Genomic DNA, 60948 nt, shown 5'->3' with positions numbered 1-60948 from the left:
CAGGGAAAGAACAGACCACCCCCTGCCCTGAGCCACTTGCTGCAGAGACAGGTAAAGTACCGGCGGAGCGTTCTGCCTGACAAAACAAGGCATTGTGCTCTGAATTCTCGTATCATGTAGAACCCTCGTTACCCTGTCGTGTCCCTCATAAGCAGCTGCGTCAGAAGCAGCAGTCGAGGTTAGCTGGTGGCCTGGACGGCCTAAGGGACTGGCTGTGTGCTCTCTGCAGGTCTGCCTGCAGGGCTGTGCTGCCCGCAGCCAGCACACTGAGCCCTCTCCTCCCTGTTGCCTCAGCGGTGCTGTGGCGGGTATTTTTGATAACAAAGCCTCCCAAATCTTTTGCTTTCCCCTCAGGGCAACGCAGCAAGGCAGACAAAGAGCTCATCGCCGTGGCTACCAGTGCTGCGAACAGGTGTCCCCACTGCGTGATGGCTCACGGAGCGCTTCAGCAGCGGCCCCGACAACATGAGCCCGCCCGGCCCCCGCCCCCCGCCTCGTCACCGGGGGCCGCGCCTCACGCGAGGAGGGGGCGCGGCGCAGGCGCGGTGCGGGCCGGGGGGCGGCGGGCGCGGGATGAGCGCGGAGCCGGAGCCGCCCCGCAGCGCCGCGGCCCCCTCCGGGCCCGGGCCCCCCCCGCCACCGCCGCTGGGCGCCATGGAGCCGCCGCCGGCTGCCGGCCCCGGCCCCGGCCCCGGGCTGTTCGGGTGGCTGCGCGGGCGCTGCCTGGGCCGCAGCGCCGCCGTGGACCCGGCGCGGGACAGCTTCCGCGCCATGACGGCGCTGTACGGCTCCATCCAGCCCGCCGACTCCGTGTACCTCAGCACCCGCACGCACGGCGCCGTCTTCAACCTCGAGTACTCGCCCGACGGGTAGGGGCCGCGTCCGGGGCCTGCGGGGCGGGGGGGGGCAGAGCCCGGGGAGCTGCGGCAGGAAAAGGGGCAAAGGCCGCGGGGTCCGGCTGCGGGGAGCCCATGCCACAAGGTGCCTGCCCGGAGGGGTCTGCGGGATCCCGCCTGGCGGGGGGCTTCACGCTGCGTGCTCCTGGCACGGAGAGGGACTGGGATCACCTCACACAGCGACCTCGGTGGCGTCCTGGGTGTGCAGGCTCACCTGAAGCCCGCCTCACCTGCGATAGCCAGTCACCTCCTCTGTGCTCAGCCAGTTTTAGTTGGAGCCGCGTGCCAGCTCCCTTGGCTCGTGGCAGTTTGGCCATGATTGCGCTGTAGTGCCACAATTCGCCTCCTTACCCACCCCTCTGTTATTCAGAGAAGGTAAAGCTGAGCTCCCACGATTATCAAAACTAGTCCTGAAAGACTGCTGTGATGGAAGCCAGCGTCTGTTGAAGATCCTCGGCAGGTTGTGCACCGACTTCCCGCAACGCGAGGTTCTACCATCGCCTCTCTGCAGGGTAAAGCAGTTAGCTGAGAAAGTTCTGGCTTAGCCATGGTGATGCGATACGAAAAATACCCACACAGAGGTTTCCTATAGCAGTGTCAGAAGTTTCACCTGCGGTAGTTGTACAACTGCACTCCGATTTAAGGTTATTTGTGCAGGACTCTGGCACAAGGTGCAATTCTGCATTCTTCTTGCCCCCTGTATCTGGTGCTTGAGAGGCTGCCCTGTAGCTAAAGCAGAGATCTTTCTTGTCCAAAGCCAAATCCAGCAAAAAGGATGTGCTTACGCAGGGACATCTTCCCTGTCCCCGTGTGCCACAAGTGGTGTTGGGCATAAACTGGCGCTGAACCTCAGTTACCTTAATATCAGGTGAAGCAGCCTAAGGCTTGTTTACGCTTGCTTAATTGTCAGACAGTTTGTTGCAGGCCTGCTCTGACCTGTGCTGACCAGAACACCTCTGTGCCCTGGTGACTTCTGATTCCTTTTTAGCCTCCCTCAGCAGAGCCAACTGTGGTGAGCTGTGCTGTGCTCCCGTTGCTTGCACATGCTGTTGGATTCTGGCTCCTCAAAATACTACTCCAGGAGGCGGGCAAGGATCTGACCCAGTCGACTGGCCGTGCAGTTTCAGCTAGGTCTGGCCTCCCCATGGGGTGCTGCTGTTCAGGCTCTTGCTTTGCTGGCCAAGGACTGCTGGGGTACTCTGCCCCCTTCCTGTAACTGGTCGGAGTTGTTGCTGAGCTGGGGGAACATCACAGCTTTCGTGGAGGTCGCCTTCACTAATTTAGCTCATTAATTTTCGGGACAAACTTCACTGTTGCTGTATTGTTACTGTATTTAAAATCAGACTTTCCATGTATATGACAGAAATAAATATCGATAACTTAGAACAGGCTAATGGAAAACTAGACAACCTGCCAAAATTGAAATCAGGTGATGTTTTCAATGCCTATATGGGGCCTCTGAACTTAGTGCAAATTTTTCTGATCTCATTCATAAATAATGCGTAATGTGGAAAAGGTCTTTGATTTTCATCTCCGTGACAAGCTGTGGGTGGATAAATGGAGGTCTTATATGCAGAGGAAAAGGATTTTTTTTTTTGTTTTAGACTGAGTAAAGTAAGTCCCTCATATTGCAGTTCATAACAGTTGTCCTGTTCCCAGAAAATGAATTAGTTGATACAACAAGATAGTAAATCTTGCTCCAGACTTTTGCATGTCCTTATTTTAGTAACAGCAGCCTGATTCAATGGCTGTTTTTTTAAGATTAATTTGACAACATGGATAACAGCCTCCCTGCTCTCCCAGCCGACTCTCTGCTAAAACCAAAGTTAGACTGGTGCCAGTGCCTTGCTTTTGATGTCCTTGACTATCACTTCTGTTGATGGTAACAGTACTACCGCATTCAGAAAACACCTTTCGTCAGAGAACTTACTTTTCTTTTGGTTAGTAATGTGATGTCTGAGAGCAGTCACTTACAACACTGTTGTAGGTTCTGTGCAATGTGAAGAGAAAGCCAAGCTAAATAATTACAAAGCTGTGTTTCTATGGATGAAGGGATTGAAGATTGCACAAGTGTTGAGTGTGCACAAGTGTTGTGTTCTTTTACCAAATGCAAATGTTTCCGTTTTGCTCTGCTTCTCTTCAGGTCTGTGTTGACTGTTGCTTGTGAACAGACTGAAGTGCTGCTTTTTGACCCGATATCTTCAAAGCACATCAAAACTCTCTCTGAAGCTCATGAAGATTGTGTAAATAATATCAGGTTGGTCAGAATAAAGATTTATTTTTTTTCTTAACATGGGTACTCTTCTGATAAGAGTGTAGTAAGTATGTGGTCTGCTTTATTTTGGGGAAGGTGTATTTTGTGTAGCCATTAGGCTGCAGTTTGCTTTGTGCCATTTGCCTTTTCTTTTGCGTTTGAGGCTGGGAAGGGGCAGAGGAGGAATCTGAAAGCACTGATGGTGGTATTTAATGCTGCCAAGCGTTCTTGTTGATGGAGGAGCTGCAATTCTTGGCATTAGTGTTTGTTTTAACTGGGATTAATTATTTGATTTTATTTTATAATCATAAAATGATCTAGGTTGGAGAAGGCCTGCAAGATCATCAAGCCCAACCATCTGCCTGGCCTACTGAGTCCCATCACTAAACCATGTCCCTTAGTGCCACATCCACACATCTCCTAAATAACCTTGAGGGACGGGGGCTCTACTTCCCTGGGCAGTCCATTCCAATGTTACAAATATTATTACTGAGGCAACCTGTGCCAGGTGCTTTCAGAGGTATGTAGGAAAAGGGAAGTATTTACTGATCCTCTTTCATTAGTCTCCCGCTTGCTACAGATTTGGGTATAATCACCTGAGACAGACATCTTTTGCACCTGGATTTGGTCAGTTTTTGAGCTCATTTAAGCTTCAGTAACTGCACCTCATGTGGCAGAGTTCCACAGCAAAATTGTTTTTCCAGGTATATTTAAGAAGGTTTTTAAAACTTGTGAGCTTAATGTGATATTCTCTATTTTTTTTTTTTTTTAAACAAGAGAGACAACAAACCATTAATTTCTGTTTACTTTCTCCCTGGCACTCAGTTTTATACACCTGAATAATATGTACTTTCAATTAGGACTTCCTCAAGTGCAAGAATCCTAGTTTACATTTTCATTACTTAAATGAAAGCTGTTCTGTGCTGTTTGTATCTCCCTGTGTTTTTTCCATTTCTTCTGGAACCTGTTTGGTGGACTAGAGCAGCGTTGCCTACAGCATTCAAGATCAAGGCAAAAGGTGGATTTATGCAGCGAGGAGAAGTAGTGTGTTCCAAACTCTTCCTGCAAATCTGATTCATTCTATTTTTTTCCCTTGATTGTTACTTAGCAGTGACTGTATATGATGCTGTCGTGGTTTAACACCAACAGGTAGCCAAGCACCACACAGCCGTTCTCTCACTCCCTCTCCACAACAGGGGGGAGAAAATATGATGTCAAGCTCATGGGTTGAGGCAAGGAAGGGGAGGTTGCTCTTCAATTACCGTCATGGGCAAAATAATCATCGGAAAGATTAATTTATTGCCAATTATTACCAGACAAGCAGTGAGAACTAAAAGCATCCTAAAACCACCTTCCTGCCGTGCACCTGCTTCTACCTCCTCCCCGCAAGCAGCACAGGGGGAAAAAGGAATGGAGGCTGTGGTCAGTCCAGGATGTTTTGTTTCTGCCACTCCTTCTTCACTGACCTGGGTGGCTGCAGGATTCGTTCTCTCTTGGTTGCTCACTCCTCTTTCCCAGCTGCAGCAATGCAGTGTTTTTCTTGCCCTAAGAAGGGGGCAAAAAACACACTCTCCCAGAAACCCAACCAAAGTCGTTCATGGCCTAGCTCTGGCCAGTGGTGGGTCCCTTGTGAAGCCAGCTGGAGCTGGCTCTGAGCTGACGTGGGGCAGCTGCTGGGCTATGCTCACAGAGGGTGCCCCTGCAGCTCCCCCTCAACAAAACCTTGCAGCATAAACCCAGTGCAGCCTCAGGAATATTACGGCTTGTTGTGAGTTAGAGCTCATAATTGTAAAAATCAAGGCATGATCAACTTACCAGGAGAGCTATGTTTATGTACGTCAGACATTTACTTTTCACTTTATCACTTGTGCTCTCAGTATTGTAGAATTGTTCTCTGGCAGTCTGGCAGCGGTCTGCCTCTTTCTGAATAGCTAGGCACTGACACCATGCTGTTTGCCTGTTTTTTTTTTTCTTGTTTGTTTGTTTTTCTAATACTTGTGTTTTGAATGCAGGGGCTATTTCAGTGACATTCATGTAATGCAGCTGCTGCATGTTTGGCATCTGTAGTGATATCACTGTGGGAAGATATTTTAATGGACATAAACAACTGGCTGTAGCTTAGGGCATAAGGGCAATTAAAATCTCACTACTTCACCATACTACTTAAAGAAGGGCTTAGAAAATTTAAAGGACATAAACTTATTGTTTAGACATTCAGATTTGTCTCACTGTAGTTGGTTATGTGTGATTGGACTTGTTGCTGTTCTTACCGGGTGTAGTCAGGTTCTAACACTGAAAGATAAAATGCAGTTTCTAGGGGTAGCTTACCACATCTCTGTGTAGGTCATCGTTGCTTTAGCATCTTGACTGTAACTACAGCAGGTTAGGCTGATGTGATTTCTTGGAACTCCGTCTTCCCATAGCTACTCCTTTTTTTTTTTTTTTTTTTTTTTAATCTGAAAAACTACAGCAGAATTGGAGTATGATAAACTTTGCTTTGGGTAATTCAAGCTGAATATTTTTTTCCAGTGTTTTTCTCAATGAGGAGAATAACTTGTCTAAATACATCTTAAAATGAAGCGTTGTCTTCACATGGTGTTTTTGAAAATAGTTCTGTTTTGTCTTCAGTAACCTGTAGATTCAATTTATTCTCTTTAATTCCTAGCCATCCATCCTCTTCTACCCTGATTCTAGCCCTTCCATCCTCTTCTTTCTGATAGAGCATTTTTATATCATATGTTATTCTTTATATAATGACTTGAAGGTGGTCAAGCAGACTTACACTGCCTTGGTTTGGAGTGATTACATATATTTAATTTTGTCAGAAGGCAAGATTATCAGGGTAAAGAATTACTATCTGATCATATTAAGACCTTAATCTGTTAAGTGTAGTAATACCACTAGTATGACCTATGTTCTTTTTCACTTTCCCTTCTTCTCTTTCCACTGCATTGTGGCAAGCCTGCCATCTGTTAGGTGAGCAGGAACTCTAGACCTGTTAAGTGCATATCCACCACATATGTGGTGCATATCGAGCACCACGCATGTTATACAAATCCATTCAATTCAACTCTCTGTAGTAGTTCTACACTACTCTCTGATGCAGAAATAATCTGCAAATATCTTGTGACATACGTGGCATTACACATGCAGTTCTTGCACTAGTTTAACAGAATTTCACGTTATGTTGCAATTCAGTTTCTTCTGATGGAGATTTGTATTGAAGTACTGAATAAATTTGGGCAGCTTGTGCCATTTCTGCAGATGTTTCAAAGGATGATCCGGAATTCTCATTGTAAACACTTTTTTTTGATATGTATGCCCATTGTTTTTTGCATTTGAGAAACACAGGTTCATATGTCTACCTCTAGATTCAGATAAACTGTATTGGGGAGAAAGGAAAGGCAGAATGTGGGAGCAAAAGCCCTTTGCTGGTTGGGACTGTTCCAGGTGCTACCTAAGCCTGGATGCAGAAGGTTTACATGGCTCTTCCTCCTGGCTTTGCAGCTGCAGTGAACAGTTTTCCTAGGGTTTTGTGAAGCCAAATGGGCTCTACAGCAAAAGATGGACAAAGGATGATTGAAGTTTAGTTAAAATTATTGGGAAATAAGCAAGCAATGACTGCGTTCAGATTTTAATCTAATAAATATTTCCAAGACAGCACTGCTGTATGCGGTATAAACCATGTGGTTAGTAAAGCAAGCAGTACATTGGCCAGTTAATCAGCTTGATTAGGTCTCTAAGAGAAGCACTGCTATATATCCTGTGTGAAACAATGGGGCCAGTTTTTCAGTGTCTTCAGTGCAGGAGAGGAGTTCCTCGGCTGCCTGTACAAAGTTGTAGTCATACCACAGCATCAAAAATTTTGATTCGGAATCAAAGGCCTAAGCTGGAAAGGGTGTCTGGAGATTGTCTGATCCAACATTCTGATTCAAACAGGGCTACAGATTTGTTTACCAGCACCCTGGTAAGCTTAGCATTAAGTATTTCCAGCAATGGTGGTGTCACCAGTTCTTTGTGCAGGTGCCTGTAAGGTGATGAAGCAGGGCATTTTTGAAAGCAGGTTCCTGTTAATGAACTTCTATCGCAAGCTTTACAACAAGTGTTCTGTTTATTATAGTGGGTTCAAGATCTAGAGTGGTATTTCAGTTGTGAATGACTGAATTAGATGCCAAGTAACAATGTATCATGCCTAGCAAAGACAAGCCTTCCACAGTGAGGAGTTCAGGACTTTAACTAAAGGAAGTGTGGGTACAAAGTGCTTTGGCAAAGTCAGTGGGATTTGCACTGTACAGAGCAGCAATGTTTAAAAGCAGTAGGGGAGTGCCAGTAGGAATAACAGAGAGTGGTATTTATTAAATATATATATATATTTTTTTTTATTATTTTTTTTTCCAGTAGATAGAACTTACATCTGTGGTGAGATAAAAAAAGATTTAAAGAGTAGTAGGGAAATAATAAGGGGGGACATGTGGGTAGAACTGAAGAGTCAAGAGGAGGATGGGTTTAATGTGTTACAAGCTGATAGGACTTCGTGTAGTCTGAAAAGGACATAGAACTTGTGTCTTCTAGTGATGGCTGATCTTAGTGGCAAAGGGACCTGGCAAATAACGGGGAAAATGAAAGGCATAAATTACAGATAGCCTAGGCTAGCTGGCTTCTGTTGCAGGGACAAGCAGTCAATTTGAACATCTTGCCAGTGGACTAGTGCTGGCTACTCCTGTGGCATTTGGGCTTTCCAAAGACTTGCTAAGCTTCATTAAAGATGAATGTTGTACAGATATGTAACTGATGTAATTACTACAGGAGTTCTGTGTGTGCATTCATCCCACTGGTGGTTGTGCAATCTTTATATGATTAACTTGTAAAAAGAGGAAGAAAAGTAGCCTACTATGCTTGTGCAGGTTTATTGTTTTGTTATTAGAGGTGTTGAGGTATTAAACAATAGTGCAGTACTGTTTTTTAACAGAACTGCAAAGCTTACTGACAAATATATTGCTATATGCGATTTTTTTTTTTCTGTGCAGCCACTCTGCTTTTTCTGTGTTAGCTTAAATCCCAGTTTATTTTATTTAGAAAAGGCAGTAAGCAGCCACAGTATTTTTCTTGAATTTTCAGATTTCTAGATAATCGACTGTTTGCAACTTGTTCTGATGACACTACAATAGCACTTTGGGATCTGAGAAAGCTGAACACAAAAGTGTGCACTTTGCATGGTCACACCAGTTGGGTTAAGAACATCGAGTATGATACCAATACCAGACTACTAGTAACGTCAGGGTTTGATGGAAATGTGATCATCTGGGATACAAACAGGTATGTGTCTGTGTTTGTGCTGTTAGATTTCTTACTCTTGCGTAGACTTCACATCAGCTTTATATTGTAATAGTCCAGTTGCTAAAAAGAGAAGAGAGCTGTTTGCTAATACTACAAAATGTAGCTTGTCCTTTATGAAAAGTTCTTCACCATCAGGATGTTTTGAAAATGTTAGTACTGATAGACCAAACAGTAATGAAATAAGTACAATAAAGACAACATGCAGAAAGGTTAGAAAGGTTTAGGGTGGGCAAGGATGCTTAGCGTGTCCTGGACTCCTCTGGACATTATCAGGGACCCCAGTCAGAGTTCATTGCGGCAATTTCCTGGTTGTTTTTTTTTTTTTTTTTCCTCCACTGTCCAGGTGCACAGAAGATGGATGTCCTCACAAGAAGTTTTTTCACACCCGTTTTCTTATGAGAATGAGGTTGACACCAGACTGTTCCAAAATGCTGATCTCAACATCCTCTGGATATCTTCTGATTTTGCATGACCTTGATCTAAACAAATCTTTAGAGGTTGGCAGCTACCCAATTTTAAGAGCTAGGAGGACTACATCAAGTTCAGGTAAATGCTTGTGCAAAAATCTCTAACAGTTTCTATGATAGAGGTGTTCTATGTGATGCTCTTAGCAAAAGAAGGCAGGGGTAGAGTCACAAGGATTTTGCAGAGGAGCTCTTTGGCTCTTCGTGGGTCTCACATCTATACTTTGCATAACGTTGTGACTCAGGCAATGTGATTTTTGTTATCAAGACTTGAGCATCACAGGACATAGTCTGTGGAATGTTGTCACCTCAGGCTGTTATACTAGGGTTACTTACCTAGTATCCTTGATCCTGTAATAAAAGTAACTCACGTTGAGAAGGCTGACTGTGCACACTCCAGCAATTACGTGCTGGTGCAGTTGCTCTCAAAAACAGACTTGGTAGAATCATATTCTCTTAAATTTTACAGCTTCTTCCCACATTGGGGCACTAACAGCCAAACAGTGACAAACTCCTGTTTCGGATGTCTGTTAGTGGCCAGAGGAAAAGTAGTGAAGGAGTACAACATGCTCCTTATTTGTAATAGTTTGTTGTGCTGGCATTTTATCTGCACGAGGCACATCAAAACAGTACTTTTAGGCTGTAGGTGGATCTTTTGAAGTTGTTTTCTTATCAGGATCCTTTCCTCTTATGCTTTACTTAACATTGCTAGGGAGAATTAAGTGAACGACATAGTAAATGGGCTGTGTTTAGTTATGTTCATGTGGTGTTGCTGTTTGCAGAGATGACATCTTCAAGTTCGTCTGCTCCTCGAACTGTTGGTTCACCATGTCACCAGAATGATTCAGGTCTACTGTCTGAGAAACAGATGTCACGGTCCTCGCAGCGGGAAGGTAGGAAAATAAGTATCAGGAACTTAATTTCATTGTAGCCAAAAGAGACCAGAGAATAACAGGGAAATACTGTGTGGACTTTAAAAGCCTTGCAATGACTTCTGTTAAACCAATAAAATATCATTGCACATCAAAATCTGGAGTTCTAATGAAAATAGCAATGAGACTTTATTTCATATTAGTACATTATTTTTGTTACGCAGACATGCTGCCTTTACTCTGTTTTTTGTTTGTTTTGTTTTGTTTTCCCTCCAGCAAACCTCATTTGAATGATCTTAAGGGAAAAAATGAACAGAGCAGTACATAGCTGTGTTTTGCTTTTTGTTTTCCTTAATGTTGGGAACATGTGCCTGCTGTTTCTCTATGCAAATCATAAACACAGAACTAGGAAGACCGATGATCCCATGATTAGCAGGCTTCCTCTGAATCTAGGACACACTTTCAAATAGTCAGCATGAACTTGGCAAATTCATAAATACTTTTTAATTTACTTGCTGATTTAAACTAGGGATAAAGTTTTTATTACTTCTGTTTGTGAGATGTTAAACACAGTTATGACAAAAGGAAGCTTATCTGGACCCTAGGGTATCATTTACCACTGAAAACCTCTTTCAGAGTGAGGAGGAGAAGGGAGTATACCTGCACACAGCTGAGCAGACTTATAAGAATTTGAGAAGGACACTAACATTTTAAAAATAGCAGTTCTTACTAAAACAAAAAAAGTATTCTATATTTTGTTTTAATTATGTGTTTGTGTGGAACATTAACCCTAACTTTAGACCACAGCATGGGATGATTTAACACAGGCTTTGGAGGATTAATTTCAAAATAAGAAGCTATTTGGAATCAGGACTGAGTTCATTGGTATTAACTTCAGTTGTTAGTAGAACCTCTCTTTGATCTAGCCTTTCATAAGTCACAATCTTTTCTAACAGACAGACGAGGGTGTCAATACACTTGACATAATTTCAGCAGTAGACTGAAGAGAGAAGTGAAAGTTAATGCATAGAATTCATTTAGACTTAAAGTTTACTTCCCCTTTTAGGTGGATCACCTAGAAATAGTCTGGAGGTCTTAACGCCAGAGGTTCCTGGAGAGAGAGACCGAGGCAACTGCATTACGTCATTACAGCTACATCCAAAAGGGTGGGCTACTCTTCTTCGGTGCTCAAGTAATACAGATGACCAAGAGGTAACACAAATGTTTCTTAGGAACTTTTGAGTAAGATGTATCAATCATACAACTATACTGAAAATCTGTTATTTGGGATAAGTTTACATTTGAATAAATTAGTGCATTTGTAAGCAGAAATCATTAATTTTAGCCCAGGGCTATGAAGTACTTCTCTTTCTTAAAGAGTTCTTTTACAAAGCTTTGTATCTTTTATTCAGTATTCCTCTTGCCTAACTCTTCCATGGAATACATTTTATAGGTACAGCTCAGTTAAAACTTTTCAAACAGTTCCTGGGCTGCCAAATACATGACTTAAAAAGATGTACTCACCCAAATATAGGAAGAAGGAACTTGTAAAAGACAGAGGATTACACAGTTGTGTAGTGGTGAGCATATCTTAAGTTAAGCAGAGAAACTCCTCTGAATTTCTCAAGTGCATATCTGTCAGTGTTGCAAGGATGAAGTGCTTCTGCTATGCCAATGGATGCTTTCCAGAGGCTGCTCCTGCACCACTATGAAAAAAATTGGGGGCGTATTTCTGCATCCGCTTAAAACTGCGACATCATGGGTTTGAACCTTATTAACTGCAGTGATGCTTATGCAACTTCAAAGAGATCTCATCTGAAAAATTCTGCAACTTAAAAATACGAGGGATATCAGTGATCTTTGTGGCAGAATCCATTTCAAGCCTTTATGTGAAATACTAAGTTACAAGACCTGCTACAGCTCAAATGCCATTTGCAGATTTCACTCCCCTAAATACTGCTTTAAATAAGTTACAGTGGACTTTGAGACCGGTTTTGTATTACGTTCCCTAGATTGTATTTGTGAATTGTCCCATAAAGGCATATATTGCACTGGGACATAAAAGAAAAACAAGCAGTCTATTATGCAGCCAGAAATAATGAAAAAACCCTTCTTCATGGATTGTGTACAAAAAGCAAGAACCTGCAACTTTGTTTGGGAGTATCTGCTTCTGATGTAGCAACTTGCAGAGTTAACTCAAATTCAGTTATAACTCAAATTCCAGCTAGTCTCAGAACACCTTGATTACACCAGTCAACTTGTAACCATCTTTTCCTCCTAAGCTTACTTCAATATCATTGCTTTAACAGTTGTGCAGACCTATTTAATCTAGGACAGAGCTTTTATATTTATCTCAAAATTGCAGATCACAGAATTATGAAGGCTGGAAAAGACCTTCAAGTTCATCTGGCCCAACCATCCCCCTACCACCAATGTCACCCACTAAACCATATCCCTGAGCACCGAGTGCCAACCTTCCCTTAAACACTCCCAAGAATGGTGACTCCACCACCTCCCTGGGCAACCCATTCCAAATAATTACTCGAATACTTGATTTCGTTGAATATTTAAGTGTTTAACAAATAGTTTAGTTAATCTGGTAACTGATGGAAATTGATCTATTTATTTATTTATTTACTTTTGGAATAAAACCACTCTTTGTAATGGCAGCATACAAATATGTAGAGGACTGAGTGGAAACATAGCAGATTGGTTAGAAATTTCAGTGCTGATTCTGTAAGCTTATTAAACTAGTACCCAGTGCTGAATTTTTTGAAAAGGCAAATATCATATTGGGTTGGTTGATACTGATGACTGACCTAGTTATCATTTCCCAGAGTCCAAGTGTCTGCTTTACTGTTTTCTCTTAATATTCATTAGTATTGTTTCCTTTGTGTTTACTTTAACAGAATACATTGAACAGAACAAAACTAATTTCTTCTGTCTTGTGATTAAATCTGAGTCTTCCATGATTACATAAATTTAGTTTGTCATGGAGTGATCTTGCATTTGGTTTGAGATTAAATTATTAGATTACTCGTTAAAGTCCCTGTCCATCTCACAGGTAACAAGCTGGTTATAGAGCTGTTCATTGCATTCCTTCCTCTACTTGTCTTGTTTCAAGGCCTTCTTCCTTTTGAAGTTAAGGGCACAAAATGTCAAAGGGCAACTGTATATTGGACAAGGCTGAGTTCTGCTTTATTGTAGATTTCACTTAAACACTCACTACATTAGAGCAGACTCTAGTCCAAAGAATTATGCTTTGCTTTTTTAAAAAGTAGATTTCAAAGGTTATATCTAGCAACTATTTAATTAAAAAAAAAAAAAGTTCTTATGCTAAATGTCTGGTGTACATAGGCCACTCAAAGACAAGATGCCAAGGAACCTGCCAGTTTTCAGTGTCTCATAGTAAACGCTTATCAAGGAGTAGATAAGCAACATGTTGGTCATTCCTTTGTTACTGACTTTACATACAGCAGAAGTGAATGTGTATTTGCAGTGCTTTATTCTCAGTGTTCCTTTCTCTGACTCTCCCTTTAGTGGACTTGTGTCTATGAATTCCAGGAAGGAGCCCCTGTGCGCCCTGTCTCACCTCGTTGCTCCCTGCGATTGACTCACTGCATTGAAGAAGCCAATGTGGGCCGGGGTTACATCAAAGAGCTTTGTTTCAGTCCTGATGGCCGGATGATTTCATCCCCGCATGGCTTTGGGATCCGCTTGTTGGGGTTTGATGCATACTGCAGCGAACTTGTTGACTGCTTGCCCAAAGAAGCTGGTCCCTTGAAAGAAATCCGTTCCCTCTATTCTCACAATGATGTGGTACTGACAACAAAGTTCTCTCCAACTCACTGTCAGATTGCCTCGGGGTGCCTTAGTGGACGTGTTTCTTTGTATCAGCCAAAGTTCTAGGCGCATTGTGCATCAACAGGACCTTCAGATGTTTGTGGTTTCAATTACTTCAGTTCAGTTGAAGTGTGTTCGAAATCCCATAAATCCAGAGAAGATCATAGTTACTATGGTCTCAGAACATAATAATGACATGAGTTCTCAGTCCAGCACTGTATACATTCTCATACCATATCTGCAAGTCAAGCTCCATGCTTTGTCTTTTTAGCCTTCTAGGCAGAACCCTGCTCCTGCTGATCCTGTGCCATTGAGTCATCGTTCTGGTTGGTTTGTACAATAATACTTGCAAGTAATTTTCAGCAACATGACTTGAAGTGGGCTATCTGAAAAAAATGTCGATGGTGTGTGGGTAGGAGTTCAGCTAAAACTCACCCAGGCTTCCCTGTTACAATACCTCTTTGTTTCAAAGGACTTTTTCTGTTGCCAAAACCGCTATACCGTGATTGATAATGAACAGGTTTTGTGCATGCTAGTTTAGCTGGCACAAAAAGACAAAAATGTTTTCATTTATTTACTCATTTGGTTATTTGTGATTGGCTAGAAAAAAAAAGTGTTTTTTTTTTTTTTTTTTTTCCTAATGTTTTGTTGTCCTTAAGAGTCTTTCTAGGCTGTTTTTCCTTAATTGCATATCTTGTGATTATTGCTAGAAGGAAGAGGTTCTGTATGGAGATGTAGCTGCATTTTTTCCTCAAAATTTAGTTGGAAAAGGCTGGGGCAGCGAAACAAGAGCTTAACAGATATAAATATCTTATGCTGTATCCACTGCAAATGAATCAAGAAAATGTTTCTTACAACGTGTATGTTTAGTGGATGTCTCTTACTCCTCGGTCAGTAGGGTTTCTTTTGTGGGAAGCTTTCCACATCAGTTACAGAAACCTTCATCCTGTGTTTGGAAATGTACACCGCAGAATTTCTGCTCATTTTAAGGCTGTATTTCGTATTTCCTTTAATCATTCTACAAATTAACGTGAGGAGAGAAATTCAACTACGAAGTTTCTGTAGTGTAACTAGATAAATATTTCTTCATATGTATTGTCAGTAAAGGAATGGATTAGAAACATTCCAGTCTAAAGTAAGATCTATTTGGATTTAACAGGGCTAATCATAAAATCTGAAAAATGTTAATGTTCACTGTTAAATCACATATGGAGTTACAAATGCCAAGTTTTATCCCTCAAGTTCATCACAAAATCCCAGACTGGTAGAGGTTGGCAGGGACCTTTGGAGGTAATCTGATCTGAGCCTTCCTGCTTGAGCAGGGCCATCTGACAGCAGGTTGTCCAGGGCCATATCCCAGATGGCTTCTGAATATCTCCAAAGGAGAACTCTAAAACCTCTCTGGGCAACCTGTTCCAGTACTCAGTCACCCACACACTAAAGTGTTTCAGAGGTTTTGAGGGACCCTCTTATGTTGCCATCTGTGCCCATTGCTTCTTTTCCCAGCACTGGGCACTACCCAAAACAGCCTGGCTCTGTACTCTTTACACTGTCCCTTTAGGTACTGATGACATACTTCCTGAGCCTTGCTTTCTGTAGGTGGTCCCAACTCTCTTAGTTCCTTGTAGGACAGATGCTCCAGGCCTTGAATCATTTTTGTGGCCCTTTGCTGGACTCTCCAGCAGCTCCATGCATCCCACAGAACTAGACACAGTGCACTAGGTGTGGCCTCTCAAGTGCTGGAGAGAGGGGAAAAGGATCGCCTTCCTTGACCTGCTTGGCAATACATTGCCTAAGATAGCCAAGAGTACAGGTGGCCTTCTTTACAGCAAAGGCTCATTGCTGGCTCGTTGAACTTGGTGTCCACCAGGCCCCCTAAGCATTTTCTGCCAGGTTGCTTTCCAGCTGGGTGGCCCCAGCACGTCCTGGTGCCTGTGGTTGTTTGTGCCAAAGGGCAGGACTTGGCACTTGCCCTTATTGAACTCTGGGAGGCTCCTAACCCAGCCTGTAAAGGTCCCTCTGAATGGCAGCACAACCCTCTGGCCCATCAGCCACTCCTCCTAGTTTTGTCATCTGCAAACTTGCTGAGGGTACACTCTGCTCCATCATCCAGATCATTAATGACGACATTAACACAGGACTGGACCCAGTATTGACCCCTGGCATTCAGCACTAGTCACTGGCCTCCAACTTGACTTTGTGCTGCCCTCTGGGCCTGACCATTCAGTTGGTTTTGTAACCACCTTGTTGCCTATCTCACCCATACATCAGCAGCTTTGCTATGATCTTACGGAGGGCAGTGCCAAGGGGCTTACTGAAATCCAGGTAGGCAATGCCCTCTGCTCTTCCCTCACCCATCATGCTGATTATTTCACTGTAATATAGCTAACCCTATGCAGTCTTTTCAGTTTCTTATGTGCATATGAGTTTATCACATAAGTGTTCTAAGATATTTTGTGAATATTTAACTAAGATTTTGCTGAGAAATCATACAATGATTTCAGTAGCAAACTTTACCCTAAAAGGGCCGTCGTTTTGTTATTCAGATTCACTTTCTACTGAGCATGCTTTCAAAGATTGTCTCTTAAAAAGGCTTTTTGCAAAAATTCAGCTTTAGGAGATACCTGTGAAGACAGCTGGGAATGTATACTCCTGATGATTCTCTTCAGGTTTTGAATTCCTGAAGGTAGCATACTCAGGGTGGTAGTGGTGAAGTCATTGAAATTTAAGGCTCCTGTGCATTATGGGCCTGTTTAGAACAGGTCCAGAGGAAGGCTATGAGGATGGTCGAGGCCTGGAGCACCTCTCCTATGAAGACAGGCTGAGGGAGTTGGGGTTGTTCAGCCTGGAGAAGAGAAAGCTCCCGGGGGACCTTGTAACAGCTTTCCTAAGGGGGCCTACAGCAAGGCTGGGGAGGGACTCTTTCTCAGGGAGTATAGCAATAGGACAAGGAATAATGGCTTTAAACTCAAAGAAGGTAGATTTAGATTAACATATAAGGACGAACTTCTCTACTCTGAGGGTGGTGAGGCCCAGGCTGCCCAGAGGAGCTGTGGCTGCCCCATCCCTGGCAGTGCCCAAGGCCAGGCTGGATGGGGCTGGGGGCAGCCTGGGCTGGGGGGAGGCGTCCCTGCGCATGGCAGGGGGTGGCACTGGGGGGGCTTTAAGGTCCCTTCGAACCCAAACCATTCTGGGATTCTCTGATTCTAAAATTTTGGTGAATTTATTTAGTAATAAAAAGCCTTCAGTAATGGATATTTGATAGTTTGAGGACTGGTCAATTACTACTGCCCTGGGTTTTCAGTAACTCTAGCAACTGGGTGCTAAAAGGAGTACCTTCAAGTCATCAAGTGTATGAAACTGACAAAATTCCTATTATTTAGTAAGTGTCCTAAATTTTCAGTTCTCATGGTTTTCCAACTGAATCATTTGGCATTAGTGTCTAAGTAGAATATCATCCCAGCTGGAGGAGGGAGAATACGCACAATTAACTTTATATGCAGGTACATGTCCACAGACTTCTCAGATGATAATAAGTTGTGCTTTGGAAAAAATTCAGATATATAACTTCAGAGAATGGGGATATGCCTTATTTTCCAAAACAGCACTCATACTTTTAAACACTCGTACTTTTTGAATGCTTCTGGAACACAATTCGTAAGAAGCATTCTGTCCATATATGCTGTAGAAATCTTACCTAACTCTTCTGATTACAGTTGTGGTAAGTTAGAACTAGAAGAAGTAGATAAAATTAGATTGTGAGTATTTGACTACTCCTTTTCAGCAGTACTTAGAAGTTTTCAGTTAAAGATAATATATTTTATCTGTAAATTTCATAAAACACGGAGACACTATTCAATTACTCATAACTGTTATGCCTTGCAGTTACAGTTTGGTGGAAGGAGTGATTTAGTTTTTTTGTCTTTCTAAACCTTTATCTTGCCTTATTGAATTACCGAAGTAATTCAGTGAGCTTTGGATCTTTCTAGGTAGCCAAAAAAAAGTTTGTTATGTTTCAAAAGACAAAATCTTAACCTTGCATCCTTAAATGTCTTAGGGACAAAGCTGTATAAAACTTAAATGGTATATTAAAGACTGCACTAACAGTAGTGGCTTAAACCAGTGTCTTTAAACTTTTTGACTGTTGAAGTGTTAAATCACTTGATGCATTTCATACTTTTTCTAATGAAGATGGAGCTCTTTGATTGTAAAGCATGCAATATGTTTTTATATTCATTGATTTCCATAGTAAAGTAATTGCTTCTTTCACAACATAGGTCAGCAGAAGCAGATAAACTGCCTAATTAAGATCTCCATGGGAATGTCAACATTTAGCAGTGTTCACAGGAACCAAACTCTTATTTGAAGCTAGCACTCCTTTTGTAATAGTCCAGTGACTGTATGTCGTGGGAGTAAATGCATTTTCCAAGTATTTCATTGGAGGTCAGCCTTTACATCACTGTAGCACTGTTACGCATTTGTGGGGAGAGGGAGAGATGCTATTAATGGGACTGTAAATTGACATTCATGTATGTGCAATTTTTTGATGAAGTACATGTGTGTATTTCAGTATATATACAGCCACTGGGCATCATTCAGACATGGTTAGTTCAGGGAAAAATATAACCTCCCACAGAATTATTGGGGATAGGGGGAAAAGCACACTTGATACCCACATACGCATTTGTTTGCACTCTTTGACACTCAGTAAAGACAGCTTGCCCGCTACCAGAATAAGAATGTAAAGATCTTTTTTTTTGTGGGTTTTGTTGTTTTTAATTTGGGTAACACTGATGTATAATATATAATAGGTCCTGATACCGTAAGTAGTGGGTCTGTTGTTCTATGATGTACAAACCCTTAGCAAGAAGAAATAAACTTGCCCTATGGAGGCTTTTTTTTTTTTAATAAAATTAAAAAAAAATCGAGTTCACAAGATTTAAGTAGGAATAAAAGAAGGTTGACAACCATAATATTTTTGTCCTGCAGGAAAAAAAAACAAACTTTAATTTCGTGATCTTAGTTGATGGTGCATTTTCTTACGCACTAAGTATCTTCATTTAAGTGTAAGGTTTTTAATACTAGAACAAATTGTGCATGTAAATATTTTGAAATACCTGAGATTTCATAGTATGAAGTGTAGCCTTTTAATACAATACAAAAAGTATCAGAACTGCTCTGAATATATTGTACTTAGAGCTGTACAGTAACTTACTACTTGTGGACAGTTTCTCTTGCTTGCATAATAAATTAAACATTTAATAATTCAGTGAATTAAAATCTATTTTAATGTATTTATCCTACACTGAGCTTTGTTCTGTAACACTCACTGCTTCTTGCATATTAACTTGAACCAAGAGAGAAAAAAGTGTGCTTTAGAGTGAAATCTGCATACACACATCACCCTCTACTAGTTTCTTTGCTCGAGCACATTTGTGGGAAGAAACAGCTCACTCCTGATAGCTAGAAAGCAGGATAGGCATTGAAGCAACACTGATGATCACAAACCTAAGTGTTGCTGAGCTATCCGTTGCCTGAGCCATTACCTCTTGGGTAGAGTGCCTTCTCTTCATACCCTTTAAGGCAGCACCCCAAGAGCACTGCAGTGGTGAAAGGCTACTGCATGCCCCTGCTGGACAGGATGAAATTGAAACCTGGTTCCCCCACCTTGGTGAGGGACAGGTGTGCCTGGGCAGGCCTGCAAGCTCCTGTGAAGCATGACACTTAGCAGTCATGTGAAAGCTGGCATTTCTGCAAAGTCACTTACCATTAAGCACAATGAAAACAGCACCTGCCAGAAAAAAAAACTGCTATTTCTGCCTCGGCATCACTTGTGGCACAGACTGCCACTTTGCTGTAACACATGCAAGAGGCACAGTGCTTTTGCTCAATATGATCTTGACTTACAACTAAGAACTGGCCAAATCTAAGACACATGCAATTGCTGAGACCTAATTTGCCTAAATAGGTGTACAAGGTATTCAGAAGAGAAACATGCCTCAGGGACAAAGGAGTTCCTATAATGTTGTTCTGTGCTCAAGCTGTTTATCACCAGAAGTCTCGCTATTAACTCTGTCACACAGCAGTATTCCTGTTATTTATCATCAGTAGCATTCCCTTTCCCTCCTTCAGCTAGAAATGATCATTGTAGTGCCCCTAAGAACAATACTGGCGAAGCTCGTAACCCTGGGCTACACACAACACAACACACGGAAATGCTGCTAGCTCATGACTACTCTGGAGATGTGTGTGTCAGCTCTACTCTTAAATTCTGACATGGAACTCAGCCTGGTTATAATCAGTTTGTTAATATTTGAAAACAAACCTGAAACTAGCTTGAACCAATGTGTTCTCAGTTCAGCTGAACCATCATAGCTCTTTCTGTGCCCTTTTTCAACACTGGCAACACATCCTATTCCATCTCACTCTAACTGGTACGTAGACTTACTGTGCCAAAGCTCGCTGGACCCCTCTCTTCACTCCTGATGAGTGTCTCTCCTCTTATACATGAAAGATCTGTAATTTGTTAAACATAGAATTGCTTTGTGTTGTAAAACTGATAGTACTTATAAAACAAAGCAAAGATTACACTTGAACATAGTTCTACTATGATGCACTTTCACCATGTTCATTGAACCATGCCACATAAGTAGAGACAGCAACAGATGCGCAATTGTTTTTTGCTGCAGTAGTGAACACCACCAATTAGTGGCAGACTGACATTAAACTCTTCGGTTCAACTCTTCAAATTCTGCAACATTAGAGAAGCATGCAATATCTTCCACAGGACAAACAGGATACATTTTTTTTTATTCCATCAAGGAGTGATTACAAAAAACAATACACTGGTAAAAATCAGATTCTGCCACTAACAAACATTCAATAAACATTTTATTTCAATGCAGATAACCACAACATTCAGATATAGCAATGTGCCAGGCTCTTTTTGACTGTGAAGCTACGGAGTATATTATGATAACAATCATAACACACTGATTAAAACCAGTATTTTAAGACAGTCTAGCAAACAAGAAAAGCAGTAACTACTACAAAGTTTATGAAAAGAACAACTTGGGAAAGTTTCTGAAAGCTTTCCTGCCCTCCCTCTTCCAGAAATTGACGGTGGCTTTAAATATAGTTTAATGAAAAAAAGTGCCCAGGAGACTCAAACGCTTTTCATTAGGACCGTCCCCTGCTTTATGATAACCATGCTTATCCCTCTCCTGTCCTTTTCCCTAAGTACTGTAGTCTTACACATCTCAACTTCCAAGCCTGTAAGACACACAATACTGCACACTTCTGTAAGTCTTTAACAGCACGTGCCTACAGAAGTCTTCTGACACTTCTCCAAGTGCTGCATCTTTCCTACTTAGCTGCTTCTCACACAAACTTTGTCTGTCTTCTGGTTATCTTCTTGTACTATAATCACAAACTTCACCAATGTGGGTTATGACCCAGAAATTTTATCTTCTCAGTGCTGCAGTACAATTCTGTCTTACAGAACTGTTAAGTGTACGTATCAAGGAGACGAACTCCAATTTTCAGGTAAAAAAAAAAAAACTTTTTGTGATCAATTAACTCATAGCCCAAGTGAAAAATAAAAGTAATTTGCAAAAGACAAGATACCTTAAGTACAGAAAAGCTGTTCCTGACCTACTTCTACAACAATGGGAAGCTTATCTATTCACAAGCATTACAAAAAGAGCCGTCTTCTTTCTGGCCCCACAGCTGTAAAACAACAGAAAAAGAATGAAAAAAAAAAAAAAAAAAAAGCACAGAACAAGCTCCACATTTACAAGTAGAAGAATTTTAACAAGGAAGGACACTTTAAAGCTTCAGTATAGTTTCTGTTTCATTCCTTCCACTTTTCCCTTTCCACATGAAGGCGTGCACACATGCACACACACACACACACACACAAATCCCACTTTGAACTTGAGTCAGCTTACACTGGAGTCAACATTCAGTAACTACTTTTACGCTGCTGAATGAAATGTTCTGTTAAAGCCAAGCATCACAACAGCTGGCAGAAAAGTTTGTGTAGGCTTAGTTTAAGCATAAAATTCAAAAACTTAGTTATCCCCATCTGCATTTGTTCATTTAGCTTTGAACAATAATGAGTACTTCGGACCCTAAAACATTTGAAAACATAGTTCTTAAATGAAGATTTTGAAGTTTATCAAGCAAGAGAGTTAGTTTTCATCAGACCCTTCTTGATTTTCATGTTCTACAACGTGCACAGTGGAGCGCATTCAGACACGGAGTGTTGAAAACTGTTGGGAGTTGATATGGAATAACCCGTTGGATACACAGTTTGGTTTTGGTTTTGGTTTGCTTTTCTACATATATCTTGCATTTGTCTAGTAGTTTCATTATGGGTAAATTCACCTGATGGCAAATAAATACTTTAAAAAGCTAGTCATAATTGCACCAAGGTTTAGATGCATCACCATTTACTCCATATATAGTGAAGGCCGAGACGAATTACCTTTTACGCTATGCAGGAACTGTTCCCAGGGATTAAGTGACATCAAACATGCCAACACCCAAAAGAACAGCAGGACTGAAGGAAGATTAAGTGGTTTTCATAACAGCTTTAGCAAGAATTCGTAAGTTGCATTGATTATGCCCCAGGACAGGACAGAGCGATGGTAATTCAGATGAGCTCCTCTAAAAAGGTTGATCAATTTTCTATCACGTTCCAGCCAGATCTTCACAAAAACTGTTGAGAAGGACTGAAATTCACCACCAATTTGTGCTTGCATACGAGCTTTTACAACATTCACTGGAAAAAACAAGAATCCCAGCATGGCACCCAACAGCCCTCCACAAATGAAGTCATTGACCAAATGAGTGCTGTAAGAAGTTGCTTCAGGCAGGCATTGTTTAATAGGTCCTCTCAGACCGAAGAAGAGTACATTACTCGGTCCATTTCGGAGCAGAATAGGCACCAATCCCCGATAATATTCTCTCATCCCATACACTTTCAGTACCTTGAAAGCCTGGTACGTGTTTGTAAATTTATCGTGGTGTTTGTAGTCCTGAAGCAAAGTCTGAACACGCTCGAAAGGTGTAAGAACAGCTTCTGTAGTCCCTGCAAGCACGGCTGCCATACTGCGCGTGAGGAGCTCAGGAGCGGTTGTGTGGCTGTGGAGCAAGGATGAGAAATCTTCATACAAGCCAAACATTAGAGCCAGTGTTGTTGTTTTCTGCATTAATGGAGGAAGGATGCCGCGGTAGAGATTTCTCATTCCATCCTTCTGCAGCTGATGTACTGCATCCTTTGTTTTCAAACCATACAACTGCTGTCGAAAGAGGACCTTTTGGATGGGAAAAGTAACTGCTATATTTGTGAAGGCTGCACAGTAGCCACATAGGTAATGTTTACCAGAGGTATCTGCACTGTCACTGCTGAGCTCTTCCTTGGAATCTGCTGGGGCAAAACCTTCTGAATCCATCATACTGTTTTTCTTACTGTTGTATATCTCAGTCCTCTTTTCCTGCATCAAAAAGAGAAGAAAAAACATGAGCAAAGCTGCAGGTGACCCAGCTTCTTTTCACGCTAGTGGTTTACTCAAACAACACTCAGTGACACTCAAGCTCAGTAACACTCAAACAGCCAGAAAAAAAAGCCCTTAAAATTTGAAGGAGAAAAGCAGTAAATGCAGATCTGTCAGATGCTGCGTTATTTTCTACACAAGTCTCATAGGCCTCAATAAACGCAGTTTTTTCTCCCTGTAAATTTTCTAAGTAAAACAGAAACAAATTGGGAGGCAAACTGAGATATGAACCCTTCATGCACTCAGCATGTGCAACAAACAAGAGAAGCTGGAACCTGCACTGCAGTGAGAAAACTATGACATAGGTGCCATCACTGAAACACGGAGGGATGGCTCACACCCCACAGTGTGGAGTGACGCAGTGTATGGCTAGAAAATATTCAGAAAGGATAGGCTGAGAAGGAGAGGAGGGGGGGTAGCCCTGTACATTACAGGGCTTTTGATTGCCTAGAGCTCAAAAGGAGTGACAACAGGGTTGAGTGATTGTGGGTATGAATCAGGAAGAAAGCCAGCGAAGCAGATGTCATGGTGGGATTCTGTTATTGACCACTCACCCGGGATGAAGAGGCAGACAAAACATTCTACAAGCAACTGAGAGAAGTCTCACAATCGCTAGCCCTTGTTCTCAAGGGTGACTTCAACTTCCCAGATCCCTGCTGGAAATACAACACAGCAGAGAGGAAACAGCCTAGGAGGTTTCTGGAGCACGTGGAAGATATATGGTGACACAACTGGGGAGCCAGCCACCTAGGGAAGGCATCTTTTGTTTGTCACCAGAATAGGACTTTTGGGGGATGTGAAGGCTGGAGTCCATCTTGGGCACAGCGATCACAAATTAAGAGTGATTCAGAGCGGTGTCACATCATCCCCATGCAATGGTACAGGTGGGGGAAGAGTGGCTCCAGAGCTGCCTGGCAGAAATGGACCTGGGCTATTGGTTGATAGACATCTAACAAAGAGCCAGCAGTGTGCTCAGGTGGCCAAGAGGGTCAACAGCATCCTGGCTTGTATTGGAAATGGCATGGCCAGCAGGGCTAGGGAAGTGTTTGTCGCCCTGTACTCAGCTCTGATGAGGCTGCACCTTGAATGCTGCATTCAGTTTGGGGCCCCTCCCCACAGGAGGGGCATTGAGGTGCTGAAGGGTATCCAGAGAAGGGCAACGAGACTGGTGAAGGCTCTAGAGAACAAGACTTGTGAGGAGCAGTTGAGGGAGCTGCAGTTGTTTAGCTTGGAGAAAAGGAGGTTTGGGGGAGACGTTGTACTTTATAATTACCTTAAAGGAGGTTGTAATGAGGTGGGAATCAGGCTCCTCTCACCAAGCACCAAGCAGTAAGATGAGGGGAAATGACCTCAAGTTCTGCCAGCGGAGGTTTCGGTTAGATATTAGGAGGAATTTCTTTACCAAAGGGGTGATGCAGCATTGGAACAGGCTGCCCAGGGAAGGTTTTGAGTCACCATCCCGTGTGATCTTCAAGGGATGTGCCGATGTAGGACTTACTAGTGTGGGTCCGTGGAAGACTTGTCAGCACTAGGTTAAGGACCGGGCTGGATGACCCTAGAGGTCTTTTCCAATGTGAATGATTCTATACAGTAAAGCAGCCACACCTGCACCTAACCCAGCCTCTGTCACTCCTAGGCTGGAAGGGGAGCAACGGGACATGCAGATTCCCTCCTGCAGGGTAGAAAAGCGTCACTGAGAGCAGCACCATGATACCAGTGCCACTCAACAGTCCTTTCACAACGAGCTGGTTACAGTGACGGCCAGTGCGCGTGCCCAAGACGTTAATTTTTCCCCTGAAAACAAAGCACTAAAAGCTGTAAGAGGTACGGATCAGTAGGTTGGCGGTACGTGCAGAGGCACGGCTGTTACAGCACCCCGTTAGCGCACAGGCGGTGCCCCTCACCCCGCAGGGCGCCCACGCTCCCTGTGCAGGCCTCGGGCCTGCCGCTGCCTGCCCCCCGCAGCGCCCTGTGGCACATCCCCGGCCCCCTGGGGGTGCCTCAGCACAGCCCCCTCCCTGCTGCCGCCAGGCCTTCGGAGGGGCGCCCACACCCCGCGCCCCGGCCACAACCGCTCCCGGCGGCGGGGCCGGCGCGGGCCCTGCCCAAGGTCAGGCCGGGGGGGGACGGCGCGGCCCGGCCCGGTCCTGCCCTGCCCGGCGCGGCCCTGCCCGGCGCGGCCCTGCCCGCCCCGCCGCCCACCTGCGCGCGTGCCCGCCGCCATGCCGGGCCCTGGGGGGCGCGGCCCCGCTCCCGGCCCCGCGGCCTCCGCCGTCCGCGCGCGCCGCCGCCGCCGCCGCCGCCGCCGCCGCCGTGTGACGCGGGGCGCGCGCCGCCTGACGCAGAGCCGCGACGCGGGGGCGCGGCCCGGAGGCGGGGCCGGGGGGGGGCGGGGAGCCCAGCAGCAGGGACGCTGCTCTGAGGCACTGCCAGAGCTGGCCCTGCAGGCACAGCGGTGGTGTCAAGAGGAGCTGTTACCATCCTCGTCTCTGCTGGGAGCGGCTCCAAACTGTGGAAAGGCTCTGGCCTGCTTGGTCAGGCACCCATCTCTTTGTACTTCTCTGCCTACCATAGCATTCAGAAGCAACTCTGCAACAGCAGTCAGTTTTCGGTCCAAGAATCCATGGTGTTGTCACAATGCGCCGCGTCTGCCCCCCTCCTCATGCCTCGTATCAACCATCTGAAACTTAGCAGTGATGAGCCAGAACTAGGTAAAGAGCATAAACTAATTATCTCCCAATAGTGCTTCATACCCGGCCCAAGTAAGAGCTGCTGCCTCTGATATGCGCAAGACCAGACGCTAATGAGAAATTAAAAAAAAAAAAAAAAAAGGAAAAAAAAAAAAGACTTGTTTCAGCTGGGTTAGTGTAAGTGGCAGAAATGCTATGTCTGTTCAGTATTTGTGTGCAGGAATGGTTAAGTGAAGTACGTCATGTGAATGTTGAGCAACTTGGAGGTCGCGAGCTAAAAAACTATCAAACGCAGCTCATGAGTCTGGCAGCTGGCGGGAAGCCAATCAAGGGACAAAGGCATTGTGTCAGTGTGTGGATGGGAAAGTGCCTAAGGCGGGATGACGGTTGAGGGAATGAGGAGCTAGCTGATAAGATAGGGAAAGATGCACTAACCAATGGTGAGCTTAGCTTTTGCAATATGTATGAGCTAATTATATGGAATCATATAAAAGACGGCTGAGCTATCCAATAAATCAAAGTTCACTGATCACTCATATTGAGCGTCTGTGTCTTCCTTCCATCGACAACATATTTGTCTGTTCACACTTTGTGAAGACAGAATTACGCTGAAACTTCTGGAGAAACACTTGGAGCTGAAATTGTGCATATATAAAACTTAGCTTTTTCTCCCCCTCTTTCTGTGCCCTCTACACTGCATTTGTGTCAAAAACGTAAAACTGGCCACGAGCTGACCATTATGGTGCCAGAAGTAATCAGTCAGTGGAGCACTTGCAGTTTCAACCAGTATCCTCTTGCTGTGGCACATCCTACATCCTTTTCTCTCATACAGACAGGAAGAAAGACAAAGGGTTTATTAGAGCTTTTTTTTTTTTTTTAATAGAAAAGATCAGCAATTTAACGAACACTGGTTCCAGCCCAACACTGTGACGTCAGTGTAGTAATGCTGGACAAACAAACACAACAGAGAAAAGCATTCCCGTGACTCTGTATGTGCAGGGTGTCTGTTCTGAGGGGAACTTTTTCACACCTGCTCAGACCACTCAGATGTTTTAGTTCATCTTCCTGCGCTTCCTTTGGCTCCCTGATGTCTTTTGCACAGGCAAGGGGAGAGACAGTGTGCCAAGCTTGTGGTTCTGATCATTCTCAAGTCCTGGCAGCCCTTTTGCCTTGGAGATCTTCAACCGCATGGCCTTTGCAATGTCCATCATCCTGGAAAACACCAGAGAAACACTATGTCAGTGGGGCAGACACATCTTCTGGGACAGACACCATACAAAATACGAGCAGCCATCCACCTGATGGAGGGAAGCCACAAGCAGGATGTCTGCTCTGTGTCTCAGTGCCACTGTGGGGACAGAATCACAGAATGTTAAGAGTTGCAAGGGACCTTGAAAGATCATCTAACTAGAAGCTGGAAGTATTTCAAGATTATGAGGCAGAGCCTTGTTGGGGAGGCTGAAATGCTACCAAACTGCACAACAACCTCAGAGAGCATAAGCATGAGAGAGCACCCAATGGCCAGCTGACTCGGTAAAAATAATGCAGCTTTCCATTTTTCTGTGAAGAGATGTTACAGCTGCTGCTGCAGGCAGCCCATATTAGATTCCCAATGGACTCATCTTTCATATGTAGTACAATGGAGGGAATCTAATACAGTGAGACCATCTCCCTTCATTTGCTGAAATTCAGCACGCCTACATGTGAAGGAAGGGTCTTGCCTGAGATCTGTAGTGTGATGGGTTTGGGCAAGAAGTCACAAGCCAGAACATACCTGGAGGTCTGTCAACAAACAAAGTTTGTCTGAGAGGAATCTAGCAAGGAAGTAAGTTATCTGGCCTTTGCTGGTGCCCTGAGAACACACAAGCCCCAGCACCCTCCCAGATGACTTTATGGCTTTGAAATACATACAGATTCAGATGGGAAGAGATGTCAGGTGTTCTTCAACCAAACCTCCCACTCCAAGCAAGAATCATCCTGTGGCTAGGTGAAGTGTCACAGGGACATGTGCCTCATCTCTGTTTTTCCAACAAGTGATTGCCTCCCCCACCTTTTTGCCACTAGCATCCTATAACCTGTGCTCCCAGCTCCAGTACAGTGTTTAAGATCAAAAACTTGGAAAACCTGAAATTAAAAAAACAACAACAACCGACTAACTTGTTTTAAAACAGATTACAAAAAAATAAAAATGGTAACCAGCACCAGCCAGCCCAGTTAAAATAGGTATTAGTTATCTAAGAGCAAAGAGCAGAATTGCAGAAAAAATCAGAAGTTGCTGCATCAGGTCTGACTATACAGTTTACAAAACCCAGATGGGGCTAAGGGCTCTGGTAACTTTCAGTTTTCCTAGGATCTTGAGATTATGTCCCTCAACAAGAAGGCCCAGGATACTCTACAATGTCTTTCTCTGTTGTAGCGAAGGGCTTTTGACCATTTGCAGCTCCTCTACAGCAGCATTGCCTCTAAAGAATCCTGATAGAAAAGACCAGTACGGTTGAGCTAGGCAGTAAATGTGCTTAAGAGTCACCATGACTCACAGAACAGGATGGGGTGGGACAGAGATGCATGCATGGCTGAACAGCTACTAACAGGGCCACCTGACCCATTCCCAGACAGTATTAACAAGCTGCTTGTTAAGCCGATGCCTGCTTGTTGGGCAATTTCCCAGCAAGCTCAGCAGACTGGCTGATTAGTTCTGATCAATTCCTGATTTATTCTGCAGGGACCAGAGAGATACTACAGTGCAAACTGTAATGAAAGAATTCTCGGAGACTGAGGAGCCGGAGGAGGCTCTGGCTGACACCTGCTGGCATAAGCATGCCTTGCAGCTAACAGCATATACACCACTTGGCAGGGGAATAATTACGTTTCTACAGAAAATTAAAGTCTAGGGAGCAACTTTCCAAAAAAATCTAACACAGCAAGCATTGTTTGCCCCGTTGCTTATTCTGCAAGCTTGTTTCTACCCACTCATAATCTCTACCCTTGGCTTGGCACTCGGAGGAGTGGCAGATACAGAAGAGGGACGTGCTGCAATCTAGACTGACTTTGACAAGCTGGAGAGGTGGGCTGACCAGAATCTCATGAAGTTCAACAAGGAAAGTGCAAAGTCCTGCACCTGGGGGGGAACAATCCCAGGCATCAGGACATGCCAGGGATCACCCAGCTGGAAAGCAGCTTTGCAGCATTTGGAGGCCCAGGAATCCTGGTGGATACCGTGCTGAGCATTAGTTAGGAACGTGCTGTCACTGCAAAAGGCTAACAGTATTCCGAGCTGCATTAGGCAAAGAGTTGCTAGCATGTCAAGAGATGTTGTCCTTACCCTCTACTCAGTGCAGGTGAGGCTGCACCTGGAGTACCATGTCCAGTTCTGTCCCCTCTCCCCAAGGGAGACACGGACATACAAATGTGGTCCAACAAAGGGCCACAAAGACAATGAAGCGACCAGAGCACTTCTACAAGGAAAGGCTGAGAGAGCTGGAATGGTTCAGCCTGGGGAAGAGGAAGCTCAGGGGGACCTCATCAACGTCTGTAAACAGCTGCAGGGTGGTTGCAAAGAAAATGGAGCCAGGCTCTTCACAGTAGTGCTCAGAGCCAGGACAAGAGGAAATGGATGCAAACTGGAGTACAAGAAGTTCCCCTTCAACTGCAGGAAGCACTTCTTCACTGTGTGGGTGACAGCACTGAAATATGTTGCTCTGAGAGGCTACGGAGTCTCTCCGGTTGGAAAGACCTTCAAAAGCTGTCTGGACGTGGTCCTAGACAACTGCCTCTAGGTAGCCCTGCTTGAGCAGGAAAATAGGGCCAGATGACCTCCAAAGGTCGCTGCCAACCTCATTCAGTCTGTCATTCTGTGGCAAATCCTTATTTCAAATTCTATGGCCAACCTCTCCCCAATTCTCCCAGGAGCATGGGATTACTCCATGTTACCACCCACTTACTATCTGACTGTGAGACAAAAACCCGTTTCAAGTTTTCCTGTTGCAGTCTGCTACAAAGCTGAGCTTGCACTCAGACTGGTACCTAGCAGGGACCAGAACTCTGCAGAAAGAAGGAGTATCAGGGACAGGAAAGTGACGAGTGATGAGACTTGTCAGGGAAGAAATGGGGCTGGGAAGCATTTGGGTAGCTTTTCTGCTGGAATCTGCCCCAGTTGGCTGTTTGGGTGCTGCACTCCTCAGTTTCCCTGCCTGCAATGTAGATGAATATCGTCTTAATGCACCCGAGGATGCACTGCAATAAGCACCATCACAAAGCTTGAGATGTGTAACCACCCTCCTTTACAAGCAGTAGGGCTTGAAAAGAAAGCTTCAACACACTCAGAGTCCAATTATAACAAAAGGTTCTCACAGCAGGTAACACTGTGTAATACTTTGGTGCGAGAGAGGCTCCAGAGCTCTCTTCCCTGGGGGACTGTTTGTATGAGGACCGTGGGCATCTCAGCAGGTATGAATAAACGTGATGACTCACTTGCTTTCATGGAGCTTCATGTCGTTCTGCAGCATGGTGAGGTCTATTTGGAATTTGTTAATGTGCAGAGCCAATGCGATGACGTATGCCGCGATTTTAGTCTTCATTGATGCAGAGATTAAATTCTGGACACTGAAGGGCAAGAGGGAGAACACATGAAATACGGAGTGTTAGTGAACCCAAAACACAACCCCCATGAGGTAGAGAACTGGAGCCTCTGTTAGCGATGGCAGACTTTTCCTAGACATGAAAAAAGAGCTTTAAGCAAGAAATATCCCTGTTCATGAGGACCTCAGACTTCTTTGTCCTTCTCACTAGCTGCTTATGTTTCTGTTCAAAAGCAAAGGCCTCTGGAGTTGTTTATTGCTTTATGGCCTTGACAAAATCACCCACTAATGACACTTCTGTCTCTCTGGCACTCTGATTCCTTGAAAGAGGAAAGCAAAGAGAAGCTGCTATGAGGGTATTTGGTATAACTACTAATGGCTACTTAAATAGACAGTCCACACAGAGCAAATTTGGAAGCATTTATTTTGATTGCTCACCAATAGTTTGAGTCCTCATAGACAAATGCTCGCCCATGTGGACCCAGATTCTCTGTTAATTTCAGACTGACATCAACAGTGCAGCTGCATGATGGCTGAGCAACAGCAGTTACGCCTCTTCCATGCAGAGCCTGTTGACTCCTCGACTGCAGGAAAGGCACTGTGGCAAGAATTAGAATACTATTCACCCTTGCCAGTATTTTGGTGCTTCCTCTCAACAGGACGACTGAAAACATTTATCCAGATTTATCACTGCTTAGTTATAAAAGGCATCCTTCGTAAGGTAGCCATCTGGTCAAAGGCAGCCTCCAACAGCTGCCTGAGCAAGTGTCTCTGATACTGCTGGAAAGGATGAACTTCCCAGCCCCTAGTCTACTCCTGTCACGAGGTGATGACTTGTCTTGTCTGACCTCCATGGCGGAGTGAAAACCCATTTTACTGCAACCAGCTTTGCCACTGCTGGCTGGGTAATGCTTGGGCAAAACTTAAGCAAAGCTCTTTGTCCTGTAAGCATACATGTGCAATGGCATGAGTTTCTGTACATCAACCCGCACTGGTCTCAGCCCAGGGGTTAAGCAGCACAAATCTGTATGTGGTTTGGTCTGTATAGGTCTGAAGAATTCAAATAAGTTGGGTCTACTTCATGCAAAAGCATCCCTTTTATGTTAATTAAGCTATGCGAGTGTAAAAGAAGCACCATTATTTAGTCACTGCTCTGCCTCTGTCCCAACCCTACTCTGAGGTGGTGGAAGAGCTGGCACAGCTACCTGTCAGCTGCCTTGGTTTACAGTAAAAAATGTATGTGTAGACAGCTACCCATTTCCTCCATGCAGCTGAGTGAGCTGCAACACAAGCATATGTTCTCCTATCCTGCAATCAGGGAGCAAACTCCAGAAACAGACAGGCGAGCCATTTGGTCAGGCTAGCTAAATTCACAGGCACAGGCTTTTGCACACATGACTCTGCCTCTCCCAGTCACACTTTAGACTTGCACTGTCCACGGACTGTCAGTCATAAAACAGTGAATACACAGTCCAGGGTGCTACTCAAGAAGCTTCTGCTGTCTTCTGTTTTGGTATATTTCCCAATAATGACACCATTGCCCTCCAAGCTGAATTCTAATATACTCAACCTCAAGAATATCAAAGCAAACAAAGTTCCTTACCTGCCATTGTTGTAGGTCAGTGAGGTGAAGTTCTTCATGAGTTTCCTGCTAATAATGTGTGGACATTCAGGACCCATCGGATCTAGGATAGAAAGAGCTTTTGCAGTGAAATAAGAGGCACGTACTCTTCCTCATAATGTCCATCAACCATCATAATAGCATGTTCCTGACTACAGCATTCATGACCTCTACCCAGGAATGCAGACAAACTAAAAAGAACCTGCACGCTTGATTTCTGGGTCTACTCAATTTTCAGGTAAGAGAGAGGCTCCTAACAACTTTTGTTGTTTACTGCAAATGGGATGTCCCACCTCAATACGAGACAGATTAAAATAAACATGTACACGTGCAACTACACAAACCTTTCTTTTAATAGATTCCTGTCTCTTTATAGATAGTCCTGTCAGATAGATGATTAAAACTAAAACCACATTAACAAATTCCTTTTAGAACCAAACTAGTCGTTTTCAACATCCATTTCAAGCCTCCTCAACTAACTCCTACAGGATGACTCCTTTGTCTCCAGCTATGCAGGAAGATATCCACAGACAGGCTTACCCTTTCCTCACACATCATTGCCCTACCACTGAAAATGCTACCATTGGAGCTTTCAGGACTGAGAATGAGAATCACATACTAGAGTTCTGTGAAATATACCAAGACCTGAAAATCTCAACCGAAATATTTTGTATGGTGTTTTTGAAAAAAGCAGTTCCTGTCATTTTACTGGGATTCACACACTGAGCTGTGAAGTAAGGGATAATGAAAACCCTGATACTGAAGAGAACACAGAGATATATAAAGTATGTATTGTGTACTGTACGCCTCTTGCATCTGGAATGTAGAAGCTAGATGAGAGAGCTGACAATTTCCAACTTCCCTACTCCCAAAGTAAAGCTTGAAAATATAAAACATGTCTAAAGTACAGAAACCATAACGTATCAATAAACAAAAACAAATCTCAAATTCCACTCTAAGCAACCTTATCTCCTACAAGGAGGATCTCCTGGTGCCACCCTGATGTGTGACTGTTAGAAAGGGACTGAAAAGGATTAGACATCCATCTTCCAGCAGATGCAGACCTAATACCTGACAACAACATGAATGATCCTCAACCTCACCATGACATAGGTTGAACTAGAACTGCTGCAAGTGGCTGCTTATTGAACAGCTAACTCTGGGCAGCTGTATTGTTTTCTATTGCACTCATTGCAAACCAGGTTCCAGCAGGTAGCTGAAAAGGTGAAGAGCTGAAAACTGTCTTACGCTTCTTCTTGATGACTTTCAGGAAGCTGAACTTAATAAGGATGTCCAGGAACCACAGGCATCGGGCTTTGTAATCCCTGCTCTTCTCATCAACAGGGAGGAACTTCAGCTCCTCTAAGACAAAGGAGCAATGGCTGAAGAGGAAAGAGAGGCAGCATGAGGACCAAAGAACCAGGGACTATCTTACTTACCAGAACAGGACACAGCAAACCCTTGACTGCAATGCACAGCTGTTTTAGGTTTTTAGGTGACTCACTGGAACAGGTTTCCCAGAACATGGACAAACAGAAGTTCACAAGGCTGCTCTTTGAGTACATTTTCTGTGCCCACAACATTCAGCCAGGCCTTTTCAGTGTGCAGCCACTGTGCAGGCCCCTGTATTGTAGGATCTGCAGGCTCACTATGGGGCACAGACACTTTTACTTAGGCGTGGGCAGATGGGAAGCATAGGCAGTTTGTTTGCTTGCTTTGTTTGCTGCCCAGTACCAGGACCTAACACACAAAGTGTACTTCTATGTCAATTTGCCAAGCCACTGCAACTTCCACACCAAGACAGTAACGACTTGCTGGGGACAGTGTCTGGCCACAGGTGTACCATTCTCAGCACAGCTTCATGGCCCTTTTTGTACAAATTTGCCTCTGGTTCCCACTTTGGACTTATCCCCTCTCTTCTTCTGTAATCAGTTCCCAAAAGGGCAGCCACACTGCAGTGCACACCACCTCCTCTCCCGTACAGCTCCCTCCATACTCCACAAAGGCATGGAGCTGCTTGTTTGGGTCAAATGTCTTCCCTCTGGACTGGAAAGATCAGCCAATCAATACGCATATGAGGGAGCTGGTCCCATACTGGGAAGCTGGTAGCAGCTGCCATCCTGCACCTCAGAAGAACTGCAGTTTCTCAAGGCCATCCCTAACTATTAAAAGGCTGCTTGCAGCAGTATTACCTTTTCTCTTCTGTTTTCTTGGTGACTTCTTCTGGAGTGATGTTAATAAAGGCTGCTGCTGGACCCTTCAACGCTTCGAACTCTGCTGGGGATAGAACTGGAAGGATTTTAAAGAAATTCTAAAGTAAAGAAGATGAATACCATCTCTCCTTTCTGGTAAGAGCAGCCCATAATAAGACGTGCTCTCTTCACTCTTGCCATAGGAATATGTGGGGAAGGAAAGTGGGGAATTAAATTATAAATAAGCAGGATGTAATAGCAAGACTTGGAAGCTGACCAATAAGTCTCTAAAGGGCGGTGGCTCAACCACAAATCATTTCTCCTACGTTTCTAACCTCATTACTACTCTTAGCTGAAGTACTTCCAGCAGGGAGGGGCATGGCATCCTTCTATTTGTAGGAAGGAGGAAAGATAGCAAACTTGCAGGCTCTAAGAGTCAATGCAGTATGCCCCTGCTCTCTCAGCTTTTTGTTTGATGCCCACAGCCTGGAGAAAGGTCACAGGTCAGCAAGAGAGCACCCGAAGAGCAGCGCAAAGGAAGTGCAGCCACTGCAGCCTGTCAGTCAGCTTCATTGGGGGCCCAAACCAAATGTCTCTATGCTAACACAGGTAGCATGGGAAATAAACAAGAGTTAGAGATGTCTGCACAGCTGCAGGGCTTTGGCACTGGCATTATGGAGGCGTGGTGGGATGCCTCCCATGACTGGAGCATTAGGATGGAAGGACAGGTACGGGAGGGGCCATCGCCCTCTGTGTCAGTGAGCAGCTGGAGTGCCTGGAGCTGGGTCAGCATCACAGAGATGGCAGGGACAGGGAACATTATAACAGGGGTCTGCTACAGGCCACCTGATCAGGAAGACCAAGCAGAACGAGGCTCTATATAGACAGACAGAAACAGACTCACGTACACAAGCCCTGGTCCTCATGGGGGACTTCAACCACCCTGGTAACTGTTGGAGGGACAGCAGAACAGGGCAGAGGCAATCCAGGAGGTTCCTGGAATGCACTGATGACAACTTCCTTCTCCATGTGATAGAGGAGCCAATGTGGAGAGGCGCTATGCCAGACCTCATTCTTACCAACAAGAAGGGCTGGTGGGAAACATGAAGCTCAAGGGCAGCTTTGACCACTGTGACCATGAAATAGTGTGGTTGTGCATTCGGAGGGCAGCAAGTAGGGAGCACAGCAAGCTCGCTATCCTGGACGTTGGGAGAGCAGACTGCCCTCTTCTGGGATCTGCCTGGTAGAGTAACATGGGACAAAGCCCTAGAAAGATGTTTGATATTCAAGGATATCCACCTCCTCCAAAGTCAGTAGTGATGAATCCCAACAAAGAGGAAGTTGGGCAGAAACACCAGGAGGCCTGCATGGATGAACAAGTAGCTCCTGGCCAAACTCAAGCAGTAAAAGGAGACCTACAGTGGGTGGAAGCAAGGCCAGTAGCCTGGGAGGGATACAGACACACTGTGCGAGCAGACAGGGATAAGGTGGGGAAAGCCAAAGCCCTGAAAAAGGAAGACCCATGGAACACAGGCCAGTAAGACTCACCTCTGGACCAAGCAAGATCATGGAGGAGATCCTCCTGGAAACTATTCTAAGGAATATGGAAAATAAGGAGGTGATTGGTGACATCCAACACGGCTTCACTAAGGGCAGAACATGCCTGACAAATCTGGTGGCCTTCTACAACAGGATTAGAGCATTGGTGGATAGGGGAAGAGCAACTGACATAATCTACCTGGACTTGTGCAAAGCATTTGACACTGTCCTGCACTGTCCTTGTCTCTAAATTGGAGAGACACGGATTTGACAGATGGCCCACTCAGCAGGTACGGAATTGGCTGGATGGTTGCAAAGAGTTGCAGTCTACAGCTCAATGTCCAGGCAGAGATCAGCAATAAGTGGTGTTTGTCAGAGATCAGTATTGGGACTGGCACGATCTAACACCTTTGCTGGTGACATGGACAGAGGGACCGAATGCATCCTCACCAGGTCTGCTGATGAATACAAGCTGTGAGGTGTGACCAATACGTTGGAGGAAAGGGATTCCATCCAGAGGGACCTGGGCAGGCCTGAGAGGTGGGCCTGTGCAAACCTCATGAGGTTCAACAAGGCCATGTGCAAGGTCCTGCATCTGAGCTGGGGCAATCCCAAGCATAAATACAGGCTGGGCAGAGAATGGATTGAGAGCAGCTCTGCGGAGAAGGACCTGGGGGTGCTGGTGGATGAGAAGCTCACCATGAGCCAGCAAAGTGTGCTTGCACCTCTCCTATGAAGACAGGCTGAGGGAGTTGGGATTGTTCAGCCTGGAGAAGAGAAGGCTCCAGGGAGACCTTTTAACAACTTTCCAATACCTAAAGGGGGCCTACAGGAAGGCTGGGAAGGGACTCTTTCTCAGGGAGAATAACGGCTTTGAACTCAAAGACAGTAGATTTAGGTTAGATATAAGGAAGGACTTCTCTACTCTGAGTGGGGCGACACACTGGAACAGGTTTCCCAGAGAAGTTTAGATGCCCCATCCCTGGAAGTGCTCAAGGCCAGCTTGGATGGGGCCTTGGCTAACCTGGTCTAGGGGAAGGTGTCCCTGCCCATAGCAGGGGAGGTGGAATTAGATGGTCTTTAAGGTCCCTTCCAACCCAAACCATTCTACAATTCTGTGAAGGTTCAGCTCAGTGCTGCCACGTGCCTGACTGCACTCTCTCCCACATGCCAGAGTACTGACATCAAGCATACAGAAATCAGAAACCACACTCTGCTACTGAAAAAGATACTGTCTTCAAACTTGTAAACATGTTCCGGTTTGTCGGCATCTTCATGACAGGGAGGCAGAAATACGGACATGTTCTGTACATCGTCTTGGGCCACATCTTGGATCAAAGCTTAGGAGAGAAGTAGGAAACAAAATGGCATTTAGACCATGCAGACAAAAACTGAGAGAATATGACCACACCCAAATACTTTATTGAAATTCAAGTCAATTCGGGGGGAGGAGGGGAGGGTTGGGTCAACACAAGTTTAGTTTAAGTGGGAAACAGAAGCTGAAATGGAGTTTTAAAGACTTATCTCACTGGGAACAGTGACAAGGAAAGGTCACAGCTCTTTCTCATTTTGTTTGGTTAGTGCCATGTGTGGGTACAGAAGGCATTCTAGGAGGCTCAGAGAGGCTGAGAGTTTCTAATTTGCCTGTAATGTACTCAGCATGCTGCCTTTTAGCCTGGTGTCATCACTTCTGTAAGAACTTTCTACTCTGCTACTATAGATTCAGAAATGCTGCTCCAGACTAGGCAAAACTGGCTGCTGCTGCTACCCCTCTTGCCTCTAGCATGAGCGGGAGAACATTGTTTTGACACCCTGGGTTCCACTGGACACCATCTGGCCCTGCACAACACACAGAGTACAGTGCATATCCTATCTGGAACACAAGAACTGAGAGCTTTCACGTCAATGAGAGCTGACCAGTTTTAATAGTCTCTCTGGCACAGGCTGCACAAGGCGACAGAGATGCAGCCTCACCAGCACCAACAGAAGGGGGTATCAGCTGTCCTTGAAACATAGCTCATGTTTCAGTGTGATACTTGGGAGAAATTTTCCTACAGTAGTGGCAATAACTAAGGCCGTGGCAGGTACTTTTTCCTGCCAGCTTCTCCATCGCAGAGGACCAAGTCTATCAGACTGACTCAAGACAGCACTTGGGATAGCACACGATGGGTGCTGGGACCCAGAATAAGGCATAGACCATTTTCCACACACACGCCACTGTGAAGCCAGAGTACAGCTCACCTTAATGAACATCAAGCATCTCTTTTCAAGCCAGGTGAATTTACTGCCTTTATGCCTCTAAGTGGACTTCCAGAACACTGACAAAATATGGGCAGAAATGGACACTGATGACACATGGACCTTCCTTTACCCAGGCAACTCCCACACTAAGCCTAGCAGGATCAGAACGAAGCAGTTCCTTTTCTTCCAGAATGACCTGTGATTTCCTCAACACGTGCCAATTTCAGATGTTAAACCAACAGCTTCATTGCTTACTACAAGAAAAACCCTTTCTTCTTCCTGCCATACTTGGCAACAGACAGAAAAGCACATCTATTTTTCTTCAGTGACACCTCACACAACATTCTTACCTGTTACTCCTTTTGCATCTATAACATTTGCTGCTGCTTTTGTCACAGCTGTGTTAAGAACATCATTGCCCACTGCATTCATTCGTCGAGAATTCAGCGCTCGCTTCTGCTTGCTGGTGCCAAAGGCCTCAATGCACAAATCCACCTGTGCATGAGAAAGACACAAAGGACTACACACTGCTGAACTCAGGACACTTTGCATCCAAGAGGAAAACCCAGCTAACCACCATTTATCCTACATTTTTCAAAAAAATTTCAAACACATCACTGGAACAACCCAACCACATAACAAGCACTGTGGCAGAGGAGAGGAGGGTAGGTAGTACGTGGAACTGTAATCAAGAATGAAATAATTATCAAAATGCTGCTAACACTAGGCACTAGTAATGTGCTGTCTCAGACCTTGAGTGCAGAGAAAGAGGGCTGAACCCGCACATTTACACTGCAGTAAACGAAGCATCTCAGTCTCAGACAAGTATCTGTCACTGTCAGCTGGATAATCGTAGCAGAATGTGATATGGGGTTTCAACCTTACCTTCTCCCTGAAGGATTTATTCTGGTAATCCTTTGTGTCATCAGGTATTACATTATCTATAAAAGAACAAAAATTAGTAGGCTTGGCTTGCAGCAGCTGGGAAAGCACGCGTGTTTGGCACTCCTTAAGCTCTAAGCCATTAATAAAAGACTAGACTAAGAATTCTATGGGACTTTGTCAATTAAAGAACACAGTGAATGAGTATGGACCTGGATCAAAGAGGGAAAGGCAGCCCAATTTTTGCTACATAGTCTATGAGCATGATGCATAGACGGAAGCAAGAGTCATGTCCTGTTGCACAGAAAATAGATCCCTGAAGACCATATTCTTCGGCCAGGTTATCCTCCTGGCCTCAGTAATAAAAATGAGTTCTGCTGAAGAAAAGCTGTTTTCTTTTTCAGTGATTCAGTCCCTTGACCTGCCCATTTCCAGGCTTCTCTCAGCAGGGCCTACCTAGACAAGGCTGCATTTGTTCTGAGCAGTGATAACTTGGCTCCCAGCTCTGGCAGTCCATCCCTCCCACCCCTACTGCTCCCTGCTTAAGCCCTGTCCTAAATTTCAGCTATGACCTTCCTTCTCCCTCTGTTTATCATGCCATGCTGTGCCTTAGAGGGAGTGTGTAATGTATCCTCCTTCCTCCATGCTGAGGGAATATGGCAGAAACAAGTAAGAAAGGGTAGCTGAGGAGAAAACAGAATGCAATGCTGTCAGTAACAAAGCAATCAATAGCTGAATGTATACCTATTTCTACGTCACTGTGACTATGGTGCTAGGGTTAAATACAATATCTTCCTACCTGACAGCAAGGGCTGCATGTTGAATATTTCAGCATTGTAGACTTCCATTTGCCCCGAGTCCTTGTTCAACACACCAACAAAATACCTGGAGAGAACAAGGGCAAATTATTAGCAAGAGACAGCCCAGTGCAAGTGATGTTTTAACATGACATGGGGCAGAGTTACATGTATTACACATCTCCTGCCAGTTCTTTTGCATTGCAAATACCAATTTTCTAAGAAAATTCAGAATTTCACTCAAAAAAAAAAAAAAAGTTACCTTGAGGTAATACATTTATAGACATACGTGTTTTCTATACATGCACAGAGGTATATATATACATATATATAAAAGACTTGTTGCTCTAGGTAAATGTATTCATCTTAAATCAACTGACTTAGCTTCACAATGCACAGATCAATTGTACGTGCCTGAGTGCTAGTTACTACTTTCTCCTGTCTTTTCTAGTATGGTAGGTTTAATCCTTGGTTTCACATTGCTTGTAAAACTTGTGTTCCCTGTGTATGCTCCTCTGCTTACTGCAAGTCATTGTGAGCCTAAGTCCTCATAGCTCAGAACTGAGCAATAAGCAATGAAGTATTCACTAAGACAAAATTTTGTTGCAAATATTTACTCAAAAAGTAACAATTTACAACAGTCCTGAAATTGAACTGTACATTCCTATGCTGTCCAATCCTTTTTGTAGCAGTTAGCAAGTAGCAGCTGCAAAATGGCAGAATGTATGCCAGCTGGTATTTCCAGTTCGGAGTTTTCCTTCCTTCTGCTTAAAACAATTTTTACATTAAACCACACTTTGGTTTGACTTACTGACCATTCCTATGGGTCTACTACTAAGAATATTTAAAACAATCATAAAAGCCTAACAGCTACAGTACTTTCTACAGTACTTTCAGCAGTATGTCCTACTTTATACAATTATGCTCAGTATTTCTGCACAGCCTGTATGTTGGAAACCCCACGAAGTTGTCATAATATTTCTGCTTTCACTAAAAGTTTATTAAGGTAAGCTTACAGTCTGGCAGGATTACACCTGTACAGAGGTGCACAGATTTATGTAATTTTGTTTACGTGCTTTTGCAGACAGGAATGTGACACTAAATTCAGAAGTTTGTTTACCCGATTTATCAATAGACCTACAACCATTGCTAAAAGTGTGCTCCACTTCAGCATCAAAACTGAATTCATACTAAATTCCACTGTTTCGCTGAAGGATTCTTAAAAATGTTCCTGACTAGCAAATCACTTTATTTGATATTTAAAAAACAGGATTTATTCCTCCTTTCAAATGTTGGTTTATTAATAAATACCACAGAGAAGAGACAGGCAGACCAATTGAAATGTGGTACCTTTCATAAACTTAGTTAATTCAGTTGTATATACATGTGCATGCTACCTTCATATGCCAAGTTTCCCTGCTGTGCCTCTTTATCTCTCTCAAACAGCCCTATGAGCAACTATGAGCACGCTTGTCCGGAATGGTCCATGGTGTTCCTACCATTATTTATAATAAACAATAAAATGAACACAATTTCAGCTTGTTTCATTTTCATCTGTCTTGTTTACAGTTGTTTCCATTCTGCTTTTTTCCATTCCACTTTCTTTAGAAGCCTCGTCTGTTCGCCCAGAGGGTCGTTCAGCTTTCTTTGATGAAGGTGCAACATTACCTTTCTGAAGAGTTTCAGTCGCTTCATGCTCCAGCACCTCTGATAGAACCAAAGGCTCCAAATGAATACTGCCTTGTTCACTAATGTCTGAACTAACGGATTCAGGTTCATTTCTTTTTCTCTGGAACTGCTCAAAACTAACATCTTCAGCCAATGTTAGTTTTAATTACTTTGCACTGATTGCTGAAAGTGTAGTTTCATCCAAGTTTTGTGCTTTAGTCTGGTGAGTCAAGACACCACCATCTGAACTTTGGCAAGTTTTCAACTCACTTTCAGCATAAATATATTTTTGTTCTTTGTCTCCTAACTGTGTGCTACTATCTGAATCACAACGTGCTCCTTTCTCATGCAAAGAAATCTTGGAGCTGTTATCATGGAGTTCCAAACTGGGAACATTTTTTGTACCTGAGAATGATGAGTTTTCTTAAATCTTTTCAACTGATGCAACTTTTTTAGTTTGATTTCTATTGCATTCTTTTGTTTCCTCTGAAGACTTATGCTCTTGTTTGCAAAATAATCCCAAACTCGACTGGGTTCAATTTGCTGCTCCACAATGATACATTAGTGAGCCAAGGCAGTACAGGACACCTGCTCACTTTCAACTCCCTCGGACACTTGTTCAGCAGTTGGCAAATCTACAGAAACGTCCTCTACAATAACTTGACAAGTGTGAGCGTGGCTTTCACTCATGTGTGGCCATGCTATCTAAGCCAGAACCATCAGTCAGAAAATCGCAGTTAAGACATGGTACAGTCACACCTCATAGCTCTCCTGAATGCTTCTTGTAGAACCGAAATCTTCTACTTGGACAGGCACTGTGAAAAATCACCATGTGATTCACACAGGCTTTGCTATAGCTAGTATCGTATCTGCATAAATTACAACGGAAATATGTAGGAAAGTAGCTTGCAAAACCTTTTATTTCTGAGTAATGCTCAATGCACTTGTGAGCTCCCAAACAATACCTTAGATTGTGCAGTGCTGTATTCATAACTTTTTTTTTGCTGCTGCTGTTGGTCCATGCATTTTGCTTCTTTGACGTAGTTGTCGGTTTTCATTTTGCTTTTATTTGTATTAAATGTTATGATTTCTAGTGGTTGCATTTTTAGCTTTAGGTGATAGCTGAAATGTGGATGTACTTGCAGTAACAGAATATCCTGACTGAAGAGATCCAACAGATGCTCAAATAGTAACCATTGCTCCAGGAGGCAAACCTAACTGTTTAGGTTTTCTAAATGTTCAGTGATACCGAGTCTTGTGATCCATTTTTTCTTTGCAAGCCAAAAGCTGCAGTCTGCACTTAGTGCAGCAGTATATTCCTTTTTTCTGATGCCTCATATAATGATGCATGTATGGTGCTCCAATTTTTATTACTTTGAGGCAAAATGGGCACAGCAAACGTTTTGTATTCTCATGAACTGTCCTGAAATGTGTTTCTACATCAGAAAATGTATCTGAGGATCTGTAGCTGTATACCAGGCAAACACACAGCATTTCACCTGGCTTATGATTGTCCTTCATGTTGCAAAAGAATTTGCTCTGTTTCAAAGGATAATCCACGGCTTTTACAAATATTAGATGTTTCATAAGGTGTGCATGTACTTTCAGTGTGGCACTGCAGCTGGAATGGGCGGGGAAACTGATGGTAGCAGTGCTGGCAGGTGGTGTGGCTTTCCCAGATTTCACTGCTCTGCTTCCCAGGCTCTAAGTGATGCTTCACATGCTTCATAAACCTTACGTTATTTTTAAGAACTTTCAGACAGTTGAAGCTCTTAAATGTTGTACGAGTCTTCTACTGCTGTTGTACCTGCTGGGTATCACCTTCATGTTTCCCATAATAGAAGTCGTTAACTAACAGGATCAATTTTCCTTTCTCAGATTCATTGATCTTGCTTGTTGTACTCAAACATTCTGTTTTGGCCACTCCCAGAAAGAAATTATTTACTGTATCTGGACAACAATACTTCACGTGATTTTTTTTATGTATGCTGGACTGATGGCCCAGTGTGGTACTGTGGAACTCCTGAGTTCTGTCTCACACCAAACAGCATACCAGATGTTTTATCCATAATGGAATCTTGATTGAGTATTACAGGCCGTGTTGTTACAGTACTCACTGGTCTGGATACAGGTTGAGCCACTACAGGAACTGTGATATTTGTTGGTACTGGCTGTGTCATCATTGGATTGGTTACAAGTCTGCTAACAGGCTGTCTGCTAACAGAGCAGGCCCACAGACGGATCTGGGGGTTGTGGCTGACAGCAAGTTGAATATGAGCCAGCAGCGTGCCCTGGCAGCCAGGAGGGCCAACCGTGTCCTGGGGTGCACCAAGCACGGCATCACTAGTCTGTTGAGGGAGGTGATTGTCCCACTCTACTCTGTGCTAGTCCCGCCTCACCTCGAGCACTGTGTGCAGTTCTGGGCACCACAGTACAAAAAGGGCATGAAACTGTTGGAGAGTGTCCAGAGGAGGGCTACGAAGATGGTGAAGGGCCTAGAGGGGAAGACGTATGAGGAGCAACTGAGGGCACTGGACCTGTTCAGCCTGGAGAAGAGGAGGCTGAGAGGGGACCTCATCGCAGCTGAATCTGTGATAAGCAGTGCCTTCTGCTCTAGGAAATGGGTGAAACAAGTGCTGCCTGAGGATCTGGCAGCACTCATTGATTTTTCCCACTCAGAGTAAACCAGACTGTTTGCTCAGCTGTGGTTCCTGCTTTCACACCAACATCTGCAGCTGTGAATTCAGTCTTTGGCTGACAGCTGCTGAGATCTATGAGAATGGATACACTGCAGGAAATTGTCATGAATGCAGGTGAGGCAGATGTGGGAGGAAACAAACTAGTTTATATGGAAAAGGTGGAAAAATTAGAAAGGAAATCAAGAAACAATGTAATTAGTTGTTGCCTGCATGTCTGGTGATTCTGAGGCATATGCAAACCTAATGACCAACAGATAATCTCAGTTAGCTTGCCCTGTTAGTTTCCATAGCTCAGGATTTTCAGCGGTGCAGGCAGGTACCACTTAAACTCTTAAAACTCTCTCTGAATACTATCAATTGATGTGAAGTGTTGAGAAGTAGAAGTGCCAAGTCTGTATAGAAATACTGCTACATTGGTGCACATGTCACAAAACATACGGAGCATTATCTGTATTCAGTAAACTAAACTCCTCTCTGCAAACTCAAGAAGAAAAAGCTCCTTGAAGCCTTGTTTCGGCTATGCCATCTTAAGGCTGCTGAACTCGAAGGGTCAGCTCTCTAGTCTAGTTTGAATTCTCAGACAGAATAGACTAAGCTTAGCATCTTCTGAAGTAGTGTCTGCCAGGGATGCAAGTAGTTCATTGTAAAGAAATTATTCAGAAGCCATGAGCACTGGAACGCTAATGTCTGGAAGCACCTCCTCTTCCTAGTGGTTTATACAACTCTGCTCTTTGCTGCCGCACCCTACCCGTAATTTAAGGAGTCAGAGTAGTGAGACTCCTGAAGCTAACAGAGCGTACAGTGCAGGACAAGTCGAGCACACTGAAAGAGCAGGGCACATCGCAGCAAGAGCCTGACACACACATCAAGCACATTTCAGACCTCTGTAGGCTAGCAGGGCAGTAATATGCATCAAAGGAAAAAAGAAATAGCTTTGGGTATAACAAGGCAGAAGCGTTTTGTCACTCTGCACATTGCAGAGGATCGCTGTGCAGAGGATAAGGAAGATCTCAGACACAAAACACTTCTTAGGAGCCCAGTGGGATCTGTCCCAAGGCTACCAAGGGCACCTTCCTCAGCCAGGACACGTGAAGGCTGGTGACCTCACCACTGCTTCCTACAGCACCGCGCTGCCGAAACGCTCTGCGTTCACACCGCCCATCCTGAGCCAGGTTTGAGGGCAGCACCGGAGCGGTTCCCATACCTGCAGAGCGCGCTGCCCCTCCCCGCGCCGCTGCCGAAGTTACTCCCCACGTAGGACAGCCGCTCCGTGTCCGACACCTGCAAAACAAAGCCAAGCGCTGGGGCTCGGGGCTCGCCCACCCCTTCCCGTCCGTGCTTTGCCTGCCCGGCGCCAGGGCTGCCCGCAGTGCCGCTGTGAGCCCGCTGCTTACCAGGATGCGGCGCCTCCTCCCGCGCGGGCCGGCGGCGGCGGCGCTGAGGTAGAGGCGGAAGCGGAGGGCGGCGGGGCGCCGCAGCTGCCCGTTGGCGAAGGTCACTGCGGGCGGCGGGGAGAGCCCGTCAGAGGCCGTCAGAGGCCGTCAGAGGCCGCCAGCCCCCCCCCGCCGCCCCCACCCCCTATCCCCCCCCTCACCCAGCAGCGCGGGCTGCTCCGCCTCAGGGTCTCCGCGGTAGCTCCAGGTGGCGGCCGCCATGTCGCCCGCCCGCCCAGCCCAGCAACCAACCAACCAACCGCCGCGCGCCTTGCTGCCGAGTAAGGGCGCCGCCGATTGGCCGCTGGGAGAGGCGGGGTGAGGCGGGGTGAGGCGGGGCCGCGCGTCACTTCCGCCCGGCCGGGGCCGCGCGGCCGCCTCAGCGGAGGGGCAGGCGGGGCGGAGCCCGACCGAGGGGCCGAGGAGCGGCACGCACCGCAGCTGCGCTGCCCGCACCGGCCCTGCCGCCTCCTCTTCCTCCTCCTCCTCCTCTTCTCCTCTCCTCTCTCTCTCCTCTCTCTCCGCCGGGGCCCGCGGCCGAGGGCGGCGCCCGCAGGTGAGCGGCCTGGGGGGGGCGGTGACGTCACGCGGCGGGCGGCCATGGCGGAGGGGGGGGGGGGGGGAGCCCAGAGGAGAAGGCCCTGGGGGTGCTGGTGGGTGAGGAGCTCACCAGGAGCCAGCCGTGTGTGCTGCAGCCCAGAAAGCCACCCGTACCCCGGGCTGCACCAACAGCACCATGGGCAGCAGGGTGAGGGAGGGGATTGTCCCCCTCTGCTCTGCTCTGTGAGACCCCACCTGGAGCCTGCGCTCAGCTCTGGGGTCCCCAGCACAAGGAGGACACAGAAGTGTAAGAACAAGCGCACAGCAGGGCCACAGGGGTGATTTGGAGCAGCTCTCCTACAAAGACAGGCTGCAGGGTTGGGGGGGTTCAGCCTGGAGACGAGAAGGCGCTGGGGTGACCTTCTTGCAGCCTTGCAGTATCTAAAGGGGGCTTATAAAATAGGTAGCAACTTCTGCTTGGGCAGACAAGGGGGAACGGCTGTAACCTAAAAGTGGGGAGGTTTAGATTAGAGACTAGGAGGAAGTTTTTTACTGAGAGGAGGGTGAGGCACAGGAACAGGTTGCCTGGAAAAGTTTTGGATGCCCCATCCCTGGCAGTGCCCACCCCACACAGCTGGAAGCACCTGTGTTCTTCCTCCTAGCAGGCATTTGCACAGCGTTTGGTGCTGTGCATGACTCGGTCATAGAGACATGTAGAGGCTTTGAGACTTTGGCTTGCTCTAAAGGAAGAGATGAGGATGTGCAGCACAGGACTATTTCAGGGGAGTCTTTTTGGCCAGCTATTCCTGAAAGTTGAGCTGTCACTGAGCCGGGAAAGGGAAGACTGAGGGGTTGTGTCTAGATAGAGGCCATTCAGAATTTTCTTGATATTGACTTAGATGCTTTGCATGTATTTGGTGACCTGAAGTAACTGCTGTCTCACCTAATACATATGTGGATTGTGTTTAGTGTACAATTCAAATCTAGTCTCCTGGTTTTCAAGCAAGTCACGTAGAAGATATCAGCTGCTCTGTTTCTTGATTTTGGATTGAGGACTTAAGTCTTTACAGTGCAGTAAATGTTAAATACTCAGCCAAATTAGCATTACGTGAAGCAAAACTGGTGGTTGTCCTGTCCCAGATACACACAGGCTTCAGGCGTTTCTTGGTGCCTTTAAGTCAGAACCCTTTCTGAATTTAGAAATCCAGTTTTTCACCACTGATCAAAACCAGAAGATCTTGCCTATTACCTCGTGCTCAGGTACATGTTGCTGCCTGGGCAGAAAGGAACATCTTCCTTTCTGGCGTCCAGCTCCATCTCTCTACTGATGTGGATTCCTGTCCTGCATTTGTTTTTCTAACCTGTCTACACTGCATGGGTTACAATGCCTTACTGTGTAATCTGCTGAAGGGCTCTGCCTCCTGGAGCTGCTTTGTTCTGGGCAACACACAAGCTCTCAGTATTGGATGTGCTTTATAGTGCCTGAAGCACTGTAAAATGACCTGAGGCAGTGTGCAGAGAATGGGCAGTGCTCAGCTGTCTGGGTAAGGCTTTGCTCCTGATGCTCCTTTGCAGCTGATGCTGGCTGGGCCTTGCCCTTTGTGTGCCTCTGGACCAGGTGTGCAGGTAGAACGACTCTGTTCTCAGTTGCAGATGTGGCACAATGAAGCTCTCCTGCCTTGGCTGCATTTGTAGGTGGTGGTAGTTACGGTTCAGCACTGCTGTATTTTTTTAAATACTTGTGATTAATACCACTGTTCAGGCTGTAGGAAAAAGAGATCCCTTCTTTGTCCTCCTTCAGTAGATGCCTGGTGTTCTCAGTGTCTTTGCCTGCAGACTGCATCACTGTTCACAGTGCAGATCAGCCTGGTCTGTGAAACTTCATAGCCTTAAAGCTGCTGCTCTTGAGCGGGGAGTGAGTTGAGAGCAAAGCTGGCCCGTGTAAAGGTCCCTCATGGGTGAACATACTGCGGTGATGGTAGTCCAAAGGTAGAGAAGGAAAGAGTTTCTTTGGTGCTTGTGGCAACTCCCAGGCCTCCCTGTCTGCTTTTCCTCCTCTCCCTAAATCGTATTTTTTAGTCCTGTAAAGCCAAGGACAGTGTTATGCCGGAGATAACACCTGGCTCATCTGAGCCGAGCAAATAAAGACAAACGAGAAATTGTTTCTCAGAGCCTTTTCAGCTTTCCAGAGAAGCCTGGATGGAGGGGACTTGTCCTTACAGAGGAGGAAATGTGCTGTGGTTGGTGAAACAGAGGAAAGCATTTGTTTAACTAGACATGCAAAAGCTGGAAAGGCAGGCAGCTGTGTAGCAGCACTGGTCACAGAGCATCCTGGACCTCTACCAAATTACAAATACTTCCTGCTGGGACTTGTGGCTCTTCAGTCTCCTTGGGATCCTTTTGTCCTGCAGCCTGAGGTTGCTGAGATTCAGGGTCTGCTGGTCCTATTGCTCCAGGTCGTTTTGTAACCACTGGGGAGGATTTATTCACTTTCCTTTGTGTTACACTTCTCTTAGAGGAAGTGTGCAGAAATAAAAACTGCGCAATTCCAAAGATTGCCTGTCCTTATTTATTTTTTTTTGTTTTCCTGAAAATGTCCAGTTTTACTCCTAAACATGCACTTGTAGTGGAAGATAAATGAAATCACCTATTACCTGTATTTCTGTTCCTTACAAACAAGTTTAATTTCATACCCTTCTGTTATATCTCCATCTGTAGAGATGATTGGAACTGTGAAACATTACTTAATTGAATCTTATTACAGTGCATATTTCATGCATTCATGCATGATAGGTTGTGTGTTGCCAAATTAGAGGATTCTTGATGCACTAAAAACTGGACCCTCAGCATTTCTGGAAGGCAAAGAGTACAATTTGTTACTACTTTCAAAGTACACAGGACCCAATTAAAGGCTGAGGCAAATGCTTCTCAACTGTCTCTGATTCTTGTCAGCAGAAGTTTTGTTTTTTTTTTGGTGTTTACAAAAACGCCAGTTCTTTGTAAATCTATATGCTTTTGACCAGGAGAGGGGTCTGAGCCCAGCGCACTGCATGGTGAAACGTTTCTTAAGCTACGGCCTGCAAAGTGTGCATTGTGCACCTTGCCTTGGGAGCTGCCTCTTGCTGCTCTTCCCCAGCTGCCAGGCTGGGCAGTGGGCTTGTCGTCAGATTTTGTGTCAGCCAACGGTTTTAGTCTTCGTTCTTTTCTGTTAGTTTGCCATCTCTTCTGCCTTGGATTTGGATCTCTTGGCCTAATCCATCACTGATTCCCCTCATTTGATAGAGCCCAGTGCCAGCCTGTGTGCAGCAAAATCTGCACACTTGAGCAGGTCCTTTCTTAATCCGGATTGCCTCTAAGGGATTTCATAAATCTGAATCAGAAAATGATACGTGCTGTCACATGCTAACATCTGTAGTAGCCTCCTGATAGGCTGACTGATGATGTTTCTGCATCAAAGTTGCATCTGAGCTGCCGTAGGAAGTCCGCAGGTCTTTCTCATTCTGTAGCTGCCTGGTTACACAAGTGTAAGCCCATCGGTTGTGACCTTTTGCATCTTGCACACCTTCTTGATCTTTGCCAACATTTTTTTTACGGTAGTATGCATCTCAAGAGTAGTAGTCCCCTGTCTGCCCTGCCTTGCGTTGATTTTTGCCTAGCAGAAGAGGAGAACACAGAGCTTCAAGCTGCTCAGGGCCCACATGCTTCTCCATCCTCAGACAGCCTTTGTGATCGTGTGCTGCTGCTTCATGCCTAGGATGCCTGGAGATGGGCTTCATGTTTCTGAGGTGCTGCTTTTTCTGCTGATCCTTCCAAGCTAATGGTATGCAGTACACTATATAATGTAGAATGCTGCACAATGCGCTGATTCGGAGGTAAATGGTTGATATATATCCAGGTGAACAAAATTGCAAAGTAATTAACATCCATGTTACCAAACGCTACCAGTTTTCCTCTGAATGAGTGTGTGCATTTCACAGGTACTGTCTCCAGCCTCCACATAGCTTCTGAGCAAAGTCATTGTGTTAAGTGAACCACCTGTGGAGATGTTTCAAATACAAACATTGTTTCCAGGCAGACTTTACTTTTCTTTACTGATAGAATGTGTCTATCAGAAACTGTTTATGCACAGTATTCACATGACTGCTCATACGCAAATGCAGCATATGGTTTGTTCACAACTTGTGTGATAGGTGAAGTGAACGTGTAAATTTGAGGACAAAATTTCTGTACTAGTAGACTCATATGTGACCCTTTTTCAAAATAATAATTCTGTGTGATCTTTTATTGTATCTGCCCTACAGTTGTGCCACATGACACTTTGGTATTGATTTTGAAAAACAAATGTTACCACAAGTATTGTATGTAGATGGACATACATCCCTTCCCGCCAAGCAACCTTTCCTTTCCCCAGATTTTGCACTTTGTTGATTTCTTATGAGAAAAAGTAGAGGTGACACCTTATTAGTCTTACGGTGAGTACTAAGATTTTATTTATGTTTGGTTGCTGGAAATTTCTCAAAAAACACCCCTGGGTTTGTCTAGTTGTCTTGCGTAGTGCATCATTTTATACAAAAAGAGCTGGATTAAATGAGACTGGCATTAAAGTTCAGACTTCAGTGGGAGTTTATCTAATACCATAGACAATTTAACAAAGCTTTTAGTGGATTCTTCACAATTAGTTTTTGTTGTTTCTGGTTTTATTGTTGTAATGTAACTAGGATCTGATGTTTTACTATGGAGTATGTTTTAGTTCGGACAGAAATTAACAGAGGTAAAATGACCTGCATTATTCAGTTTGCAGTGGAGCTGCCAGTGACAAGTCTGATGCTTAGGTAGCTGTTGCACTAGGCCACCTCCGTGACAGAATCAGTTTTGTTTTTTTGTTTTTTTTTTTTCCCTTGTGCTCTTTGCAAGATTGCTAGTTCTGATACAGTAAAAGTAAAAGTACAGCACTGGTGAGGTAAGATAAAGTTATTGTTCATCTGTATTTTAGCCATCATCCTTCCTTTTTAAACCCAGTCTCGCTGTGGTCTAAGTAGAACCTCATCCATTTTTAATATTATAGTTTCTTCTGCTTTGTTTCATAGGATCATGGATTTTCCAGGACACTTTGAGCAAATCTTCCAGCAGCTCAACTACCAGAGGCTTCATGGCCAACTTTGCGACTGTGTCATTGTGGTGGGAAACAGGCATTTCAAAGCCCATCGCTCTGTTTTGGCAGCGTGTAGCACGCACTTCCGAGCTCTCTTTACTGTAGCAGAAGGAGATCAAACCATGAATATGATTCAGCTGGATAGTGAAGTGGTGACAGCAGAAGCTTTTGCTGCTCTCCTAGACATGATGTACACTTCCACACTAATGCTTGGAGAGAGCAATGTTATGGATGTCTTGCTGGCTGCATCTCACTTACATTTGAACTCCGTTGTTAAAGCATGCAAACACTACCTTACTACCAGAACACTGCCAATGTCTCCACCGACTGATAGAGTTCAAGAGCAGAATGCACGTATGCAGAGGTCTTTCATGCTTCAGCAGCTTGGGCTGAGTATTGTGAGCTCTGCCTTAAATTCCAGTCAGAACTCGGAGGAGCAACCGAACGCAATGAGCTCCACGATGAGAAGTAACATAGAGCAGCGCACTACTTTTCCGATTCGCCGTCTCCACAAGCGTAAGCAGTCTTCAGAAGATCGGGCCAGGCAGCGAATGAGGCCTGCCATAGATGAGTCTGTTTCTGACGTGACTCCGGAGAGCGGGCAGTTAGTCGTGCATTCACGGGAGGATTTCTTCTCAGCAGATTCACTGAAGATTGTGGACAACTCAAAGGCTGATGCCATCACTGATAACCAGGAGGACGGTACTATTATGTTTGATCAGTCTTTCAGTGCTCAGGAAGATACTCAAGTGCCCAGCCAGTCTGACAACAGTGGAGGAAACATTCCACAGATGTCCATGGCATCCCAGGCAACACAAGTGGAAACCAGCTTCGACCAGGAGGCTGCATCTGAGAAGAACAACTTCCCATGTGACAATCCAGAGGTCACTTTAAACGAGAAGGAGCACATGCGGGTGGTGGTTAAATCTGAGCCCTTGAGCTCCCCAGAGCCTCAGGATGAAGTGAGCGATGTCACGTCCCAAGCAGAAGGCAGCGAGTCTGTTGAAGTGGAAGGAGGAGTTGTCAGCGCAGAGAAGATAGAGCTAAGTCCTGAGAGCAGTGATCGTAGCTTTTCTGATCCTCAGTCCAGTACTGATAGGGTGGGAGATATCCATATCATGGAGGTGTCAAATAACCTGGAACACAAGTCATCTTTCAGTATCTCAAATTTCCTGAATAAAAGCAGAGGTGGCAGCTATGGTGCTAGTCAAAATAATGATGACAACATTCCAAATACAACAAGTGACTGCAGAATGGACAGCGAAGCCTCTTACCTGATGAGTCCAGAATCGGGGCCTGCTAGTGGTCATTCTTCTGCCACGGTCTCTCATGTTGAAAATCCTTTCAGTGAGCCTGCAGACTCTCATTTTGTTAGACCAATGCAGGATGTGATGGGTCTTCCCTGTGTGCAGACTTCGGGGTATCGGGCTGCAGAGCAGTTTGGCATGGACTTTCCACGGTTGGGCTTGGGCCTCCATTCCCTTTCAAGAGCAATGATAGGCTCTGCAAGAGGGGGAGCCAGCAGCTTTCCTGGCTACCGCCGCATAGCCCCCAAAATGCCTGTTGTGACCTCTGTCAGGAGCTCCCAGCTGCAGGATAACTCATCCGGTTCCCAGCTGATCATAAATGGGACCACTTCTTTCGATAATGGGCATTCTTCACAACCTGGTCCACCGCAGCTGACAAGGGCATCTGCAGATGTTCTTTCAAAATGTAAGAAAGCCTTATCCGAGCACAACGTCTTGGTTGTAGAAGGTGCACGCAAATACGCATGCAAGATCTGCTGCAAGACTTTTTTGACCTTAACAGACTGTAAGAAACACATCCGTGTGCACACAGGAGAAAAGCCTTACGCCTGTCTGAAGTGTGGCAAACGATTCAGCCAGTCCAGCCACCTGTACAAACATTCCAAAACGACCTGCCTGAGGTGGCAGAGCAGCAACCTACCTAGCACTTTGCTTTAACCGTTTCCACCCTCCCGCCTGAATGAGAGTGCCAGTACAAACTCTTAACTCTCTGAAGCACTGCAGGAACATTAACACTATTTTGCTCAAGCGAAGAAGCTGCTCTCGTAGATCCGTGAACACTTGTGTGTGGTCATGCCGCACGCAAAAGTCTTGGTTCTTTAAATTGGGGATAATACCATACCTACCTCACAGGGGTGTTGTGAGGCTTAAACAAGTGTTAGTGAAAAACTTTGTGGTCCGCAGAAGTCTGCACTACACAGTCCGTAGATGTGTGAAACATTACTGTTACGTACATGCAAGCCTGGGGCCTACGGGGATACAGCCCCTGAAACTACGTTCCTTTGCGTGGCAGAGGGGTCAGGATTGAGTGAGAGTGATCTCATGAATTAACACGTTTCAAGATTGAAAAACTGAAGTGCAAATTTCCTTTTTTTTTTTTCTTCTCTGAAGTATTTTGTAAAAGTGAAAGCATTTAAATAACCTGCAAAAATCAAGTTGCTCATTATGTGTGAACAGTAATGCAAAGAGCTGTTTACTGCAGATTGCATATCTTTAGAAGAAAAACAACTTTGGATGCACCTGTCTGACATAAAATGCTTTAAAATATGCTAATTATGAAATAGTTTTAGGGTTCTGAATGTATGTTTGCCTGTTTTGTAGTAAAGAACACTGTGTAATGAAGGTGCTTAAATTAAATCCAAGGCAATTAACTTTTGGACTACCAGTTGTATATATACTTGGAATACAGCAAGATCTGGATGTTTCACTGATTTTTTTTTTTTTTTTTTTTCTGTAGAAGAAACTTGTATTAAGTGGTAAGTGAAGTACTGTTTCTTGTTTGTGCTATTCTTAGCAGTATCTTAAGCAATTTGTATTTCCTATCTTAAAATTCCATATACACAAAAGTCTGAAAAGAGCTTGTCTTTGTCTGTTTTGTTATTTTGAATGAGAGAGAGATAATTTGTGATGGCATTTTTTTAATGTTTAAGGTAGTCTCTTGCTGTTCCCAGACATGCCGATAGTCGGTCTGATCCATTTTACTGCATAAGCATGTTGCTCTTTTCTGGTACTCTTCTCTTCAGGCTTTAATTTTCTACTCTGTACACTTACTTTCCCTTGCAATTATGGATTGTTTCTTACATCAGAGGAGTCAGGAATGATCCTTGTTTGCCATATTTATTTACATTTGTATGTAAAGTGTAGTAAACAAATCCAATCCTTTTGTTTAAAGTAGTGTCATAAATGTACCTTTCTACATAAAGTAAAAAAAAATAGCATAAATTTAATTAAAAAATAGCACTGCACACTTTGTAAAGCAGAAATTCAGTGATCTTTGTTCTTTGAGAGAACAGCGTACATCTTCTTTAATTTCTTCCTCTTTGATGCCATTTGTTATCTAAGAGTATTTGCAGCGTCTTTTGTTTTCTTTGTTAAAGATGCATGTGAACTACCAGCTTTCAGAACACTGGGTTTCTACATTTTGGAGCACTTCTGCTGATAAATGTTGTTCTACCATATCGAAGCTGGGTCAGGGCTTCAGCACATCCATACTACTCTGGAGAGACAGATGATTGATGTTTCCTGGCATTTAAGTCACAGAGCGACTGCTTTCTGTTAATGCAAAAACAATTTGCAAAGGGTTTTTTTTGTTTGTTTGTTTTTTGTTTTGTTTTGTTCTATATAACCAAGATACCCTGTGTGATGATACTCAGCAGTTTTAAGGAGTTTGTGTTCCTAGTAGTTACTCTTAAGCATCTTGGTCTTGTGTTTTGCTAAACAGAAAACAAAATCCTAATACACAGTCCCATAGGTCATTTATCAAGATGAACTGTGAACATGGTTGAAGATTACAAACCAAACATTCATTGTCAGACCAAAGGAAACATAAAAAGCTTTCTGCACCTGGCTTTATGTGAAACAGTACTCAGCTAACGAAGAAATGTCTAGTTACACCTCTCTGTGCTGAAAAGAAAATTGCCAAATGTCTGTCAATGTGTCACTTGCAACTTGAGCATCCAAGGTAAACAGGAACATGGAAACATGAGTGATTGGATTGATTCCTTTAACAAGTTAAAAGTTCTTTATTTAATGGTCACATTTGTAGCTCTTGATTTTTGAAGAATTAAAACAGTATGACATTTTTAAAAAGCTTTAGGACATGCCACTTTTTTTTTTAACAACCATTTTGATATTGGGGGACTGAAGGCATCGAGGGATACTAAATAATCTCACTAAAACATTAATAAAATACAGTATTTTGTACTTCAGTATATTCTTGTTGGTGTCTTGCCTTATCAGTAGCATTCTGGCTGATTGTTTCATCTTTCTTGCATTTCTACCGCTCTGTTAAAAACTAGATTTTTTTTTTAATGTACATTTTCTGTGTGTTTCCTACAACGCATCTGAAAATCCTACAGCATGTAGGAATAAAGCAGCTATGTGAGTACGGAGATTAATTAAAAGCTAATGTGATCAGGTAAACGCATTAAACTGTACTTTTTTTAATCTGTTCTTTTATAATAAATTTTCATGTTGTTGTGAAATAGCAGACCTTGTGTGGGAGGACTCCTCTCCTTTCTTAAAGAAAAATAATTAAACTTGCAGCATCCTTGTAAGAAGAAACTTTGATTTTCTATTTTCATTGACATCTAGTGTTTTTGGAGGAGCATGCTGCAAATCCAGGAACTTGTGGCTGACTTGTTGCCTTCCTAGTCTTCCAGTATGACACAGTATCTTAGAATGACAGGTCCACTTAGCTGTCCCTTACTGTAAAATGAGAAGTAGCTCATCTCAAAACCTGATAAAATTGCCAAAGAGCTTTATCACCCCGACTTGTGTTCAAAACTAAACTTTACAGACCCTATGGTGAGATTTCATGTGAAGACATCAGTGAATTAGAGTTTTGAAACATCTGAAAATATTTTTTTGTGCTGCTGTGTTTGACTTGATTTACTTTTTATTGTGTATTTGCCAGCAATATAATTAATTGACTAAGCAGGTAATATTTATGTGTTTGCAGTTTGAGCTCTGTGTCGCACTTTGCAGTGCAAAATTGCAATGTGGGTACACAGGCATGTCTGTCAGGTGAGGCAAAGTGCATAGCACTGCTCGTGGCAGGCCTCCATGATGCTGGGGTTTTACCATTTTTGAGACGCCATACAGTATATAACCAACAAGAAGCAGGGCAGTATTTGAGCCAATAAAGCCTTGAAGGATTTTGTCCTATTTTGGGGTCAGATGTGATCCACAGGCTGCCCAAGTAAGTGGTTGGGTCACCATCCCTGACGGTAGTCAGAAGATACGTAGATGTGGTGCTAGGTAAACAGTTGTACATGATGATTTTACCAGTCTTTTCCAACCTGAATAATTTTATGAATCTATGATCAACACTTTGAACTATTCTGAGCTGGCAGAGTGTGACTGCACTCGAGCATGGAGCCACTGTAGCTACATGGTGCGTTGCCTTCTGGCTACCTGTGTGCTCCAGAGGTAAACTTTAGGATGTCCCCCGCAAATCGTTTTCAATGCCCTACTGCTGGCTGAACCACTTGCAGGGATTCTTGCTTCTGCCACAGCATTGCTGGGAAACGGTCCATTGCCTGGATCTCCCTCCCCAAATGGAGGCTGGCCAAAGGATGTCTGGAAAGCCTTTGGATTCTGGAAGCATTCCTGCTTTTGTACAGAGATTATTCACATTTTTCAGCTGGATGAGCTCCCTCTTGGAATCCCCTCTTGGCAAGGGACCATGAGTAAGTGTCTGGGTAATGTCAGAATAATTTTTATAAAAACATTTGAATGCCCATCTTTAACCTTCCCGATTTTACAGCAGAAGACAGCTAAGGTATCTGAATATAAGGGGATGAAGGCTGGTTTGGTAGCTTGCTTCAAAAAATGTATTAATGCTGAGGAGACTAAACTATGTATAATAGCACAATTCATGTCTCGAATAGGCAGTTGTGTAAGCATTTAAATAAACCATAAAAGCAGTCTTTAAATACTATATGGTTCTCTTAATTTTTCTTTATAATACATGCAAATACGTTCAGTCTGGAGCTTCCTATGGTTTGCCAGTCTCTGTCAGTGGCCACTGCAGGACACACACTCAATTAGCTGGGTCTTACCTAGAAGACTTACACAGAGTTCCTCGATCACACTGAATTTGTCCGCCAGTATCTCCTGCTCATACTTCAACCCTGTAAAACATTGTCATGCCAAAGAACGAATTCAAGCAGTACAAGACAAGGGTCTGTCCCTGGCAGTGGTCATTTAAACATCAGTATGTACTCCAGAGGTTCTCTAGTACACCAGTTACTCTCACTTACATGCTTAGCTTTACCACCTTCACTGCTTTTGTGTTAGGTGGTTGCACCTGACCCTTGCAGACTGCTGAAAATAACAAGTGTGACACTCAGCTTCACAGCCACCAGTTGCTTGTCCAGGGTGACTGCTTTTCTTGCTGAGCTCCAGTGGTCCAGGCTCTGTTCCTCCAGACTCATGTGGCTGCTGAATGTGGAAATCACTGCTAGTGTGAAATCCCGTTTCCTCCTCAGCAGAGCTAGTGGGAGTCTCTTTATTTCACATCAGTGCCATCAGCCAAATAACCTCCAAAACAGGCCACTTAAAAGGCATCTCAAGTGATTGCCTATTCTTTATGCCAGTCTTTAACAAGAAATACTTAGCAAAAAAAAATAATTGTAAAAGCCTGTACAATTATTTTTAAAAAATTGTTTCTGGTAGAATATATTGTTCATTAGAGCTTGTAATTATGGTTGCTATTGAAACAACAATAATACCATCAAAGAAAAAAAGAGATGCTGGCAGCACACCTGCAGTAGCATTTCCTGGAAGGTGCTACTTCCCTTCAGAAAAATTCAGGTAAATCTTACATGTTTGTTTGTTTTTTAAAGCAGTGTTATGACCTTTGAGGGTTTTTGTTTTTAACACAGTTGGAGTGATTGGTGAAAACACTTTCAAGCTTGTTTTTGAACAAGATGTTTGCTAAACCAGTTACTCTTGCATAAAATGAATTTCTCCGCAGGAACACTGTCTTCTTTCTGATATCACAGGGAGTCAGGAAGAATGAGGCATGTATGTAACAAGAAACTGACAATTTCAAAGGCTGGCACAACAAACTGATCCACAACTGCAGAAGGTGCTGCTCTTGAAGAAATTCCAAGACACAGGACCTGAAATGTGCTTCTATCACTCAGGTAGTCTTATTTGCAAGTTCATGTGTATTTCTTAATACATATGGGGAATCTAATGGAAGTGCTTGGATAGCAGTTCACTTTACACTTAAGTATTTCTCATATCATTAGAGGGGTCGCAATAACCTTCTGAGTCAGCATCCTTCAGTGTTGCAATAACTGCACCAATATCAGAATATTTATAAAGGTCTCAGAAATTGTACAGACCAACAGACTAATCTGACTTTTGACTGTTTAATAAATCAAAGGTTTTCAGCACCAAAGTAAATCCTGTTGATTTCTGCTATGTCATTTGGAAACTTTCCAGCCAATTAAAATGCTTAGAAGCCCATTTCCCTTCTATTTACCCCCACGGCTACAAACCTTTCCTTGGACAGCAGAGGTCTTGTTAGAAGCTTCCCAAATACTTTCTGGTTAAGGTGGGCAGGTATGTAGTAATACATAAGGCTTGTGAATCAAACTGTATTGATGAATATGTCAGATACCCTCTGAGGCATGAAGTACAGGTCTTTCTTTAGCCAGCATTGATAACTAATTAATGAATACCTTCCTATAGCTTTTATTGCTATCAGAGTATGGTTCATTAAGCATCAAGGGAAAATTAAGCACAGAATTCAGCATGGAGAATGCTTTCCGTAGGACAGAACAAGCAGTACAGGACACACGAGGTGAACTTAAAAGAATTTCCAAGCACAGGCTTTTCTTTCTCGTGTTTTTTTGTTTGTTTGCTTTGTTTTTTTTTTTTTTTTTGTTTTTTGTTTTTTGTTTTTTTTTTAGCTTGCACCTCACAACAGACAGGCTTAGCACACTGCCAGCTGCCTTTCTCACCTCCTTTCTCATTCTCAAGAAATGTTCTGCATTATTATACAGCACCCTGCTCTGCTTTTATACAGGATGAAAGTAGGAGAAAACAGCACACTGCTGCTTGCAGAGATACAGACTTGAGAACTTTTATTCACCCTTGCCAGAATCCTTCCAGGGCTGAACAATAACAAAGAGTAAATGGAGCAGTTGGGGCACATTACGGTTTGTTCCCATCCTGGACTTTTCCTCCAAGCCTCATTGTACACCCAGACAGAGCGCCACTGGACAGAGCACCACTGGAGATAGCATGGGAGCCTGCATGGCTGGAAACAGGGTGTGCACGTGCACACATCCCCACACACTGCTCAGGCACCTGTGTGTTTCACCTTGGGATGAGGACAGTTTCTCAACCTTCCCTCAAGCTGCAAGCCACCAGTTCTTACCATGCTTACTGTGGGCTGAAGATGGCCCATCCAGTGCCATGAGCTCCTGGGTTACGCTTACTGGTAGTGCCATGGAGCAAGTGGGGGTTTCCTGTGCCAGCAAGGCCAACAGAGCTGCTCCGATCTCAGCTTTTGACGAAATGCAGAATGGAGATGACTGCAGAGCAGCCTAGGTGCTGGTGCTGAGAAAATCACTGCTGGCAGGGCTGTCACCAGCTGGTCGCAGGTGCCAGGAGAGCAGGAGGGGATGGGGCCACCACAGGGCCAGCCTGTGCTCCTCAAACAGCCACGCTGCTGCCAGGCAGGGCAAGGCAAGCCTGATCGCTCCTCTCAGCCCCAACACAGGCTGCGCTTGCAGAGGCTTCACCATCCCCTGACATTTACATACATACATATATATATGTGTGTATAAAGGTATTGCCAGAAAATAATTTAAATGGAGCTGCCTTCATCACCACGCAGGTGTTCATAGATGGGGAAGACAAATTTGTAATTCACAGATGTGACCAGTGCTGTCGCTGCAAGACTAGGGATGGGGTAAATCCTTGGTAGGGCTCCAGCAGAAACCTGGAGACCTTGTACTTTGTAGCTGACGCTGCTCTGCTCGTTTAACACTCTTTGCTGGCGGCTTCAAAATGCAGCATCTCTATGCATTCAATGCTCACCATTTATTCTAAAAATGCTAGAAGCGTTTTTGTCCTTTGCTGTGCAGTGACCTTTTCAGAAGTACTCCGTAAGTGCTGGCTGCGCAGGAGGGTGGGGAAACTCCACTGGCCCAAAGTGCTCATGAAAGGTTGGATGTTGGCAGTCACGTGCGGTGTGACAAGCTGTGACGATGGCCCCCAGACAGTCTGGCAGGTCACGGGCCAGTGCACTTCATGCTGCGGGAGCCCATAGCGCCGCATCCTCCTCGAGGTGCAAGCCCCTTGGGGCTCTCTTCCCAAAACAGCCAGCGGGAACTTGATACAGCCTAATGCTGTTCAGGCTCTCCCTTATCCCAATGACCTGAAAATTAAGATGTACGTAATTCAGTACCAAAAAAATCCCCCTGGGACAAAGGTCCCTTTATTCAAAGCTGCACAGGGCAGGTCAGGAAGCCAGAACACATGCTCTTTCACAGCAACTCCTTTACAATATTTTACTAGTACCTAGCTCTGTTAGAAATTCAGCTTGTCACACTGGCATTTAAAGTAACATTGACTCTGCTCACATTTCCATAGAATTAGGGACTTCAAAAAATGCTACGAATAACTTGGCTTTATTTATATTT

The 60948-nt window shown here is 44.3% G+C and overlaps 4 protein-coding genes and 2 pseudogenes across 12 annotated transcripts; 2 read left to right on the top strand and 4 right to left on the bottom strand.

The window, feature by feature from the left end:
• Positions 1-450: 450 nt before the first annotated feature.
• DCAF10 (DDB1 and CUL4 associated factor 10) lies at positions 451-18935 on the top strand. Of its 3 annotated transcripts, none has more exons than XM_038171305.2 (7): positions 451-869; positions 3040-3153; positions 8269-8466; positions 8831-9033; positions 9734-9844; positions 10890-11035; positions 13388-18935. In XM_038171305.2, exons 1-7 carry the CDS (start codon positions 466-468, stop codon positions 13730-13732), a joined length of 1521 nt encoding a protein of 506 aa, XP_038027233.1. In that variant the 5' UTR covers positions 451-465; the 3' UTR covers positions 13733-18935. The 3 variants fall into 3 exon arrangements, with proteins under 3 accessions (XP_038027233.1, XP_038027232.1, XP_038027234.1); XM_038171304.2 differs by having other exon boundaries at positions 13364-18935; XM_038171306.2 differs by lacking the exon at positions 8269-8466 and having other exon boundaries at positions 13364-18935.
• A 1605-nt stretch (positions 18936-20540) lies between these two features.
• SLC25A51 (solute carrier family 25 member 51) lies at positions 20541-25559 on the bottom strand. 4 transcript variants are annotated; one of them, XM_072031373.1, is made up of 4 exons: positions 25429-25443; positions 24500-25020; positions 23781-23882; positions 20541-23166 (listed from the first exon to the last, which is right to left on the bottom strand). In XM_072031373.1, exon 4 carries the CDS (start codon positions 23125-23127, stop codon positions 22252-22254), a length of 876 nt encoding a protein of 291 aa, XP_071887474.1. In that variant the 5' UTR covers positions 23128-23166; positions 23781-23882; positions 24500-25020; positions 25429-25443; the 3' UTR covers positions 20541-22251. The 4 variants fall into 4 exon arrangements, with proteins under 4 accessions (XP_071887474.1, XP_071887473.1, XP_071887472.1 ...); XM_072031372.1 differs by lacking the exon at positions 23781-23882 and having other exon boundaries at positions 24500-24898; positions 25429-25534; XM_072031371.1 differs by lacking the exon at positions 23781-23882.
• Positions 25560-26755: 1196 nt separating this feature from the next.
• Positions 26756-45884, bottom strand: POLR1E (RNA polymerase I subunit E). The gene is made up of 12 exons (XM_027446171.3): positions 45727-45884; positions 45527-45630; positions 45337-45413; positions 39768-39853; positions 38972-39027; positions 38437-38581; positions 37078-37185; positions 34307-34403; positions 33363-33496; positions 32097-32178; positions 30387-30518; positions 26756-27128 (listed from the first exon to the last, which is right to left on the bottom strand). The coding sequence occupies exons 1-12, from the start codon at positions 45785-45787 to the stop codon at positions 26969-26971; spliced, it is 1242 nt and encodes a 413-aa protein (XP_027301972.3). The 5' UTR covers positions 45788-45884; the 3' UTR covers positions 26756-26968.
• Positions 41300-42491, bottom strand: LOC140000701 (zinc finger protein 280D-like; annotated as a pseudogene).
• On the bottom strand, positions 41843-43613 carry LOC140000616 (zinc finger protein 280D pseudogene; annotated as a pseudogene).
• Positions 45885-45909: 25 nt separating the features above from the next.
• ZBTB5 (zinc finger and BTB domain containing 5) lies at positions 45910-57224 on the top strand. 4 transcript variants are annotated; one of them, XR_011805879.1, is made up of 3 exons: positions 45910-46121; positions 51193-54039; positions 54661-57224. XR_011805879.1 is itself a non-coding variant. In XM_038170160.2 (2 exons), exon 2 carries the CDS (start codon positions 51197-51199, stop codon positions 53219-53221), a length of 2025 nt encoding a protein of 674 aa, XP_038026088.1. In that variant the 5' UTR covers positions 45910-46121; positions 51193-51196; the 3' UTR covers positions 53222-57224. The 4 variants fall into 4 exon arrangements, 2 of the variants coding, with proteins under 2 accessions (XP_038026088.1, XP_038026087.1); XR_011805878.1 differs by lacking the exon at positions 45910-46121 and adding an exon at positions 46177-50577; XM_038170160.2 differs by having other exon boundaries at positions 51193-57224.
• Positions 57225-60948: the final 3724 nt, after the last annotated feature.

This window comes from Anas platyrhynchos, chromosome Z (genome assembly GCF_047663525.1).
Source record: "Anas platyrhynchos isolate ZD024472 breed Pekin duck chromosome Z, IASCAAS_PekinDuck_T2T, whole genome shotgun sequence".
NCBI classification, from domain to species: Eukaryota; Metazoa; Chordata; class Aves; order Anseriformes; family Anatidae; genus Anas; species Anas platyrhynchos.
Note: the sequence above shows the minus strand (reverse complement) of the source record. Positions and strands in the feature narration are given on the sequence as shown.

Coding starts and splice junctions, on each gene's coding strand:
- POLR1E (XM_027446171.3), bottom strand. CDS start 45,787: ATGGCGGCCGCCACCTGGAGCTACCGCGGAGACCCTGAGGCGGAGCAG. Junction 39,854..45,336: donor AGGGGCAGCGCGCTCTGCAG/GTATGGGAACCG, acceptor TGTTCTCTCCAG/GTATTTTGTTGGTGTGTTGA. Junction 34,404..37,077: donor TGTTTACAAGTTTGAAGACA/GTATCTTTTTCA, acceptor AAATCCTTCCAG/TTCTATCCCCAGCAGAGTTC.
- ZBTB5 (XM_038170159.2), top strand. CDS start 50,540: ATGAGAAAAAGTAGAGGTGACACCTTATTAGTCTTACG. Junction 50,578..51,192: donor GACACCTTATTAGTCTTACG/GTGAGTACTAAG, acceptor TTTGTTTCATAG/GATCATGGATTTTCCAGGAC.
- DCAF10 (XM_038171304.2), top strand. CDS start 466: ATGAGCCCGCCCGGCCCCCGCCCCCCGCCTCGTCACCGGGGGCCGCGC. Junction 3,154..8,268: donor GATTGTGTAAATAATATCAG/GTTGGTCAGAAT, acceptor TTGAATTTTCAG/ATTTCTAGATAATCGACTGT. Junction 11,036..13,363: donor GTAATACAGATGACCAAGAG/GTAACACAAATG, acceptor CTCTCCCTTTAG/TGGACTTGTGTCTATGAATT.
- SLC25A51 (XM_027446162.3), bottom strand. CDS start 23,127: ATGATGGATTCAGAAGGTTTTGCCCCAGCAGATTCCAAGGAAGAGCTC.